The sequence below is a fragment of the Pezoporus wallicus genome, unplaced genomic scaffold (genome assembly GCF_028554395.1).
Source record: "Pezoporus wallicus isolate ANWC-B61680 ecotype Strahan unplaced genomic scaffold, APGP_CSIRO_Pwel_v1 contig_2012, whole genome shotgun sequence".
In the NCBI taxonomy this organism is placed as follows: domain Eukaryota; kingdom Metazoa; phylum Chordata; class Aves; order Psittaciformes; family Psittacidae; genus Pezoporus; species Pezoporus wallicus.
The window spans coordinates 854,065-926,153 of NW_026639840.1; the positions used below are offsets into that span (position 1 = coordinate 854,065).

A 72,089-nucleotide genomic window follows, 5' to 3' on the forward strand; every position below is an offset into this window, starting at 1 on the left:
TAATCCCAGGAGATTTAATAGCTGAGATCATGAAGTGAATACGTATTTCACACCTGGGGATAAAGACATGCCTGAGATGAGCCAGGAAATGTATCTACGGGCCAGGCATGAATATCCAGTTGAAAGCACACATAGAAGAGTGCAAGCTGTGCAAGCAATACAGTGATTGACAAGAAATGCCTCATGAAATCCCAGCCCAGTCCTGGGGAAAGGTCAGAACAGACTTGTTAATTTCTAATGAAATAAACTGTATGGCCACAGTAGATTACTAACCTCATTTTTGGAGGGCACACAGACAAGAATAATGTTCAGAAAATGGAAGGCACAGATTTTAAGATGTGCTATACCTCACTCACTGGGACAAAGTGAGAGACTCCTGATATTTTACATTCAAGCCTTTAACATTTTGGTGCCTTTAAAAACTTCTGAATAAGATTTATGTCCCTGAAAATGCACAATAGAATAGGAAGATGGCATCAGCCTTGACAGCAGCCAGGAAACTGATGGCAGTATTAGATATATAATAAGGCTAGTTGGCCTGGTTATTTTGAACCTCATAAATGCTAAATGCTCATATGGTTTAAATAGAGACATGTACTAAAGCCGTGGGCCTTGCAGTCTAGATAAGCATGTCTACTAAAGCCTAGGGCAGATATAATTGATATTTTTTTCTTTACAGTTCTTAGGAAAGTAAGTAAGCACAAAGGACACTGAGGCTATGATATGCAGGATGGTATGTATGAAATTAGCCATGAAGTTATTATGAAAAGTAACAGAAAAAAAGTTGTTCTTGGGTGCAGGATGTGAAATGAGTAGAAAGAGCAGGAAAAATAAAACTCCTGACACCATGCTGTGACTGGAATCAAAGATTCCAGGGGATCATAGTCTATTATGTTAATATAAGCAAGACAAAAAGGATGTGAATTGTGTGATCAACACAAAGGGGCAATATGACTGATCCTTTCCAGTGCCCTCATTAATTACAGAAAACAGGGAAGTCGAACAGTACAGGGGGAACTTAAGGGCATCATCACTGGCATCCAGTGTTGTTTAAGCTATTACAGAGAGGCCTGCCTGGCATCCATTTGCTATCCTGGTGGAGTGTCAGTCTGCTTTAGGTCCTGCGTCATGTCTGCTATTCCCATGCAGATGTCCTAATGCCTTAGAGCCTCTCAAATGGCACTGGACACCTGCGCATTGGGCAGAGGAATCCTGGCCTTTGCTTTGTGAAGCAGCATGCTCTTGAAGGGCCACAGCAGCATGGTAATAACCACAGCCAAGTATGGCAGCAATGAGCAAGTTGAAGAAATCTTTAACCACGTAAGGCTGTGCAATAATTATCTTCAGCTTGGGTGTTTAAAGGCTGGCTGTGGGCTTAGCCCTGCAGCTTCCTGCCTTGGCCAAGAATGTATTGCCTGTGGGGAGCTGTAATTCCCAGAGCAGATGGGAGCTGTCGGGTTCACAGTCAGAAATTATGGAAAGGGATACAATGTGTAACAGCTCCCTTTGGGCAGGAGAGATGGGGGGGGACAGGTGGGTCTCTCCAGCCAACGAGAGGATATCACAGATAAAGATGCTTTGGGAAGGTGCTTTAACAGGCAGTCAGGTGTCTGTGTGAATAGCTAGAGGAGAAAGCAATTAAAAGAGCTCTAGTTGATTAAGAAAAAAAAAGTTGAAGAAAATGTAGTTAGTCTGAGAATGAACTTAATTGTCAAGGTGCCCTTGAAGTTGATCAGACCACCTAGAGGTGCAGTATCCTAGACAGGCAATGAGTTCTCAGAAATACCCTTCATGTAATCTGTTTTTTATTATTTTTCCCTACCCTAGGATGATTGAAGTGTTCTGGTTTGGTTGGAAGACAGAGCTAGCTTGCCAGAGGGAATTCACAGGAAACCAGAACTTTTTCCCAAAGAGAAGGTAAGGCCCGGCCACACCTTCCAACATCACATCTTTAATCATGTACCTGCCTGTATAGCAGCAGCAATATTCAGTGTTTCTGTAACACTATTCGTGCAAGAATTTCAAAGCACTTCATAAGCACTAATTAATCAAACCTCACAAACACTCAGGAAGCAGCAACTTTGCCCACCAATGAAGCGTAATCACTTGTAAAATGGAATACGATGGCAGTTTGATATCGCATAGCGTGATGCAACAGGTCAAGGCAAGTAGAACAGGAGCAATTGAGGGCACTTGGGAAGTACCCATCCTTAAACAGCTTTGCAGGTACAGTGCTTCTGTTATACAGATATGATTTGTGGAAATAATTTGGCAAAAATATTTTTGTGAAAAAGCAATTTTTGTACTGCACCCAAAAGAACAATTTGAAATATATTTTTTAATTCCTAGTAGAACTTCTAACACTAAAGACAGATATCTACACTTTATAGGGGCAATCCATCAGAATGCTTTCCTCTCATTGTGAGACCTATTGCTTCCATCTCTCTAGCCAGTGGAACTTGCAGCCCTAGAGATTATGAAATAAACCACTCCTGTGTGGTTCTTGACCCCCAATGCTGTCAGCTGAGGTTCCCCACGGGGAGAAGGAAGCTGTGTCAGAGATGGAAAGCTCTACCTTCAGTTCCCCTATATTTTGAGAGACCACCTGGCACATGAAGTATTTTAGTGCTTAGATGGGTGTCTCAAAACCATGATCCGTGGCACCAAAACCTGCTCAAATGCAGAAGCCACATGGCTTAAATTAGGGCCTTGTCTTGGCCCAGTTAAAGTTATCAGCATTCCAGTTGACTACAATGGGAGAAAGATTGGGCTGGCCCAGTTTCTTTATATTTCTTCAATACAGTCTTGACGGGTGGACTAATTCGGATGTGTGTATGTTGCTAATACTCTGAGCGTGTAAAGCATATGTTAAACAGGGGAAGTTTAGACTGGATATAATGAGGAAGTTCTTTACTGTGAGGGTGGTGAGACACTGGAATGGGTTGCCCAAGGAAGTTGTGAATGCTCCATCCCTGGCGGTGTTCAAGGCCAGGCTAGACAGAGCCTTGGGTGACATGGTTTAGTGTGAGGTGACCCTGCCCATGGCAGGGGGTTGGAACTAGATGATCTTAAGGTCCTTTCCAACCCTAACTATTCTATGATTCTATGTTTCTATGTTGAACAACCTTGAAAGTTTCCGGTCTATAGGCAAAACACCCCTGTAGTTTAAGTCTGCTATCCCATTGATTCTCATCTCTTTTGGAAGCAAATTGGACATGGGAGGTTTTTTGACATCATACAATAAAATTATATTGTACTTGTGTAAAACAATGTGCAAACCATTAAGCAGAGTAATGAAATGCTGGAAGTTAAAACAATAAGCTTGAATGATTTAAACCTTACTATATTTTAAACATGCAATATGTTTGCAAGAATGAAATTGGTCTTTGGGGCTGAATAAATAGTGCAGCTATCCAGCCCATTTTGGAAAGAGCAAGTTATACCTAGGAACATAATTTAAACCAGTGTTGTAATTAGCCGGTCATTTCACATTACTAGAGTTCTGGTCTTGTTGTTTGGCTTTATAAATGATACATATAGTCATCTTCTAATTATACATGATATGTTTAAAGAAAAACAAGAAAAACTGCCAAACTGTTTGGATGATAATCTTTCCTTTGGCAGAATAGTGAAGAGTAATTTATTTCGATGGATTATGTGGTACACTCCGTGTTAATATGCCTTTGCAAACTTATTTAAAAACCTAAGATCAGGAGGCTCCTTTAACCGTATCTTCAGGATTTCTGAATTCTCCCTGACTTCACTTCTGGATCATGAAGCAACACAGTATTTTCAGTCAAAACTCATCTCACCATACGTCTACTTGATAAATAATGGGTATTACTGCGAATGCAAAAAGATAGTTTTGCTCCTGATTACGGTAGAAACTATAGAAGCAGAAACTTTGTTACAGAAACTCAGTCAAACTTTTGCAGAACTAAATTGAGTAGCTAGGAGGACTGGACTTTTCCTTGGGACTTGTCTTCTCTCTGCAACATATGGTATGGAAATATTTCTTACTTTCACACTGGGTCAACTGTATAATGTGCCAATATTGAGATGTAAATCAGAACTGCCATAAGGCTGCTGTTACCATCACCTTCTTAACACCCTCAAGAAATTGAGTTCCCTGGGATCAGGGAGGAGATGTTACTAGTCACAGTTCCCTTACAACTTCACCTGTAGCAGAACAATAAGTGATATGATGCAAAGAAAGGCATTGAAAAGCTGACGTGGGCATTTAAATTTTTGTTTCCCAAATACAGCATTCTCCCACAGAGCATTAAGGTACTTGGTTAAACTGACTTTTTATCCATTTAATTCTTGCTAATTGCTGGAAAACAGATATCACTGGAGGTCAGCATCCAGCCCCAAATTTGAGTTCTCTGCAATAGAGTGAGGGTTTTTTATTAGGCTGAATCACGTCATTAATATCAGCATATCTGCAAATGCAACACCTCAATAAAATCATTTCTATGGAGATTCTCAGTTGTGAATCATGAGGCTGTACTGTGAAATTTTAGCTGAAGTATTTGTCATGTAAAAGGCTTTCTGATCACCTAGATTTCAACCCTCTCAGTAGCCCCTTTTTACCAACCTATAAACGAAGAAAGTAGTCTTTCATGTATTTACCTCTTTTTTTATTCTCTTGGCTTTAGGTTGCAAATCTACACTACTTATAGTTTTGCTGCAATAAAAAGATGCATTCTGCCTATTCATATACATACGCTAGAAATTAAAAGTTGGGGGTGAGAAATGAAAAATTCATAGCCTTGGATGTTGAGAAAGTCAGACCTGCTGTCTCCCCTTGAAGTCACCTAGGTGAGGCTTTTTGACATAATGGAAGCATCAATGAACTTCTCTTGATTAAAAGTTTGACAGGTTGACACTACCCCCTGAACAGGAAGACCAGGGTTGAAAGAAAATTTTAATACAAACAGAATTTCATTAATACCACAGTTTGCTATAATGGGGGTCTTTTTTTTTTTTTTTTTCACCCACTGCTATTTTGCTTAGATGGTGTCATTACCTTTTAAAGGGGAAAGACGCTATGGTTAAGCTTTGTCTCAGAAACAATGTCATACTAATGGAATGGGAGCTTTCAAGTAAAATGTGAAGCAAACTGCCTGGAAGAGTTCTGATTCTCCAGGCACAAACAAAACCAGTTTTAATAGGGTGGTTCCTTAAAATTCAGGCTCTATTCATTGAGCCAATATTTATTTTGTAGAAAGAGTACAGAAATTCATTAAACAATATACAGTAATCAATATAAACAGAATATCAGAATGGCCTTACGTCTCCCAAGATCCAAAAATATAGCCTCACTTCACTTTATTTACCTTCTGAGAGCTTTTTTTCTAATGTGGTAACTGTTAGACTCTATCTGCTCTGCTCAGTGTTAGGGCTGTCATGATGAAAGTGCATAAACAATATAAATAATAGTTGTTGGCACATGAAAGGAACTCTGAGTGGATTGTTCTTTTGGAATCTAACCATCAGGGTTTTTGTTTGACTCTCAGGCATTTTTTTACTATTTTTTATGTTTAATACAAAAAAATCTTATAATCTTAAATTGATTATTTGAAAAAACATCATTCTTTTAATATTTACATTGCAATTTAATATTTATAGCTTGATGCCAGGTAATTCTTATACAATTTAGTAAATATTTATTAAATCAGACTTGTTTTTAAAGACTTACAGTTTTGTAACCACTCTTTAGCACTAATACCCTTTGAAGTGGAATGTCAGCCTGCACGAGTGAGTTTCCATATTGTCTTTCCTTCCTTGTCTGCAGTGATCCTTCTTGACTTCTTTTCACTGCTGAATAGTTAAATAGTTTAATCTCTTTCAGATCCTTGATATTATCAGGTTCTATAGCCTCCCACTCCATTCCCACTCATCCTCTCTGCAATGTAATATTTGCACTTGGATTTTTGAATTCTTATTTGAGACTTGCAGAGGCCTTTAAAGCATTGTTTGAACCCACAACATACCTACTGTTGATGCACTTTTAATTTCTCATTTATAGGCAAGTAAATTGACTTCCTGTGAGCTTACAGTCAATATTTTCCTGATATCATTTAATTGCAAGCATTCAGTTTTTAGATGCAGTGCTTGAGGTATTTACCACCTTACTTGCAGACTCATTCTAACTCTTTTTTGAAGATGATGAGTGTCGAAGTACTGACTCACAGTGGAAAGCAGACCATGAACATCTCAGTTTGGAAACCTAAAACTAAACCATCTAAATCAATGAACTTGATACAATGCTATAAACAGCTTACGCAGTCACCAACAGAGTCAGTAATAGAACTTGGGCATCTGCTTCACATTTTCTTGTTCTTCTGCTATGCTGTTTCTCTCTCCTTAAAGCATCAGTGACAAATTAAGGAAAAGTGGACATGTGAGGAGCATGGCAAAGAGAATGTTGAAAACAAAGCAATTCAGAGCATTTTATTCTTTCTATCCAGGTCAATGACAGGTGTTCTATGTCCTATTACAGCCTTGATAGCGTGTTATGTTGCATCATTTCAGCATACTTGCTTTCAGACTGGATGACTAAATGTCAGTTCAGATAGCAGCTATGCAGTCCAAATGATCCACAGTTGGATGGCAGCAAGTGAATAGAGGAGTGCCTGCTTCAGGAGCATACTCTACCAGTCCATACATGGAAGGCTACAGATATTCCAGATTTTGTTAGTGGGAACAAGCAGATGTACACTAGGAAATATTTTCCTGTGATTTTACAGTTCTTTTGTGATTTATTATGGGTCTATGCACAATGGAGAAAAGAGCTTTTCAGAATAAATATGAACTGTTCTGATTATCTGTCTTCCCATTTCTTGGCACAAAATGGGCAATAGACAATGTGTTATAAGCAAAAAATGTTTCACTGCATTAGGAGCCATTTCTTTGCTAAAACACCCATGAAATCAGCCTCTTGACATATTCCCCAGCAAGTTAATCTGATCGTGATTGGCTCTGAGTGAAATGGAAATGAGAAAATTCCAATAAGCATGTGGACATACAAACTGATTTTCAACCCATTCTGAACACAGGTTGGCTGAAGACATTACTTGTATAGGCGAGTAAGTGAAAAGCTGAAGTGTATCTGAATGTGAAAGCCAAAATCAATTTGATTTTAAATGATTTTCCACTGATTTTAAAAAGCAATGATGTGGAACTTATGTGTAAGGTTAAAAGGCTTCAATTTCATTCCCTTCAGGCTAAAGCAAGCTTATTTTTTCTCCTTTATTCAATTTGTTATTTTTTATCCCAATACTGTTTTCAAGTGCCTGTATATCACTTTACCAGTTTTAGTTAGAATTATTAGGGCCAACAGTGTAAAGTATTTTTATACACAGAACTGAATACCTGATGGGACTCCATTAATATTATATCATTCATGGCCATGGAATTAGAGATGTCTTAAGAATAAAGAAATCTAGTCTGCTGTGGTATGACCTCAGCTTTATTCTAGCTGAAGATTTCTTTTACCTTCATTCATTGAGTAAGCCAATGGACTTTGATCAAAACCCCCTTTGAATATAGCAAAAGCTGTTCCTGTTGAATTCAAGAGGCCGCTGGTAGGTCTGTGATTACAATTCACTCAGCGAGCAAAATGATTGTGCGATACAGGATCCATGATGAGTCTGAAGATCTCTGGATTAAATTTTTCTCCTTGTTTTGCCAAGTCCTGGCAATCTTGAGCAAAACATTTGTTTTCTCTCAGCTGTTTTGTTTCCTAAACTATAAATTGAGAGTAATATTTTTTCCTCTTTTTCTTTTTTTCCCATCTTTTGTTATCTGTCAATTTAGACTTTACTGTTTTTTGGCTAGAGGATTGATTTTTATTGCATTATTATTTATTTATTTATTTATTTATTGTTATTATTGTATTACGCATTGTGGAATAGCAGCAAATTCTGCTTATCCTATTTGGAAAGTGAGTTGTAGATTCTTACAGTACTTGGAATATTGTGGTGATGATCCTGGAATTTCAGAAATATTTTGATCAAACAGTGATAAGGAAACACAAGGCACTACAGCTCCTTAGGTAGTATGGACAGGCACTAGCCAAGGAATTCATATTGTTCTAAGTGATTGTTGCTTGTGCTTTGGAAAACGCTTCTCAATATCAATGCGATAAGGAACCATAATTGTGGTCAAAACCAGGTTTGTTATGTGGAGAGTTATTCCAAAACAGAGCTGAGCAGGATTTAAATGAGTTTAAATTGGCGCAGAGTAGAGCTTACCAAAATCGCTGCACAAATACCCATGATTAAGGATGGTAACAAATGTGTCTGTGTTATTAATTGTAGAATCCCATATCGTAAAGGATTCAAAAAACATAATCCATTTGTCTGGCAGTATTTTAAATGAGGAGGAAATGAGCTGATTTCTGAGCCTTCTTTATATCACTGTAAATTGAAGTAGAATTTTCTCCAGAAATTACACATGGAAGTGTCATGAGATCATTTGTATCCTTTCTTTCAATCTCTCCGCATTCCAATCTTACTGCTTCCTACCCAATGATTTAGTTTTCTATTTATAAGGGGGTTTTATCACTGATGTTTTTGCACACTGTAATTAAAAAGCAAACTCCTTACTGAATGCAAAGGTTCTGAGTTAGTTTCCCATATTTGATACACCCCTTGCAAAACAGTATGATAAACCTTATATTTGAAGTAAGATTAAGGATAAGGCCTTTAGAAAGGACAAATTTTAAGTTAGACTCACTTATGTATTTATCTGGTTTTCGGTGAAGGTGCTTAAGTTTTTGGAGCTTGAAACCAACCATGTATCTGAGATTCTGAAATCTTAGCAAATGCATTTATTCCTTCACTTACATTTAGAGATTCCTGGTGGTAAAATATATCAGTTTTCCAATCTGAGTATTTACTCATGTACTTTTCACTACTTGTTTTAAACTGTTCACTATTTTTAAAGCGCTATTTCTGCAGCAGCAACAAATTAATGATATAAAAAGGCTACTAAAATGGCTCTTTAACTAATCCAGCTTCCTTACAGTAATACAGTCACATTAGTATTCTTATAATGTCTTTTTTTGAAAACATTCAAACTATTCTAAAAGAAATATTTGCAGACAAAATTTTCTCAAAACAATGGTGCAAAACCTTCAGTTGGTGGAAATGCTCCAATGATTTTGTGCACGTGTATTTTTGTGTGCCAGAATACTGCCATTAAGTTGGTGAGCAGGTTTTGTTTTGTTTTCACTTTTATATACACCTACACAAATTCACAATTGCAAAAAATTCTGTGAAAATACTGAGTATGAAGTGTATGATACAAATCTATAACAAGGTTCACATCTTGAAAGTTATATGTATGTCTTGTCCTGAAAGCAGAAAGACCGTGCATACAAGGTTTAGGAAAGGTAACATCAGTAAGCCAGTTTCTGGAAAGGTTTCCATATGAGAAAAGCCCAAGTAGAATGTACTTTGAAAAGAGGTCTGAAGGACACATAATTCTTCTTAAATCTTAAATTGTACAAAGGAAATGCTTATTCTCTATTTCTGAAAATTGTAATAGTGCTGAAACAAATGGAAGTGCTTTCCTACATTAAAAAACATTAATAACTGTGGAACTTTTTTTTGCCACAGGATGCCATAAAAGCCGAAGTATAATTAGATTAAGAAAGCAATTATATAGACTTGTGAAGTGTATGCTTGTCCTTGCAATTAAAAAAACAAAATCCTTCCTACTGAAAATAAAGGACTTGTTACAGTCTCAGCTCAGGAAGTCTGGAAGAGCTGAATTACTGGACACATACCATAGAATGGAGCCCTCTGTGTTATATAACACCAAAGCATTGCTTTTCCAGAAGTTTTTGGGTTTGTGTTTTTATATTCCACAGTGAAATTTGATGGAATGTTTTCAAAATCTTACAGCAGTGTTATGCCACCACAATTGCCTTACTAATTTAAACTTGTCACATAGGCACACTGCATCAACATCAAATACAGCTTCTTTTGTTTCCAAGTATGCTGATAATGTACTTTCTTACTCTGGTACTAACAACCTTATTTCCTGTCCACATTTCATACCCCACACAATACCCTGTGTTTTCTATAAGAATACATGGAGCATATAGCAAGTACTGAAATAAATGGATCTGTATACGTTAGCCAATGGGCAAGATTTTGAACTCGAATCCCAGTGCATATGCGTGCATCTACATGTAAATGTGAAGTAAAGCAAGAATGCCTAACCTGAGGCCTATAGACTCACTCCAAAAATACCAGAATTCAGTGCTGGACTGTATTCATCTTAATGAGGGACTGAAATTCTCAGTAAGACCTAATGTCCCAGAATTCGAGTCATCCATCTTATGTTAAGAAGCATGTTGCGACCAGTGATGACTTTTTTTCCCCTAAGAGCTAATCTGGCACATAAAGAATGAGAGTATTAGACATTTGCTTCTTTTTATTGCAAAGTAGTAGCTGGTTTTTGACAGGACAAAAGTTGAGTCACTCTCAGGAGGATTGCGCTACTGATGTACTTTGCTTATTGCTATATAGTATTGTCTCAACGAAGTAGAGCCTACTGTTATCCATTACTTTCTCTTTTCATAGAGCTGCTCTGGATTAGCCAGCCAAATCACTGGCTGCTTAGCATTTTGCACAATACCAGCAGAAATAGTTAGTCCCTACAAGCAACTCACCTTGAACAGAGATTGCTGCATGTCTTTTCCAACTAGTGTTTTTATTAGAGTTTGTTCATCCACTGGAAGTGCCAACTAAGCTGATGACTAGAACTCCCCATGGTCTGGCACTGTGTTGCACATTTCAAGAAAGGAGGAGAACTTGGTCTTTTCATTATTGTCTGTGTTTGAAGTTGTGCTGCCAGTGTCTGGACGTGCTTCATGAACTGACAGACTTCCATTGTGCCAGGTGGCCATGAATGCAGTTACTGCATGGCAGATAATGGTGATGAAGCCACTAAAATGTTTTCATTGAGGTTTTTTTGTGTGTTGGGTCTCCTAAAAGTTAAAAAACTCAGCCTTTTCAGGCTGACTTCCCCTTCCCGAGTCCACACACAACCACTGAAGTTAGCCCAGCCGCTCTACTGAAATATTTCTTTCTACTACTAACTACAGCTGCAATGATACATGAAATGTCTTTGAGCCTATGTGTCATCATGGAGAGGAGAGCTTTCCCACCAAAAGGCAAACAGCAGCCAGCTTTTTGCTTCACCTTCAAGTGCCCCTTTACTGTATGCAAGAACCTGTAGATGCTAAAATCACCTGAAAGTGATTGTCTGGGTAACCGGCACTGGTGAGTTTGGGGCTTGGAAAGGTGGGGGAGAAGGAAAGTCTGGGTGTGCATAAGTAAGCTGAAAAAATCCTCACTGTCAAATGAAATGTTCCTCTGCTTTATCACCATTATTTTTAGTGAGATTTTGCATTATGGTACCTTGAGTTTTAAATTAAATGTCAAATATAATTTGGCACTACAAAGAATGAATTATGTGACTGCCCTTAGAGAAAATCAGAAGGCTTAGCTCTGTGAGTTAAATTGGTATCTGCCTTATACTGAGCTGATGTGGGCTAATTGATTAGGATCTGACAGGTTACCATATTGCAAATTCAGCACAATCTCTTCCATTAAAAAAAAAAATAGACCTAAGGTACCTTTAGGGAAAAGCAAAAAATCTTCTGTAAAACAGGATGGGGAGAGGAAAAGAGTATCTTCAAGGACTCTCTTTTACACTGATAGTTTAGATTCCCCAGAAGCCCACCCTTCTTAAGGGTACAATACGGATGTTAATGTGCTCCAGGTCACTTTGGAAGCAGATTTGCAATCAGATTTCAGGTTCTTCTGGCCTAATTTTAAAGAGCAGCAAAATATTTTCTCAGATAGCTGACTAAATCTATCTCCATAAGAACTAAGATGACAAAGTGCCACTTTAGATCATTAAAGGAGGGTAATACATTTTAATCAGCAATTATATGAGGGAGAACAAACCAAATGGTATAGGGGGGTCATTTTATAAATTCAGTACTTGTGGCCCTCTCCCTTTCATAATGCATGATGTTATTTCCTGGAAACATCAGTCTTAAAAAACTATTGTCAAGTAAACAAGCCTTGTTTTTCTCACAGCCTTCATGTCTGTGTAGTCTGGGTTTAATTTTCTGTTAAGTATGGGTAGTATTGGGGGGGTAGGACTAAGTCTGAAGTTCTAATGTAGTCAGGCTGGAATCTGTCACTCAGCTTATTGCATGTTGATGACTCAGTGCAGTTTCAGCTGTAAGCAGACCATGATTTATGGACACCAAGTGAACTCCTGCGGCAAAAACCAGCCATGAGATCAGAGCAGCAATAGGGCCCTTTTTTGGCAGGAGACAGCGCCTGCATTTTTCTCATTCATGCCAAACTGCTTTGCACGGCAATTAGCTCTGTCCTCATTTAGTCTCCAGTCCCAAAGGGTAATGAAAGTCATATATCATCTTCAAGGCTGCTAATTATCCAGCTCAGTTACAGGTAGGCTTTGTAACTGTGAGAAGGGCCTGTCTGCTTGATATTTATTGCTCTTCCAATAAGCAAGCAAAGGAGAAGGGGGGGAAAACTTTCTTGAAAGCTTGACCATACCCCTTGCCTCAGATCCTTGACATACCTTCTGCAAATGTGCTAGTCAAAGGGGAAATGTCTTCATTCCACATATCCATTTTTCATGCTGTAACTAAACATTCAGCAAGAACAGAGAGTAAGTGCTTGAAACATGAGAGAACATACATTTGGGGTGAGCTTGTCTCTTGTCATTTGCTTGTGGAAAGACAATCCTCTGAATAAACAGCCATGAAAACAGGAAGATGGGCAATAAGGAAGAATTAGGAACTCTTTTCCGTCCTCCACTCCTTTTCTCCTCCCAGCCCTTCAGCACATACCACAGCAGCATCTTGGGAAAGCAATGGGGTTAGAGAAATGTGATAGTTTTACTGAAGATATGCTAGATGAAGCCTAGAACTCCATATTTCAACCCTCTCACCATCAGCCCTGAAATACAGTAAAATTCACATCTCTGTCCAGAGTTTGGTCCTGCCTGACTTTCTGTAACAGGCAAAACCATGCCTGACAATTTCAATTGTTTTGGATGCTGGTATTAATAGAACCAGATATTGCAATTAGCAGCCGTCTTTTGCTGCTGTTAGTATATCAGCTAAATCAACAGTTCAAGTATCCTAGTGCTTACTCTGTTAAGGAATGAACTTCTTCCCAAACTTGGATAAAATCCTGCTATGTTTTCAGAAGGTTTGGTTTGCTCTTTGTTTCATTTGTATTTTACCTCTTTATTTCATACTTATTTTGATTAGCAAGCCTAGAGACAGCAAGGTCCAAGACTAAGAAGTCTGTTGCAGTAACGGTGTGGAGACATCTCCAAATCCCATCAGCTAGTGAAGGAGGTGCCAGATGTCCTCTGTAACTGCCCAGTAAAATCTCAAGCTTCATATGAAGAGCTCACAGAAAAGCTGTCTCCATTATTTCACATTACCTGGGTGCTTTTTTGACCCTGGTGGTAGCAGGTGCTAGAGAAAAAAGCTACTGAGCATATGCAAGAAAGTAATTTTGCTAACTCCAGCACAGATCACATTCGTTCACACATTGTGCAGCTGATTTGTGAGTGCACAGCGTGCATGGAGTGACATTGCATCTCGAGGCTCCTGTTTACTAGAGGGTCTATTGTCTCAAAAATCCTCAAGACGGCTTTGCTGTGTAGAAAGGCACCTATCAAAGTAAGTACATGGAAAGATGAAACTGGGGCAGAAGCAGTCAGTAAAGCTCAGCAAATAGCTTTGGCTGGCACTGACAAGAGGCTAGAGCTATAATGAGCATGAGGAGCAAAGATGCTCATTGTTTGTGCACCATGAGAGAAGTATGTGATTGTATCAGTAGAAGGCAGAGGAGATATGAACCTCTTGTCATAGTAGAGATGTGCTGAGAAGAGTATGCTGCTAGGTAATATGCCTCTTTGTGTGGGAAGCTGAACTGCAGCACGGTGGGAGTTCTGCAGCCTTTCAAGGCTTTGAACTGTGGTGTGGCATTGGGAGAGGCCCAGCACTCTCTGGTGCCTCTGGGTATCTCCGCTGGGTTCATCCAGGCCTGACTTTCAATTCTGTCAGCAGCAGGAAAGCACTTAGAGGGCGGGGAATTGAAAGAAGACAAGGAAGTTCCTTATTCTTTTTTACAGCTCCTCTTCCCGCCTGCACTGTTGTAAAGAAGTGAAGCGTCAACTTTCATGATCAAATGGGATTTTGTTTTTCTTTGTGTTGAGAATGGCAGAACATTTTGTATGGTTTTCTCCTTCTTCCTAGGCTGGACGAAGCACTAGAAAGCTGGATGAGATCCAAGTGGTTCAGATACTAAGATTCAGAGGTGCATTGCAAAGGAGTGGGTGCTCATCTGTCATGTATTGGCAGGTTCCCTTGAACTGAGCAGTACTCATCTGATTTATAACAGTCACAGAGGTGCCCTGCAAACCTTGAGTTATTTGTCTGTGTTGTCCTTGCCAAGTTTCCAAACCTGTTGACTTGAACTTTCAGTAGTTGCATTCCAAGTTCTCTCACCCCACCCTTCCAGGAAATTGGTATCCATGCAGCTTCTGCTGATGGCCGTGGGAACAGCTGCTGTATATCCTACTGTAGAACTGAGTACTGGAGTCTGTATCCTGCTGTCTTGGAGGATCAAGGCTTGAGCACCATGTCACTGGTGGCGATGTGAAGGGTAGTAAACTGGATAGAAGTCATCCAGGACCTGAGTGGTGATCTATCTCATCTGATATCTTGGCACTGATTGATAATGGATAGTGCTAACTGCGGTAGAAGAAGCTGTCCCCTTTTTCTCCTATTATTTAATTCTTTCTCTGACACTTTTTCCTCAATAGTAAAAATTTCTGTTTCTAAAAAAAAAAGGTTGATTTTGCACTATTCATTCCATACTCCCCTAGACTTCTCTTTTTACACCTCTTGAAGGTTTTCTGCAGTCTTCCTTGTGAATTTAGCAGAGTAGGAGATGGATAATAGGAAGAAACAAATGTTAAAAGCATCATTGAAACCCTGCTGAAGCCACTAGTGTATTGCCTTTTCCACCATTTGGTTTAAATCTGACTCCTAAACCAGCTTTTCATGTAGTACTAATTAGCATGACACCAGCATTAAATGCAGTTTTGCAAGTAGTATTCTCTGAGATGGAGATGAGAAAGTAATGAAAATTGAATGTTCATGCCTCACAGTTCTCTGGTCACAAAACCTTCTTTTACAGTTTCATCTCACTTGGTGTAACTTTTCCATGTATTGTCCCATCTCTTGAAACAAGAATTTGTCTCCCTTTTATCTGTTTCTATTTGTATTAACGATGACATAGTATCATAAAGGCAGGTATCCCAAATGCTTTTTTTTTAATCATTAATGTGATTTCTTGTGCAGCAAATAATATGGGAATCTGTTGTTTCCTTCCATCATCAAAAAGGGGTGATACTTGGGTGTAGTTTTGTATCAGCCATGGCTAATCTATTTCTAAATTACTGAAAAGGTGGCGAAAGGAAGTCTGTCCCGTGTCCTTGCTGTTGTGTCAGCAGCAGCACTCATCCAGCTGTGCAGACTGCCACACTGGGGAGTGGATCTGGCTGACTGCTGAGGCATGCAACCACATGTGCTGACACAAAGTGTGGAGAGACAGGTGGAATGAAGGAAAGGAAGGTCTGTTCTTTTAAGTACCATTTCAGAGTTCAGATAGATGAAGCTGACCATGAAATCACATCCTTACTGTAGCTGCATCTATATGTTTTCTGTCTAGGCCTCAGTTTGTTAGATGGCTTCTTCAGTAGGTGAGAAAGCAGCAATGTATAGACATAGTTAATGTGTATAGAAACATATATCATAAAAATACACCTTTTCTTACCCTATCTATTTAAGCAATTAAAGTCTTCTCTGTGAATACTGCTGCTCTTGTACATTCTCATTATACCATTCCCATTATACAGTTCTTCATTAACTGTTCCAGCGTGGGTCCTTTTCATTGGGTGCAGTCTTTCAGGGACAGCTCTAGCAAGGGTCCCCCATAGGTTCTGCCAGGAGCCTGCTCTAGCGTGGGCTTTCCATGGGGGCACAGCCTCCTTTGGGCATCCACCCAGTCCTGCATGGGGTCCTCTACAGTCTCCACGTGGGTATCTGCTCCGTGAGCTGCAGCTCAACAGTCTGCTTCATCATAGTCTTCACCATAGGCTGCAGGAGAATCTCTGCTGTGGCACCTGGAGCACCTCCTCAACATCATCCACTGACCTTGATGTCTGTAGGGCTGTTTCTCACATATTCTCACCCATCTCTCCAGCTCTGATTGCTGCCATTCAGATGGATTTTCCCCTCACTCTACCCCCTTCTTCATTATGTTATCCCAGAAGTGCTACCACCGTTGCTTATGGGTTCAACCTTGGCCGGCAGTGGGTCCACCTTGAGGTCAGCTGGCATTTCCCTATTGGACATAGGGAAAGCGTCTGGCAGCTTCTCACAGAAGCCATCCCTGTAGCCTCCCCACTACCAAAACCTTGCCGCACAAGCCCAATGCATTGTTATTCAGCATTGTGTAAAAATTCACTCAGAGAATTCAGGTCTTCAGAATTTTTTTAATGAAATTCCATTCTGTGTAAAACTGGCAGGAAGAAATAGGCATGGTGTGTATTCTGTCATTCTTTAAATCCTGTTTTCATGGTGAAATTACTAAAGATTAAAGAATGGGCTATACAAAGCATCTGATAAGGGAAAATCATGCAAAAGACAGGTCTGGAGTATGAGGTACAGGACATGAGAGTACTGCTTCCTTCTTAGGAAGAAGAGTTCTTTTTCTTTTCTAACTTACATTTCTATGCTCAGCAGTAAACCTATTGCTTCTCTTCCTTTTGTAACAGACAATCATTACAGATTTGACCATCACCACCAGGGAAGGTATCAATCAGGTCTCATCTGGTAAATATTAAGTTCATTATCAGGACTACCAAAACTTTGGCTGGCATGTGTTCGTGGGGAAGGGTTTGGGAGGAATGTTTTAACCAGTCTCTTCTTAAATATTCTGCTCTGTATATGTTCTTGTACTATGGTCATTTCTTTAATGTCATCTTTATGTCATTCCATTTTATAGCAGAGCAAGCAAGGTCAGAGAGACACACTGCGTACATAAAGCAAAAGATGCTGAGGTTTCTGTTGTTACTTAGCTCTTCTGGAAATTTGTTCTTCATTTCATAAAGAGGTCTTGAAGAACCCACAAGTGATCCTATCTCTTGTGCAGGTGAACTCTGGCCTTTCTATGGAGCGTCCTATTGAGCCAGAGGGCTGTAATTATATAGGTAAATATGCTGGAAAAAGAAAAAATGATTTTTATATCAGTCTGAAATCTTATTAAAAGTCATTGTAGGTAGCACAAAACAACGGTAGCATGCTGACAGTACTCCTGATACACAGATGTACACACAGATGCACCCCTTTACGGGAACCATTATGGGAACCTTCCATGCAAGCCTCTTGTGAACTCCCGTGAGAATCAAATAAGCAACACAAAGTAGCTGGCTACAATCAGCAAATTAAACATGGATTTATTCTACGCTGATTTTTTACTATTGAGTTTTTATGGAAACAATGGAAAGTTGTTTTCTCAAATTAAATATTGTATGTCAATTAAGTATTGTGTGTCTCAGCCAGACACGGTACCTGTTGTTCATGATTCTCTTTCTTACTCCAAGGGGATCACCATCACTGGGCTCTTCCACTGCAACACAGAGAGAAACCTGGCACCTCTGTGCCTTCCCTGCTTTGGAAAACTGACAGGACAAAGGTGATGAGCAAAGGCCAAATGTGTTAATAATGTTTGAGAAAGCTTCCTGAATATGCAAGATTTTTTTCAAGTAAGTAGGGTATTATTTCATGATTGCTGTCCTGTTCTGCTCAGACTGAGGCTATTCCTATCAAGAGTCATAATGATTCTGTACCTGGTTACACCACAAAAGTAAGTGTGGCCATACCTAATTCTTACCTGTGTTTCTGGGCTCTATCTCTGCATGATAAATTAGCATGCTTATTAAGCAAGAAGGAAAATGTTTTATTTACTAATACAGAAAACTAACTACCAGTGTATCTATGTTTAGTGAACTGCCTGTGATAATGGTTGCTCCAGATTCAAAAATTATCACATTGAGTAGTCAGAAGCAATCCTCTTATTCCTGTCTTGATTCATATAGATGGACTCACTTTTATATGGTTTTCAGTCTCCAAGCCAAGGCAACCATCCAGTTGTCCTCCTTCAAACCAAAACAGAATTTTCTGTTAACAAGTCCATCACAGTACTGATCCAATCTAGGCTTTTTCTGTATCATTGTTAAGAAACAGGCAAGCAAAAGAGCACCTCTTCCTCTAGCTGGTCCTGCAAGCAGTACCATAATATTGTATCATAGCTTTGGCCTGGCTGCTAGGAACAGAGATTGGAGAATCCACTAGTAATGATGTCTCTGCAGTGCAATGATTAGCACCAGCTTTGGGGGAGAGCTCAATTATGGCTTCTGGTATGTAGCTGTCCATGAACAGAGTGAAAATTGTAGGCTCTCTTTCATGGTTTCCTGACTGCACTCCTACCACTCTTATTTCTGCTTTCCCAACTCCTGACACTTGATATATATCTGTCCCAGTTGAGACTCATGGGCAGAGGAATGCAATCAGAGCTTGACTTGCAGCTTTACACACGGTTCCCAGAGGCCTTACATGCCTTGCAGGCAAAATACCTTTTGTACTTATTGCCAATACAGGTATTTTCATCCCATTTATGGGTGCATCAACACTAAAAGTGCTGATACATTCAAGCTGGCTCAGCATGAGTATATCTGGAACCAGGAACGGCAGGGAAGGACAGTAGATATATCCATGCTTGCTTTGTAAAATATTGCTCAGTCTAAGAAATGTTGTGGTTGTGCAAACACAGCCAAATGACTTCTAAATCTCAGCTTTTATCTCTACCCATCATCACATGGACTAACCATTCAATATGCATTGTGGAGTCAGATCCTCAAGTGCTCAGTGAGGGAAAATCCTCATTGGAGTCTGACAGAAGTAGCATACAATTTTGTTCAAAACCACTGAATATGCAGTACAGCTAAGGGTTGTCAAATCCAGCACAGGATTATACCCCACATCATATGCTTCAGCATCTTATACAGACTATGTTTAAATTAATTTTTAATTAGCTCATTATACAGATAGAAGATCTGCTCATCTCAAGTTTCATAACCACAACTTTGCCTACAGGTCTCTCTATCAGACAGTTGGATGATGCCAGCACCCAACTTGAGCTGGAAGTGCTCAAACCCTGCAGCAATGAGACTAATATTAAAACCCCTGATAGTATCAGGCACCACACTCCATTATATCACGACTGCATTTCCATCTTCGTGCCCAACCTTCTTATGTACTATAAGGAGCTTGTGGAGGGTGGGAGTTCGTGACTGCTGGAAAACATACATGCCATGGAGAGCCAAAGATACCTGACTGTGCATAATGGTGTTACCCATAACCTTTGCACAGGTTTTGATGATTAAGTGCAAGTTCAGCCCACCCAAAGTGATTCATAATGAATTGTTGGCCCAGAGATTGCAAACCACATATCTTCTCCCTCTTCTGTTTGGAGAAGATTTTGTAGACGTACATGCCTATTGAAATGTGACAGTGCCGGTTGCCTGTAACAGTATTACCTGCTTTGGAAATACCTTCTCTACTCTGTTCAAAAATCTGTCCCCTTTTGTGAGGTACAGCAAACACGTAGGTAGCCTGCAGCATGAATAGACATGGCACAGAAATTATTAGCTTTACAAACTTGGAATTAAGGTGGTATAGGGCTATTTGTTTGGGTTTGTACAGGAAATACGTGGCACAGTAGGAATAGGCCACAGATCACTTAAAGTCCAAGTACTGTGCTTAACCAGGGATTATCCTTATCCCCTGGTACTTACATGCTAACGGTCTCTTCATTAAATGTTTTTAGTCCTATTAACATATTCTCCTTGGAGCTTCCAACCCACTCAGTGTGACAAGCTGACAACAGTTATAAGAGATTATTCAGAAAATTGTTTTTTCTTTTTTGTTTCCATCAATTTGCTATCAGAAATAGCCTTAGAAAACTAATTTCCATGAGACCAGGAGGGAATGGATGTTTCATGTTTCAGTATGACTTTTTAAGGATAGCTGCATTGCAGGAGACTAGTTTCAGACTGATCAAATGGAAGTAAGGGCTGTCAACTTACCTTGACACAAAGTGTAAACCTGACTCAAAAATTCTTGTGAAAAAGTGTATGATTTGTTCTTCATGCTGCAGCAAATCTTTTTGGAAAGATATTCAATCTCAATTTAGTTTCTGTGAAATCCTTTTCTTAGCCTGTGTGGAAGCATACTATACTTCAGTGACAGAAGGTAATCCAGCTGCTAAGACTCCTTGAGCTATTGTCCAGCCATTTGCACCTCTGGAATTTCATAATAAATTGAATCAACTGAACACATGGGGAGAGTAAACAATGAACAGATCTGAACAAGTGGTGAAACCGATGACTTGTCTCAGTCTCTAAATTCATTCCTGCTCGGATTGTTTATCTAGGACAAACAAGGCAGGGAATGTGTAAGGATATAGGCGCTGTTTATTTAGATCTGTAGTAGGAAGCTAATTCCTAAGCAGAAGCTTTGCTATGAAGCAGAGAGACTTATTTGCTATAGGGGTATCATGAATTTATTTATTTCAATGGCATTTCTTTTGTTTTATGTGTAACAAAAGAAGATAGTGACTTTCTTCAAAGTCCATCTGTTTCAGATCCTTCATTGTTATTGATTTCCATTCAACTCCTTCCAGGTTCTCTACAAGTTAATGGCATTCAAGGGCCAAAGTTTTGTGACATATTTGCTGCGGTTTTATCAGTGCGTACAAAGCTTCGTCTCTTCTCTAGTTCCTGATTGTGGCGAGCCTGAGGATGGAAAACTAAGCTGCGCTGAAGCATTTCAATATCCTATTTCACTGCAAACTCACATTAAATTTGTTATTCTCTTTGAAGTCAACAGAAAAACCCTGACTGACATCAACTGAGTATCTGGTTTTGTGCTCCTGACAACATTACTGCTTGTCTGGTATAGCAATCCCTGTGGCAGCTGAGAGTGAAAAGTAGCTGAGGCAGTTTTTCAGAGGTCGGGAATACTAAAAGCCCAGATAATTCACTCTCTAACTAGCCTGGTGTCCCCCTCCCCTCTTCTTAACTTGTTCTAACCTGTTAGTACCACTGCCACTGTGTGACAGTTCTGAGCTGAATTGCCAACAGGCATGCAAACAGGGGGATGGAGGTAACTGTTGGGGAAGAGAGAGGGGCGGAAAGGAAATATTTTGCTTGCCCAAGAGTGGGAATGTGCTCTCAATGAACCTGGCTATTTCTCTGAATATAGATGTTGGAGAGGATTTTCTGTAAGAGACAGGCATCCTGCCTCCAAAAATAACTTGTGCCTGATCTTTCAAAACTCTTGTAATATACTTTGCCAGTTATATGTTGCTGAGCAGAAGGCTGAGAGGATTATTTCAGCTGTGGCAATCAGTTTACACCTTGAACCACCAGATCGGATTACTTTTAGTGTTTAATTTTGAAATATTTCCCCCAGATGTACTGTACCTTTGCATGTTTCCTGGATGAATTTCATTTTGTTATTTCCTGCTCTTATTTCTAAGCTTTCTCAAGTCCTCTGTGTTATTTCTCTGTCACCAATTAATGTTTGTGACACTTCCTAATTAGTATCATCTGCAAATTTAATTATTGCATCAGCTCTTTATATCATTTGATCAGTGGTTTTAAAATATTATTGAAATATTGGAAACTTGAGTTTAACACTGTCTGCAGATTTCTCAAGGGGCAGTTCCCTCAAATAATTTTTTTGGTGGTGGTGTATGGCTAGTGTATATGACACTGGGGACGTGCATAAGACTACTCAATAGAAATTGCTGATGCCAGTTAATGTTTTCTTTGAATGAATTAGTCTACATTTAAAGGTGTAAAATAGCATAAATAGTGAGTGGGGTATTGTTGTACAATTGAACATGTGGGTTTCCTATAGGAAGCCCCTAGCAAAAGTGAATTCAAAGCTGTCACAAACATAATGTCATAGGTGAGAAAATAAAGTCTACAGTAGGAAAAGAAGGCCCAGATAGTCCAAACAAGCTTGACAGTTCTTTTAAGAAGTAGTAACAGTGAAAGAAGTAGTAAAGATAGAGGTCCAAGGGCAGTGTTTTGTGGTGCTCTAAAATGTGAATTTGATTTATAAATGGAAACCAAGGAGCTGAGGAGTAAGAGCATGAAAAGAGAAAAATATTTTAAATGGCCATTGAAATAAAGGGAATAAGAAATCTGTGAGACCAAAAAAGAAAATATGTTGATGTAGCTGAGGCAGCAGATGACTAATGTGTGAACCCTGAGCAGTAGAATAAAAGAAAATAAAAGGCTGAATTTTTGAAGTTTATAGACCCAGTTTTATGCTAACATCTAAGGACACGTAGTTGAAAGTTTCAGGTGACTTTCTATTAAATGATTTATTAACATGTATTGTAGATTGATTCTTTTTGTTTTTAATTTATCTGTTCGGCAGTTTAGTGAGAGTTGGCAAGTTCCTCATGCAACCTCTTTGTTACTATTTCATTCAACTTCATGGTTCTTGCAGGTTATTTTTTCCTGTACCTGTTTCACTTCAGAGGAGATTCCTTATTCAGACTGGGCTGACACGTCTTTATGAATTGCTTGTTCTTCCTTACCTTTTGTGATTGCCTGTATTCTTACTACAAGCCTATATTCTTACTACAAAAGAAAGAACATAATGAGGTATTTCGTTCATTGTTTTTCTTTTTGCACGAGTTGTCTTTTGCATTCTGAAAGTTTTATTTAGTGGCTTTTAGATTATCATTTGATAGCTATATCCTCAGTGTTATGGATCATATTTCTCAGTTACTGCCACTTTGTGTTTTAGATACCTTATTAGGCCTAATCACGAACCAGGCACTAGGTGCTGAGCAAACACAAAGTGAAAGCATGGGCTTTGTCCTAGTGAATTTGCAGCTTATTGAGTGCTGTCACACGTTCAGCTGTTCTGGTGTTTGGAATTGACAACATTGTATTATAAGCATTGTGAGGGTTCTAAAACATAGTCTTCACCAAACTGGAGATTTTAATGAATATGCTTTGGCAGAATGAAGCTGGAGAGGTTAGTTGGGTTCCCTGACCGTGTTTTTAAACCAAAATCTAATTTCCAAGACCACAGTAAAGTGATGTTCAGGTACTACTTAAACCAAAATGGTGCTGTTTTTACAAGAAGCTGTCATGATGCCCAAAGCTTTTTGTGCAGGGTGTTCATCATTCACATAGTCAAATTTCAGGCACCCAGGCTCTGTGTGTTAGCTAGGTGTCTAGGCTTTTCATATCTTTGATAAAGACAGATAGGCACCTACACCTTCATCTTCCTCAGGAAGTTCTACTTTCACACAAAACCTCCTAGCCTAGGAACCTAAGGGAAGACTGTATCACTGTCTCACTGTGTAGCCACATTGCTATCTCCAAGCAGGTAGGCTGCACAGGCAGGGTTTCAGTAGTGAACAATTATGTTCAATGATTTTTAAGAGGTTTATCACTGAATCTAGAGCAATTGTCCACAGCTGTGATTACAGCTATGATTAGGGATCAGTTTTATTAGGTGGGGGAAAGGAGATCAGTTTGTAGTTTACACAGAAAAAGAGTCTGCATTGAAGAGGGTCAGATCAGGAGCTCGTCTGTAAATGAAAGCTCTGCCCTCACTAGGCTACAGTCCAGTGGAAAGAAAAAAGGAAAATAACCAAAAGGCTCAGAACAGTTCCCTGGTAACCTCACTTATTAGTCAATTTTAATATAGCTGTAACAAGCTCTCTCTAAGCCAGACCTTGGGTAAAGCCTTAGAAATGCTCAGATGTGCCATGTGGCTTGTAACAAATATCACAAAGTATTGATTTGTTCCATAACCACTCCCTGCCATGTGTTATGTAAATAATGATGTTTGATAGAGTGTGTGGTTCTTCATGCTGTAATGCATAGGTCTTGGGGAGGTCTTGAGTCAAAAGATGAAAGGCCAACTGCCTCCAGTTGTCCTCGGGATGTGTGCATGACACTGCAGCTGCACACACATGCACCGAGCCCTTCCCCTTTGAGTGCATTTTTTAATTATGATTTTAATGCTTTATCTCTTTCTGATCTGGGCGGGTGCAAACTTCTAATTTCATAACTTTAGAATTTTCTCAGGTTGTCACCATCTTTAACGCTGCTAGTAATTCTTCACTTGAAAAAGTAAATTCACGGTGCTTTCTCTGAAAAACATACAGATCTGTGAGCTGTGTACGCTCACATCTACACAGATTTAACCTAGGAAAAATCATACAGTCAGAAAACACCCACTAATTGTACTTCAACTTGTAGGTTGCAGAGCAGCCTCATTCTGTTTTCCCACAGCCCAAAGAAGGCCTCAAGGCCAAAATGTCACCTCAGATTTCTTTTGATCTCAACTTATATTTTATTAACCCTTTTAACTTCACTGAGGGTGTGCAAGGAAACATGTATATTCCCTTTCATATAAAACCAGCATTGTCCTTACATCTTGTGTGCAAATGTATGGACAGTTTTTCATACAAAGGATTATTTAGATGTAATCTATATGCCTTGTGAGTTACAGATAAGAAGGGGCAGGCAGCATTTATTCTGCAATGTTTATGATTTATTCCCCTTTTATTTTCTCTCTTTAACTCCATCCAAAATATTTCTGAGAGTCTTAGTGAAATATAATACTAGAAGCCTTTAATGGCACCTTTTCATCTCACAATTGCAGAGTGCTTTTCAGGGCTTAATTAAATTTTACAGCATGCCTTTCAGGTGAGTGTAATTTGAATGCATCCATTCCTGTTTGTGAGGAAACTGAGGCAGGGAGTGGTGATTATCTCAAGGCTGTGAGCCAAATAAAGTGTCAGAGTGAGAATTATGGCCCAGGAGATTTGATTTGCATCCTATAATTCCAGCACGATTTGGTTCTTACAGATTTCATCAAATAGACAACACAAATGATGGCCACTTGATCTGGCAGAGGAGCCATATAGCTTCTTCCTTTCCTTAGCCTTTACAATGACTACTGGTTTATACCTTAGTCCAGTTTTGGGGCCTCTCAAATCTTCAGGCATGCCAGATGATTGCTTGGCTCTCCACACACAATCAGGAAAAAAGGAGTGGATGACAACGTTCAACCTCCATTGTCTTCTCAGAATATGGTGGAGGCCTTTCATCCCTTTCCACACTGACAGGCCTGTTAGGGTGGGATCTGAATACATCAACTCCTAAAGCCATTTTCTTCTACAAGACAAATTCTGTAATGTTAGTTGTGAAAGAAACGGGGCTCCTTCCCTCGTCCTTGCCAGTGGTGAAGGTGGAATTTTTCATCCCTCTCCTCACTGAAAAGTATTGAAAGCAGCCTGTCCTCTTCTTCAGGCAGGCAGCTGGGAGGGGCCATCTTCATTTACTTTGCACATTAATCTTACAAAGACCCCTTATAGATTTAATCATGGGCAGCTAGTACCCAAACACAGTTACTGATGATGTTGTAGAATGGGCCATAAAGCATCATTTGGGAGTGGGAAGATAAACTTTCTGAGCCCTCAGTGATCATGGGCTGAAAATCATTCCTGCTTTGACCAGAGCCTGACAGTGATGGGAACGGAGCTCTGCGAGTGTGTCGTGCATGTAAGGCACCCTCACTCTCTGCTCCTCTCTGCAGAGGGGAAGGTATTATCGAACCTGTCTGACAGACCTGGAAGCGATGTACACTAGAATTTAAAAAGTGGGGTATGGACATTTCCTTGAAGGTATGTAAAACAAGACTGGAATTAAGTACATGAAAGATCACACAGATACAGTGTGCAGGCTGAGTACCACCCTTTGTACCAGCCACTACAGTGAGAAAAGGTCTTCTGGCTGTGAGACAGACTCTTAACAAGCAGAGCAGTAGTGTTACTGAATTAAGGAATCCGTCTTTGGGAGATCAGTGATATGAAATAACTTTTAATTCTCTTAGCAGAAAAGCCAAAGATTTAATGATGTCCCTCTGTCACAAGCTACCAGTCTCAGACATAGATTAAAGAGAGAGGACACTCTTGCTGCTGAAGGCACAGTTGTTTGCTGCCTGGCTCTGCTGGAGCTTCAGCCTGCACTGAGCAAGTGCTACTTCATCTGGACTTTCCAAAGCCTGAAGAAGACTTTGCAATCACAATGTTTGATTGTAGTTTCTTCAGGAAGGGTATGCAATGTGGTACACAGTATGTTTTCAGTGTTCTGAACCCAGTCAGTCAATAGCTGGTAGGCATGTATAACACAGGCAAAGAGAAGTTTTGTGTTTCCAGCACTGTCAGCCCGGTCTCTTAAAAGTACTTGCCTGAGAGTGAAATGGCTCCTCGCAGTCCTTCAGAGGCCAATCTTGTTCTTTTATGAAATTGGCACTGCATGGTTTGTCTTTTTATCAGAATAATACAATCAGAGTACAAATGAGGCCATGCAAAAGCTGAACAGTTTTTGCCACTTACTGTCGATCATCTTTCTAATACTTTTCTCCTTCATGCTGACCTCTTCTAATAGTAAAGTCAACAGCTGTGGCCACGTGCACAGGACATATTTTGACAGCAGCAGGACTCAGCTGACAGGCTCTGGAATACATTATCTTGGTAGCGTCATCTGGGTTTGTAGCTGACTCTTCTATTACTGAATTGAAGGCTGAAGGCCTTGGGGTTTTTTCTCCTTTTCATCTTCTTTTCACTACACACAAGCATCGCAGAGGGACCTTAAAGTATGCGTAGCAGAACACGCTTTGGGGATAGGCTTTACTTCAGAGTTAGAAACCCACCCTTTTTTAATTTACAAGTGCTTGGTTTTGTGTAAATCCATTTCACTACCCTAACTTCACAGCAAAGTATATAACATGTACTGCACTCAATGAGAGCAAGAATGCATGTTTGTCATTGTATAAGCAAAACAGAAATACCTTTGGGAAGAGGGAGACAGAGACTTGAGAATGGTGCACCTTAGAGGATTTGCTGCAAATTTCAGTGTCAGAAGGGTTGGGGTTTTTACATTATTAGCATTTCTCCTGATTAAGACCTCTGTAACAAATAGCATTTTGAACCTCATTTATTTCACAAGGCTGCTTAGGCTCCTTTGAAACCTCTGTGTGGAGTTGAACTGGTGACTTTGGAGACCCCAGGCCACCAGGAAGGAGTGCAGAAAGTGCCCAGAAACCTCATTTGCCTCTCACAGGGCAGACACCAATCCCATTGACCCCACCATCTGAACCCCCTACCTGTAAGGAGGGACAGGGCAAGAAGTCAGTTGTGCATATCAAGAGGAATTTCTGCTGTTCCCATGCTGGGTAAAGCAAGAGGAATTCCCTGTGAGTGGAGAGAGTGTCCTTGAGATCCGGATGTACCCCAGCTCTTCGGTGAGAATGATTCCGGAGGGGTCTTTAAGTGTTTAGTTTTCAGGAAGATTAGCTGCACCTTTCATTTGTCCTTTGAAGATTATTATTGCTCTGTAAAATGATTTTAAAAAATGGCAAACCAGTGCACAGGCACATACGAAAAAGAAACACAAGGTTACAGGAAGAAGCTGAGATTCTATCTGTTTTATTGAATGATCCTGGAATACAATAACAAGGGGACAGTTGCACGCTTAATCATCTCACTCTTACAAGTGGAAACCATGCTTGGCAACAGAGTGAACTGGTTCAAATGTAAGAGTTGGGGAAAGGGACAAAAAAAAAACTAAGGAACAAAATAAGCATAAAATGTAAACAAAATTCTGCTAGAAGTATTTGTAGTGACAGATGCTTTGGTAGATAGGGCAAAAAGTATATTCCTTTCTCCTAAAGGGAAATAGGTGGAAGTCCATCAAATAAACTTTGTCCTGGCATATTTTATTTTTGCATGGAGGAAAAGGAAAAGGTCTTTTTTGATGTGGCCTTTTTTTTTCCCTTCTGCTGTTTTTTCCCTTTCTGCCGTACCAGAAAAAAAAAGATCATGAAAGATAAGCCAGACAAAATAAAAGAAGGAGGGGGAAGGGAGAAAAAAAGAGGTTACTCTGAGTATCAGAGAGGGGGCTAATTGTCAAGGTTATATCTCCAAAGATGATTGATGTGAGGCTGGGTTTTTCTGTCAGCCTGTCACAAAGCAGGAATGTTTAATGTTCTCATTATTGGTTACGCTGTTGTGTATATTTCTCTGTCAGCACTACGGACCCATCTGAACTGCCAAGGCACTTCAAAGCCCTGCAGGTCATTTATCATCCTCCTGACGCTGCGAATGTTCAGCCTCAGCTGAGTGCCAGGGATTTGTTATGACTTGAGAGCCAGCTGACAGACAGGTCTGCTGCAAAAAGGATTCCTTTTTGTCACACTGCGAAAACATCAATGTTCCTATAATGGCCTACAACTGTCAAAGGGGACTGCCACCTGACAGTTGTGTGGTCTCACTAATTTGCAGCCCAGTGACTTGTTTCCTTGAGTTTAGATTCAGTTACGGTATCACATGCAAACAGGTCACCATCTGTCGTCCTGTGCCAGGGGGCACATGGTATGGGGTGGAGAGAGAAAGAGCGAGAGGAGGAAAAGATGAAGTGGCAAACTGGGGGTGGGGGAGATGCAAGGGGGAAATAAAAAGGGCTATGCAAATCAGACCTGTGTCTTTATTTCAGATTCCCATTTCCTGAATGTTTCTAGCCCACCACAGTGTGAATCTCTGAAAGTTGTGATGAAAATCGAGGCACGGAAAGAAAGGACCTTGCAAGCAGCCAGAGCTAGTTGCAGGGGGGGGGAGAAGGGGAGGGAGTGAGGGAGAGGGAGAGAGAAATATCAGGGCTTTGTTTCCTTTCCCAGGCCATGACATGATTAATCGTTTTCTTCTGATCTAATTTTGGAACATGAAAAACAGCACATTTGTCTTGAAGAAAAATGATGTGCCGTACTGCGCAGATGGAAATTTCGAGCAATGAAAAAGATTAAAGTGAAATTCCACTCCTTAGACCTAATCATGAGTTGTAGATTATTCTGTCGTTCTAACCAGATGGTAGGCTTGATTCCACAACCCCCTTCTTATATTAATGAATACTAGACTGTTATATTTGACTTAGGTAAGTGAAATGTCTATCAAGCCTAATGGACTGCCAGCCAGCATAACACATGTTGTACCACTGAGGGTCCTTGCTGCATTTTTCATGTTTTATACTAATGTAGAACATTTTGTTTCCTACTGTTTTCCATCATTGTCACTGTTTGCTAAATATTTTCACATGTAGGGGGGGAAAAAGTAAAAAACTTGTGTCCAGAGCTAATTTCCTCACTTTGGTCACAGCTATAATTCTACAAGTAAAACAGTCACCCGAAGCAATGCATACAAGAACTCAATAGTAACTTGATTAAGTTCGCAGTCAACAAGACTGCACTGGGCTGTATGTTAACAAACCTAATTATAGGCAGCATGGTGATAAATTGTGCAGGGTGCGTGTAGCACATCTCTGAGGTCATGTCTAGAAAAGAAGTTTTGCCCCAGGGGACAGGGATGGGGTGTCATTTCTAAACAAAGTAAACACAGGTTCATTGATGTTTCCCATTGGGTTGCCTTCCCCTTTCTGACAAATGTTTTTCTAGCAGGGGTGTCCCAAGAGATCCTTGTGAGAATGGAAAAGCAGAGGAGTAGAGGAATGAGAGGCTGGGGGGATTCTCTTTAACCTTTCTAACTGAGCAACCCTGTAACCGCCACATAATTCCTACCACACTTGGACTTGTCAGAGCCACGAGTACTGGTAATCGTATGTTAGGATGGATGCCACCACTTGTGCTCAGAAACCATGTTATCATTTTCAGCATTTAGCTGAACAAAATAATATTTGTCGAGTGTGCTGGATATGAGAGTGGGGTGGTATCTCTTCCTTCTACGTAACGTAAAAGGTAACATCTCTGGGGTTTCCTGTCGAAAAGGCAACAGTTGGGCCTTTGTTGCTCCCAGCATGTGCGTGAGTGCCTGCTCCTGGTTTTGTCAGGGAGCACGCCACCAGGTAGAGGAAGCGTGCGTGCACAGTGCTAATTTTAGACATTGAAAAAATCAACAGGATGCATGGATCGAGTTACTCTCTGCCTATGAGAGAACAAGTCTAGAAACTTGAGTTAGCAGGCAAGAGTTGTCCAAATCTGGACTTACTAAAGTGTGATACATACAGTAACTTTATAAACATTCATTTAGGCCGAACAAATCCCAGTGAAGAAAAACAAGTCAGCAACTCACACTTCTAACTGAATAACCAGGAAACTTATATTTGAAAAGGAAATTTTTTTTGATAATAGAACGAATTTAAAGCTTACAACACTGCTTTAGTGATTTTGTTCTCTGCTTTTTAAAACTGCTTCTTAAGCTTAGAATCCTGGACTCTGAAGGGGAAGCCTTCTCAGTGAAAGTACGGCTGATGTTAACTGCTGAATAAGGACTTTTAGACTGCACCATAGAATAAACTCAAAATGGCCCTCCTGCACTTTGGACCCTCTTTGATACCTTTTACTTTTTCTCACACACACAACATTTTTTGAAAGGATAAGGTGAGGCAGTCCTGAGCAGAATGCCTGTGTTTGAATCTTGCCCACACTAAAAGCAAACAATTTAGAAGGCTCAAATTAGTATGTCTCAAAATATTTCTCTTTGTAATGACAAAAAAAAAAAAAATATTTTTGTATTTGTACTGATCGGATCTGGCCAAGAACACAAGCTAAAATACCAAGATGTTTTCACCACATTTCTGTTACAGTTGGATTTAGATCCTGTCTTAGTCCTCCTTAAAGCTTGCTCTCATGAGATTACAAATTTTTGTTGATGAGAATTCCAATGCAAAAAAAATTTGCATGGCAGGTTTTTTTTCAATTCATTTAGAACAAAACTCCCACTTACTCTGTATTTACTGAGAGCAATATAGAGGAGTAAGTTACGCCTTTGAAATGATGTGTGCAGATTACCCATCTGTGTAGTTCATAACCTCTGGCGAAAACTGGCTTTTTGCAGTGCTGCTTCTCTTCTGCGCAAGGCATGTGGAGCTGAGTTGGCAGTGAAGGGAAAGTAATTTGTTCCTGACAAGGGCTAGTAGCAGACTATTTCTTCACTGGAAGAAAGTGACAATCAAGCAGGAAATTGTGACTGCGGTTCCCTATTTGAACTGAGCCTTCTTAGGAGCTGGTAGACATATCTTAACTTAGCCTTTAGCTTGTTTTCTCAGTCTCACAGTTTTGCTTTCCATTAGATGTCAAGGACCTCAAATTCCTGCAGTGTTTACAGTTTGGCCTGTGGAATTCGTGGCCTGCTCAGAGTATTGCAGCTTTACAATTTTATCATGAATGTAGCACAGGAAAGGCAGGCATTGCTCTTCCCCAGTAGCATTTCCTGAGAATGACTGCAGCTTGAGGAGAAGACAGTGGCAAGTCTGAAAGGGAGAGAGTAAGCTGTCTTTTCTTGTATCCTTGCTGAGCCAACTTTTTTCCAAAGAGAGGGATGGATGGATGGCTATGCTATAGCTATATGTAAGCTTCAGAAAGCATTCGCCTTCCTGGAAAGGAGTATTGCAGCCTTTCTGTTCTGAGTGGGTTACCACTGTGCTGTAACTTTGACTGACAGCAAGTGATGCGAGTAGGAAATAAAGGCCCACTCTCTGGCTCGGTAACACTACCCAGGAGGGCAGGACCTCAACCACATGGAACATCTATACAGAATTGGAAGGTTACTTACAGCAAGGTCAGCAAGATGTTTGCCAGTTTCCACATGTCCAAACTCTGCATGAGTGCTCAGAGCTGAGGTGCTCACGTTTCAAATCAATGTGCCCACATAGGCCTTGTGGCTCTCAATCAACCTGACTTTAACTTTCTGAAAACAAGTGTCCATGGTTCCTAGCATTTCTTATGAGAGAGTCACTTACTCATGTGGGGGATGCCGTTCTAAAATCCCAGGCCATGCAAAGATGGCTTTTGCATGCTGCCCCCATGCACCCCACTCTTCTTAGTTGCCTGTCTTCTGAAAAAATGACTCCATTTATCCTTCTGACCCAAAGCTCAGATCATCAGATGCCAAAGCCTTTCCCCCCAGGGCAAAGTGGCTCCCTGGTGGGACTGGGGAGAGGGAGGAAGGAACACACTCTTTCTCATCTAAACCGCAAACCCATCACTTACAATAGTTCTCAAGAGGGGTGGGTGATGAGCTCTCTTTTTTTTTCCCAGATGTTTACTTCCATGTGACATATATTCCCAGCTTCCTGTCCTCTGTGCATTCTTCTCGCTTTTGTGCCTTGTAACTTTCAGCAGTTTGTTCCTTTCTTTTCAGATGTGCTCAAGGCACAGCAAAAGTTGATACAATCTAATACAAACTTTCCTGTTTGCTGTATCATAAAATGTAGCGCCTGGTGTGTTCATTCCCCTCCTGTCATCAAGTGCCAGCTTCAGCAGTGCTTAGTACCTCCAGGTTCTTCCTGCTGTCATTTTCACTTCCCCCTAAGGGAGAACATTTAAAAACTGAGAAATGCTAACTGAGATCCTAAGTAACACTTGAACCATGCTGATCTTGGGTAAACAGTTTCCAGAGTGTTACCATTCCTAACGTTGAAAGAGCAGATCAGTGAAAGAAAAGAATGTGCATACAAATTCTCAGTAATCAGGGAGCCAGCTAATTTCTAAATATTGAAAGATTCCTTTAGAAGCAATTAATTTTCTTTATGTTTAAACTGACACACTTGGTAGTCAGCCTACCATTTACCTATGAAAGACATTTTCCCAATTTTTAATAAGAGCTAATGGATTAAGGCTTAATTTAGGGAGAGCAACAGAAAAATGTAAACCTGGGTGCTTCTTATATAAGTATTTATATGTTTAAACTTTTCTTCATTAAACTGCTTTTTTTGCAGTTTATCCAGCACACATGTAACAGAAGAGACCACCCATCACCCTTTGGCCAGAACTTCTTTTGCTCCAACACATGCCTATGTGGGAGGTGATATCAGGTGCTGAAGAAGCACCTGATCTGTTGTTGGAAGCCAGCCTTTCAGCATAAGAGTGGGTGTATATTTTTACTGAAAGGTAAAACCTAGGCCTTTGATAAGTAAGCAGCAGCATTTCTTGTTAAACAGGGCTTAAACATCTCCTGCCAAAGCATAGGTCAGGTTGCGTCAAGGCCCTGATTGGCCTTAGCGGCTCTAGCAAGGCTCACCTTAGAGCTGCCTCTACAGCCGTTGCCTGCAGGTCCAGGTCAGTTCAGCCTTGGGCACCCAGCTGTCTGCTAAGCCAAGTAATAGGCGTTCCTGTGCCATCCATCTGCTGCTCTGGCTTGCTGACTCATTTTCTGGGGTGAGCTCCAGACCTGTTCTGTGTTCTGAGTGGACCTTAGACCTGTGTCACAGACTCAATTCGAGCCTCCTTTCCTGGCTGGGCTCCCTGGGAGGATCCTGCACATGACTTTGTCTCACCTAGTCTGGGACTGCCAATGGCGCCCATCACAGCCACCAGCACAGTCCCTTTCAGACAACGTGGGGCTGCACTCAGGTTCCCCTCATTTCCCAAGCTTGTTCTCCCCTTGCAGAAGACATGCTTTTGATGCTCCCTGATGAGTGGCCTTTTTTAGGATTCAAGATTAATCAGTATTCAATGCAACAGGAGAGCTCCAAGCCAGCCTTCCTTTAGTCAAGCTCTGGCCCCTCTGTGGTCTTGTCCTATATTCTCTGCTCACAAAACCCAGGGTTTGCTTGAGCATCTCACTGCTACACATAGTGCAACTGCTCAGGGCTCTTGCATTAAAGTTGAAGACTTCTCAGGCCTATAAGCATGGGTTTTCAAGGGGCTGGGGACAAGTCTATTACTGACTCTACTTGGGTTTGCACCTGTATAAGCAGTTCTTGCTTCAGTGTGTAATCTTTTTGTTTGACTTAGGCACAGAACTCTTTAACCTGCTGTGTGACTTTGCGCAGATTTAAAACAGCCACCCTGTCCCCATTTGTTAGTGGAACGGATAGAGTTTCCCTGATGCTATGCCAAATTTGTGCAGAATTTGAAATGTTCTTCTAGGTGAGATGCTGTGTTCTGTAATCCTTAAGGAGAGCATAATTTCTTTGGGGATATGTATAAATACAGTGACACAAAAAAAATCAACAAAACCCAGTTTTTCTAAAAGAAACAGTTGAATGTCTAGCCTGTACCCCCAGCTCTGTTCTTGCTGTTACTGCTTTTTAGAAGCATATGGTCATAGTAAACTCATACCAAATTTCTCAGAAAATCTGACAGAGGAGCACTTCAAGAGAAGCTTCAGTGTTATTCATGACTAGCTAACATAAGCTGACAATAGCCGATGACTGTAGTGAAATGCTGATGTTTCCATAGTGCTGCCTCTTCCTCTTTCTGGAGTGCTGGTTCTGAGAGCACTTACCAGCCAATGGTATTACCACATTGCTGAAACTAACTTCCAGATTCATGTAAAATTAATCATAGAATTCTACTTTTACAGAGAATAGTAGCCACTGGAGATAAGCTAATCTTGTTTACCTGTATCCTGTGACATGAATGTTAATGAACTCTAACCCAGGTTTGTGTCAGGGACGAGGAAATATAGGTCAAAACTGTGATTTATACGATCAGCTATAGAATTTAAACACTAAATTCTCATTAATCTCAATGACAATTATTTAGCTAAATCCCCATATCATTTCAAAAATATGGCAGTGTTCTAACCACTCATTTTGTCACGTTCATACATTAGTGACAGATTTTGTAAAACTACTTTAATAAATTAAGAAAACACCAAAGTGCTGTACTGATAAGACAACCTGATTAGATTTTCTGTGGTAAAAGTACAAACAAAATACAGGTTTTGAAATGCAACACTCCAAAAGAAATACAGTAGGCTGAAAATTCTCGTAATGAGAAATCCATGAGCCTAAATATTTGGTGTTCCTGACTTGTTCACTTCCTCAGGTTAATGTTTCTTCAACATGTTTCCAGTTCTTTTCTTTCCTGAATCAGTAGTTGTACCTTCAAAGGTGATGATTTGCAAATGATGATTTCCAGCCTACTGTATTCTGTGTATGGCAGAATGTCCATCAAGATGCCTGTAGGTGACATTAGTAGTGCAATCATTCAAAATGAAGCCTGACAGCATTTCAATCAATTCGCTTTTCAACACTAGACATCAAATATACGTCGCAAACCCAGCACCTGCTCTACTTTTAGTGTGACATCAAAAAGGTTAGCCTCGGGTCCTAAGGCAGAGGCTGTCTCCTGAATTGCTACATTAAGAAGTGACTTTGGCAATAATACTCTTGGAGATTAACACTCCACCAAAACTGGCTCTCAACCTACGATACGGTCTAACCCCTTTGCTCCTTGAGTCTACCCCGTCACAGCCCACAGAAGCCTGCCTGCTACAGGCGGCAGCCACAGAGTCCAGCTCTTAACCTCATACTGTAGAGATGGACATCTACAGCAAAGATGCAAGCAGAATGGCAGCCTTACACTTATGACAATCTGCTCCAGGTCTGAGCTCCTCGGGAGTCAGCTTCCTCCTTTTGGTAACAGTTGCACTGCAGTATCCCCAGAGGCATCCTGAGGTGGCAAATTTTGCAGCCTTTCATGCTGTTTGGTGGGTCAATCGAGGCCTGTCTTTTTAAAACAGCAGGGAAAGTGTTAGGATGACATCTAGCTCTTGTAACACTGCTCTTGAGATGAAGAGGTTCAGCTACTGCCATCCTAGGACTTCTTTGTTTATTTTGCTGGGGATCAAGACCAAGCCAGTTAATTGTGCCTTTGCAAGTTCTCATTTCTCTTTTGCACTTTGGGCTGAAGTAAGCTCTACTCCTTGACACACAACAACTTATATTGCTGGATCTTCCAAGTCAGACCCATAATTCCCTTTAAATAAGAGGATAACTAGCTACAGTCAAAGAGTGTGGAGGTACCTGAGAAAGCAAGAAGGCACTGGATGTGCCCAGGATTTCGCAGGGGAATAATAAAGGCATGCCAGCACTCATAAAACTTAGAAGGACAGTGTAAATCCCTCTCCTTCTGTTCTGTTTGCTATGAAGCTTTGGTGCTGATGGCATAAATCAGGAGGATGAGCAGCTGGGAGATGAATTATAGGAAACAGTGCTGGAAAGGCATTGTCAGTTGGTCGTAACAGCGGTGTACCCAAGGGCATGCAGATTGCTATGTGGCACAGGTGCAGTGTGGGCCTTCTGAGGGGACCCAAGGAGACAGGAACAGGGATCCAGGTGCGACAGGCTTATGAGGAGAGAATTTTGATGTGACCTGTTTACCACATGCCTCACCACCCCCTCCTTACTAGTGGTGCAGAAGATGTGATCTTTTATGCCTACAGGGACAATACCTGGTTCAGTCCGGATGTAATCCCAAGCACTAGGCAGGATGGTGCTGATCGCATGAGCCCACCAATCCTACAGTTGGGGATTGAAGGGTCACATTCCTTATGCAGGGCAACATCTTTCTCACATCATGCACAGTAAAAGGGTTAACAGCTAGTCTTACTATTAACTTTGAGCCCACAGTGGGTGGGAGGCTTGTGTCCCCTCACCCTGCAGAAACTGCCTGCAATCACATTCCTGGAGGTTCACAGAAGGCACTGCCCTGATTATTGCAGCCACTCTTGCCAAGAGACCCTCCATATCAGTAATGCAAGTGCAGCAGGAGATACACATTCCACACGGCACAAAAAAGGTTAATGTAGGGCCCAATAACCTTCACAGACGAATCAAATGGCTGAGTAGAAAAAGCTGTCATTAATATTTGCAGTCCTAGCAGAGTCGCTGGAGGAAGAGGAATGCTGTCTTAGAAGATGATGTAGTAGAAGCAGTATACAGACAGACTTCAAGAAAGGTAGGAAATTGTATAGAGGTGGGAGAGATTATTCAGAGTTGCCCAACTCAGTGTCTTTGGTCTGAAGGGGTGTTTTTCTCTCGGAGGAGTGTCTGAATCTTCTCAGTGGAAATGGTGGGCTCTGGAGGTAGATGGATTGGATACTGGTAAATCCCAGGTTAGGGCAAGGTCCCTGCAGGCCTGCTCAGTCTGCTGTTGGGACATTCAGTTGGTTGATGCACTGTCAACATGCAAGTTCACAGATGGTAAACGGACTCAGAAGCCAGCCTGAGTGCTTGCTGAGGACACAGATGTGTTCTGAAGATTGCTTTGGTATTTAAGTGAAATGACTGCTTTTATTAAGAAGTATTGAAGCTAATAATAAATATTTATAAATTACTTTAGTGTATGAAACTGTTGACATAACATAAATGCAAATATTTCTTAGGAAAGTGAATAAACATACAAGGCTACATTACTTTGCAAATGAATTCATTAGTATTTATTACAGGAAATTACAATCAATTATTAAGCATTATGATGGCTTCCTTGGAGAATGAATGTATTATTTTCACTGTTATTAATAATTTCAATTACCAAGTTTAAGTACTGGTGATTTCCCCTACACATCCCAGGGCACTAATTTTTATGCAGCATCTAAAATATACTTAGTGTTTCTGGTTTGGATAGCTTTGTCATACATAATAAATAGTTGAAAATAAAGTTAATTTCTTCGTTGATAAGTGGAAATAGAAGCTCTGAGTGTCCCTTAGTTAGGACTTAGCCTGGGAGAGCTGCTTTATATTGTGCAATAAGGACTGTATTTGTCAAAATTTTTCCGCATCATAACCAAAATGCCATGAGGTCAGGTTTCACCCTGCTGCTGATCTTTACATCCTTTCTGTGAAGGGTTTGTACACTCAAAAGCTTGCTGCTCTTAGACCTACTGTATTAAACTGGTCTAATGAAACACTGGCCCCAAAATGTCTGTAGATTATGATGGTTTTACTGTTGGACCTGTAATTATCCCTCTGCTAACCTGGTTGCCCCTACTATAATCTTGTAGATCTCCAGTAATTAGACCCATTACACAATGTTCAGATAATCTGTTTTCAAGTTACCTTCTTTTGTCAAGCAGATGCAAAACCTGAATGTAGTTTTTTGGCTTGTTACCACAAGCCTTCACATCCCCACATCTGTGCTCTAGTTCTCCTCCTACGTGCCAATCTCCAGCACCTCTACACTCTGATCTCTCAAGTTGTTACTCCTGACTTCCTAGCTGCCTGACTGATGTGCCATGCTCTGGACACACAAACTCTAATGTAGAGATGAGAATTTTCACTTCTCAATTACCACAATTAATTTTGCACCTAGGATCTTGGCCTGGCCAACTGTACTTCTGACCATCCCACCCTTTCCTATGGTACTGCAGTATCCACTGAACTTCAGTTGTCCTTACAGTTTTCCAGAGCTTCTCTGCTAATGGGAAGCAACAGCAGCTAGGAGTTATCATTTCTTCAGTGCCCAGGCAGCCAGCATACAACCCACAGCCAGGGAGTGAAAGTGCTAATGAGGACACCTGAATTGATTTGGTGGTGACATTCAGCTGTTGATCCAATCACCAGACTATAAAAGCAGTAAGGTAGGTTAATAGAGTATGTTGCTTTATACTGAGGAGCAAAGTCTGTGTATGGTAGTGTTGCTTTATGGTACCTCATAAAGTGCATTATGCTAGAGCAAAGAACAGTTTTTCTAGTTTTACTAGAAGTGGGATTTAAGAATACATGCAATTAAATTTTTACACATTCTTCTGTGACATGCTAAGTCACTTCAGTGCTACTAAATGAACAGATTGTAGATGTTGTGAAGAGGTTTGGTTAATACGGGTGTGAGTGGAAAAGTACTATAGTAGAGCTCTCTTTAGCTTCTTTTTCTTTTTCCTGGTATTTTCAACACAAAGAAATGAATGAATTCTTCATGAAAGTTGCTGGATGGAAAACTTCTGTTTCTTTTCACATGTCCTGGAGGAACAGCAGTGGATTCCCCTGCCTTGTTTGACTTCCTAGGTTGGTCCCTTGTGTGTCTCTCACAGGAGCTCTGTTTGATCACTAGTCTTTTATGTTGAGATAGTCCCAGGTAAGTGTTTGCTTCATAGGCTGGGGTTTTTTTTCCTCCTTTGTTTTTATCTCATTAGGAGCGGTTAGCTATTCAGTAGATATGGCCAGGTCAGCTGATACAGATCGAAAAATGCTGATCTGATGTTAACATCTTTTTAAAAAATAAGTGTGCAATTTTACTAGTGCTGCCTGAGCAATCAGTTTTTCATTTAGGTATTTCCTAAGCAGGAATATAATGAAGTTGCCTGAAACTTGCTGTATAAGTTTATGTGATGCATTGAACCAGCAGAACTGTTATTTTATGAAGTCAGTTATTGCCATGCTTTTAGTTCTGATGCATTTACAGTAACATTTTTCCATCCAGTAGTGCTTGACAGAGATGAGATCTTTTGCCTTCCATTGTAACAATTAAATATTTATTTTGATTTTTTTTCCCACATTTTAAACTGTAATTTCTTGTTGCACAGTACTTTGATATGCCCTGTTCAGATGGAAGGCATTATACAAGAATTCTGTTGCTGTCAGAATTGAGTGACTGTTAGAAAACATAACTAATAAACTTATAAGTAACTTAAGCTGGATTTCTGCTGTTGTTGCTCAATGCAGTAGTGTTTGAAAGACTTGGTTGCAAACTGGAACCCTGCTGTGCCAGAAGCTGTATTGACATTGGACAAAAAGGTAGCCACTGCTCTGAAGTGCTTTCAGTTTTCCCACAAACACTTAAGTAATTAAGTTGGAGGTTCAGTTTGTTTGTTTGCTTGCTTTGTACTTGGGCTGGCTTTTTTGTTTTCTTCTTTCCTGAACAATAATGAGAATTTATATTGAATGCACATGTTGTTTTAATTGTCTAGAATATGCCTAGGTGGTGTTATCTGAAAATTTCATCCACTGAAATAAAGGAAAACTTTCCTTTGCTGCTCTGCAGCAAGTTTTCTGTTCTACAATTATCTTCCTTCATGTTCTTAAACACTTGTACAAAAGGCATGGAAAACCTGTATGAGGGCAAGTGCCACTGACCAGTGACTAGGAAAAACATAAAAATTTGCTTTTAAAAAAATATGGTTTCAAAAAGGACACAGCCATCTTCAACCTGTTCTAGGCAATCCTTACCTGATCTTCAAAACCAAAACTACAGAATGTGGCTTTTTTAAATAAAGCAAAAAAGTTGTGGCTGTTTCACAAAGACTTACCTTGTCTTGGCAAGTGGATAATTGTTTTGTGACATTGGAGGCAAAATTAGAAAATCCATGTCGTTGGTGGTAAGAAAGAATCAGAAGCCACAAACTTTCCTGAGTAATTTATAGGAGGGAGCTGACACAGAAGGGTGAAGCATATTCATGATGCTAGGGGTCAATCTCATTCACTTTGTCTTGGCCCACGCTATGTTTCCACCTGTTGCTTTCTAAGCCTATGAATTCCCCAAAACTGCCATAAGTATAAAACAAATCCATTTTGGTCTGCCAGCAGTATTTCAGCCTTTTAGGCTTGGGGATACTTGTTCCGCTTATTAGTTGCGTGTCTTAGGTGAATTCATACAGATGGTTAGATAGGGCAAAAGATTTACTTTTAGATTTATTGAGGGAGCCTATTTTTCCCCTCCTGGCTGACATCAATAGGGTTGCGTGGTCTATTCACTTCATCAGAAAGTGCACCCTGAGAAAGTACGGAGAAGGCCCCGACTGCAATCCTGCCTTCGAACAGGTCACCACTCCATTGTTCTGGAACAATAAAGGTTTTATAAACAGTCTGACTAGAAAGATTGTGAGTTATGACACTACAAAGAGCCCTGCTGAAAGCAAAACAAGACAAGAAAGAAACAGGGTAAGGCATAGAAAAACATTTATAAACATTAAGTTAAATCCTGTGTCTTGAGCAGGACATTGATCCAGTATGTCAGAGGAACAGTGCTACCTTACAGCAGTGCTGAAGTTGCTCTATTAGTGTTTACTCCACACAGTGTATATGCTGTATAGTAACAGTAAAAATAAATGTGTAGGCACACAAGTACTTAAAAACTTGATTACTGCTGACTTCAAAGGGATTGTTTGCACGTTTCAAGGTAGGCATAGACTTACAGTTCTTTTTGGGTACTTGAAAGAGGCTGTGGATGGTGCCCTTGTACTTGAACTGCTCATTGCATTTGTCTCATGTTACCTGAAGTTACTATTTCAAATGACTATCTGTTACCCCTATTCATAAATTTAGCACTGCCCCTACAAACTTTCCCATTGGCAAGGCCTGCTACAGTTACTCATAGTGGTAACTGATGTGGAAATATTTTTGCATTACTGGAACTTACTTCGAAGTGTACCTGTCTTCGCTACACAACATGCAGTACCTGGTGTAACAGGTGCCCTGTGGGTGTAAAGCAATGCGAGTGAGTAATCGGTGGTGCAAGTGGAGGATGCTCTGGGAAATACAGAGCACAAAAGGAAGCCTCTCGAATTCAAATAGCTGATGTGTTGAAAGCATTCAGACTTGAATATGTTTTAAATTAAAACAATTTCACAAAGGTAATCTGATTAACCTATCCTTTGTGCAGTCGCTTACATGGTCTCTTTATCTAGGTGTTATTCAGTGGAGGGGAAATTATCAGCATTTCAGTCCATCACACCAAACCCAAGAAACTTCTCTTCAGAGCTGTTCTGTAAATGCAAGATCTTTTTTCCTCCCTCTTGGAACTGTAGGTCTCTGAAACAGTAAGATCATATTACTTTGTTATATGAGCTGCTAAAGTTCTTAATTTTGGTTGCTGGTGCCCAGAGGACAAGTAATCAGTTATTAAGCTAATCAGCCTTATGTTGTAGTGCATCAGTTTGATGAGGTTCGTGTTAAAAATCTGGCATAAGTATTTGCAACCTTCCTGTGTTAGTGGAATGTAATGTTTTTCCATGCAAAGATCAACTTAACAAGCAGATTTAATCCGACACTGGGGGAGAGCAGGAGTGGGGTCAGGGCAGAAGGGACTGAAGCTCTGTGTACTAAGCTTCCACCCCTATAGATATGGCGAGCAATTTTTACCAAATAGAAGGTTCCGCATGTACTTCAGTAAAGCAGGTGATCAAAATGCAAGGCAATAACAATTTAGAAGCTGCCATTTTCCTGCTCTTTTTTTAATGCATCTATAAAGAGCGCCCAAAAAGGCTTGTGTGCACCTGTTTAGAAGCATTATAATTAACCAGCTCTCATTTGTTAATAAGTAGATAACAGAAGATTAGAAGTATACACTTGCTATTTTGTTTTGCTTTTAAACTAAATTTTAAATGGGTCTTGAATAGGATTCAGTAATATGTGATGTCTGTTTATTAAATGTGCCAAGCAAGCTTTTAGACAAAAAGCAGGGAACTTGGAGAGGACTGAGAAATAATTATTATACAGAAAAATACTGCAGCTCAAGTTTCCAGTTAGGTGAAGGCCCTAGTTGCTTGGGATTACAATTAATTCAAGTGAGAATGTGTTCACTGTTTTTATCAAGATGCCGGAGTTTCTACATCAGGCTTGTGGAGTGGGGGCAGTCCAGGTTTATGGAGCTGAAGTTTGCATTCTGCAGCCTTCATCAGTCTGAAGCTAATTAGCAGCCTCTACACAATAAGGCCACAAGTCATTAATCATAGGAGATGAGAGCAGTCAGCCCCCCATCCTCGACATCTCAAGAAAAGTTTTCTCTCGCGCCTTTTTTTTTTTGTGATAGGGCTTCAAAAGTCGCAAGATTGCTTTTCATGGTCAATAGTGTGTGAAGTATAAGCCATGTCTTGATGTGACAGACAAGGGACCACTGTTCAAGGACCCATTGGATTCTTTCTTTTTTTTAATGCTGTCCTCTAATAGAATGGAGTCAACTGATGACTTTATTTGCTTTGAGTTGAAGCACAGTTCAGATGGGAATCAAAAAAAAGTTCTAACAAGTATAATTTTTGTTAAAGGGAAGTTTGAATTTTTTACAAAGCTGCTTAGTTCTTTTAAAAAGTTACAATCCTTTCTTATGCACAGCTAATGAGGAATGAAAGTCCTTTCACATGCCTAATACAGTTTAGTACAGTGTGTCTTGAAAACTAATGCTAACAGCTGCAGGCTAAGCACTAGGAGACCCTTGCAGGGAAGAAAGAAAATCAAATTCTTGAGGCTATTGATCAAACTTCTTCCAAAGTAGTGAACCTAAATAACAAGCTTGCTCTCTGAAATGACACCAAGAATTAGATTATGCATTATACTTCATCTTAGCATACTTTCTATGTGCAGATATCTATTACTCCCACAGTAGAGGGATAAGTATCTAAAATAACTAGATACATTCATGGAAACATTTTCTATAACAGAAATTCTGCTTCCTATATCTTTCTTAGTCTAATTCTTCTCTACTTTGTGTGTGTTTGCGTCATGTCTATACGCTTGATGCTCGTCTCTAAGAGGTCTTACTCCTGAATTGTCCATAGCATGTCCTTGCGCCTCTTGATAACATCATTGTTTCAGGCTGAGAAAGTGTATTACAATATTACAGCCATTTGGAGCTTCTGGCTGGGGCAGTCAAGGAGAGGATTTTATAAATCTTCTCTTATTAATAACTGAATCCTTCATATAAACAAAACTGGATTTTTTTTTTTTTTTTTTTTTGTGGGACAGGTTTTAAAAAAATTTCTTGAAGACCTAAGTGTATCTCTCAAGGCCTCCTAGTAGTCATAGTTGTCATATCAGCCGCCATGGACTTTGCTGGTTTACTTCAGGAATTACAGTAACATTGAGAGCAGATAATGGGCTTTTCTCTATTCAGCTCTCCAGGAGTCCCTTGTTCTAGCAGGCACTATACCAAACTAAATCCATCCTTGTGCCTGGAGTCATCCACTATATGCTGGGGGTGGCTTTTAGCAGGTGTTAGCACAAGCAGCAAAGCTGCGTGGTGACATGGTACTACACATCACTGGCAGCAGCCTACAAACACTGAGATTTATTGCTCCTCTATTAGCAGTTCAAGTTGAGTTTTTATTTGTTTTATCTTTTTTTCCTTGTTTGGGGAGTCAAAATAATGTTGAATATCATTTGGTGGGGTTTTGGGTTTGTTTTTTGTGGTTGAAGATTTTGTTGCTTTTTGTGATTTTAGTCTGTGAGATAAAAACTGAAAGTGGGGAAAGAAAAAATATAATTAAGAGGCTTAAACAAGCTTCTGCCTCCAGAAGCTCAGCAAGCAGCTGTCTGTACTTCTAATACAGCTATATGTTGTGTTTACTTGTCTGGATCACCAGTGGTTTTTGTCCTTGGATCTCTTCTGTTCTAACTCAGTGAGAATGATGTGTATAAGCTGTTTCATATCTTGTGCCTATTCTGGGGTCCAGTCTCTGGTGATCATCAGGTGATCATTTAGGGTGACAGCAGGGAGGAAATTATCCCAGTCATAAGATAATGGTTGAAAAGATAACTCTAGATGAGTGAGAAGGTGTGTGCTTTGGTGCCTCAGTGGTATACCTTTATTTTGATATGTTGCTCCCTTCTGAGAGTAGGATTGGGAAGCCCTATTAAGTGCAACATTTCATTGCATATTTGGTTCCCACTCCCCCACCCCCATTTGCATACTCTTGCTCACTCCTTGCTTTCGAGTTCTCTGTTTTTGAAATGTGAACCCAGTGACATTCCAGTTCACACCAAGCTTTCCATGCTGGCCTGAGTGGGCCTGGCAATTAGGCATCCTAAGAAAAAGGGCCCCATGCAGAAACTTGAGCAAAAACCCTCCAAGCCCTAGGAGCACTGAAAGAGCCATTACATTCCTTCTGTCGTATCAGTGAAATGGCACATTTTGAAAAGTTCACCTAATATATCTTTAAATCATAGACTATAGCACTGGTTATGGTCTATTGTATCAACTCATACATTTCAATGAGAGGGCATTTTCTTTCTTTTCCTCTCTTTGTAATCCTAGGAAGAAAAAATATGACATGCATCCACACAAAAAAAAATAGTAATGAAATCACGTTAAGGATTTGACTAAGCCCACACAAGCAGAGAGTTAAGACTGATATTCTGTCATTACCTCAGCTCATTACATCTTAGGGTTTTGTTAGTTGTGCAGTCGGTAAGATCACCCGCTGTCTGGAGAATCCTGTACTACCTGGAAACAAAAGGAAGTGTTATGCTGCAGCTTTACCTCTGAAATTTCTTTGCTTTGCCAACTCTCCTCAGTGTTACCATAAAACAGTTTTTGGTGACTTATATGTATTAATGGCATTAATTAAACTATCAACAAAGCTGAATGGGAGAAAATGTGTCTCTTCTGAACTTCTTTCTTGAATAGGAGTAAATGCCTCATTAATCTTAAGCATCAAACCAAGAACACTGTGTTTGTTAGATAGAATAATAAATGACTTTACAGGAAATACACAATAGCAGATGCTGGAATGCATCCATTCATTAGTCACTGTGCATAAATATCCCCTTATTTCCATTAAGAGACATTTAATGGAGGGCCAGCCCGACAAACATGCGCAAGCTTTCACTCACTCACTGAGGAAACGGAAGGGAGAAAATGTCATACAAATTTGCCTGCTGAACGCAAAGCATCACATACCTTATCATGTGTGCTTTTTGTGTTCCTTGCCTATCTTTCATCAGATGGAAATGTACGTTAGCAAAGGCAAAACTGTCAGACAGCTTTTGGAAGCCCATAAGACATTATACTTTGTTCCACCTCTGGTTAGAAAGTCTGTTTCACTAGTGTGTCATCTTGGAGAAAATTGCCAACTTTACTGACATTAATGTAGACTCGAAGCCCAGTTTGACATCTGGTAAAGTCAAAGGAAGGCTATTTGTCTCAGAACTTTACAGCAAAATATTTGGTTTGATTTTTAATCGGTGTCTTCTAAGATACTAAGAAACAAGCTTGCTTCAGTGAATAATAATGTATTTTAACAATAAAAGAAGTAAGATTTATTCCCTACCCTACCAGCCTTGCTTTCTGTAAACTTTAGTACACTTGTATGTATTTTCTAGTACCTTGTAAGATAACTGAGCCAATGAGGAGCCTCTGAGTTCCTGATAACTGAACCAATGAGGCAAACAGGTACAGCCACATTGTTAAGAAAAAAAACAAAAGCCTTTATAGTAATTGTGTGGAGGGGAAAGGCAAAACTCTTGGTCAGAACTGTTTTTCTGGGACTGTTGATTCAGTGCACAAGAATTTTACATGTATTACAGGAGCGCCTAAATGATTTCCTTAGTACGTTCCTTTGTTTCTCAGTGCATATCTCAATGAAATTTGACTGAAGGATTACTTTTAGCATAACAGTTCTTCAATGATGTCAGCAGTGTTTGCATGTCCTTTTGTGTTTGAGGTCTCTCTGGTTTTTAAGGCTAAATTAACCAGAAAGACAAGAAAACCCTTGATTTATGAAACATGCTTAAGCTGGTGATTGCATTGTGTACCAAAGGTATCTGTGCGCTGTAACAGCACCCACCCCCTCAACAAATCAAGAATCTTCCATCTGAGCATGCATGTGCCTTTTGTCAATGTATTTTCCACTGGTGTTGTGCTGCTTCATGCCAGAATACTAATCAGGGTGCTTGGCTTTTAGCCTGGACAGGCTCAGCCGCATAATATAAGGAAAGACAAAATTTAATTTCTTATACTGGAAGCTTCTGAATAAGTATGGATTTGAAAAACTGCTACGCATGATTTGGTGAATCTTCTCACTGGAACTGAGAGCTTGGCAATGCTTTATTGTATTGTCCAGTAATTTTGGAGCAAAAACTTCAAGCTGGGTACAGTGGTAACTTGGGAGGTAGTGCTTATTTTCTGCTGGACTAAACTTGCAGTCTTTGCTCAGAAGCCCTACTTATATGAGCAAAGCATCAGTTTGCTTACAGATTTAGAGCCACAGGTCAGCAGTGAGTTATTAAGAAAGTCAAGGGAGGAGGAGAAGTTTTGTTTGGAAGTATTACATAATGATGATAGCAGCCTAAATTTTCAGAGGTGACCAGTGATTTTTGAAATTGAAAATACCAAAGAGCTTGGTGTTCCCACAGATCTGTCCTCTGAGAACTAGGCCTCCTTCGGTTGGTCATAGAAATTACTGCTAGGCTAATGGTTCACTAATAATGATAGACAATATTAGTACTTTATGAAGTGAGATGTAAATTTAAGTTTCTAACCAATTTTTCACCATTAAAGATCCCAGGGAAACCTCACTGGAGAATTAAAAAATTTTCCCTGTTGTGATTGTCAGATTTTTCTTTTGGGGTAACTTACATTTTTCCTGCATTACACTATTGGTATGGTTTCATCTGGGTAGGTACATTGGTACTTGGGTTTAAGTGTCCATATCCTTCAAAATCTGTCCCATTGCTGTACTATAATTATATTTCTATCCTAGGAGCAGCTATATTCCTGTGACCAGCCAAACCCTTTCAATATGCACAGCACTAAACTGAATTACACCAAATTTGTGTATCAACTAATCAACTATCTTAACATTGATTAGACAGGTATGCAGTTAATAAAACACAACATTACCCTTTTCTCTCACTGTGCAATCATAGTGGGTCATTTCCACTACTGGTTCCAGCAGGTCAACCATAGCTGGAGCCAGAAAACTCCTTTGGAAGAAAAGAGCAGAGTTGTTCTTTACAACTGGAATAGCGGGTGGGAATCCTCCGGACTCCATCTGGAACAGCTTTGACCAAACAAAAGCTCCAGATCCGCTCTCAGTGCAGTCGGTGGGAATACTGCCACAGCATTCCTTAGGAGCAACATTAAGCTTCGATTATGGTCACAGCAAGAGAGTAGTACATGTACAGATGCCAGAAAATATCAACAAATAATTCTAGAAATGTCTGTCTCTACTTTCCTTTCTTTTTGTTTTAAGGCAACTAACAGAAAATGTTTTCCCTGTCAGGGATGAGAATTAAAGTCTAAGGCCCAAGCTCCATCTGCTTCCCAAGAGAGACGGGTCAGGAAAGCCATGGTTTTCAAAGTACTCTAAGCCACTGTCCCCTATTCCAAATGCAAGGTTGGGCAAGGGCCTTGACAGCCACTGGTGTTGTTGCCAGCCCTCCCAGGGAAGCACAGTATTGTTGAGTGCAGCCTGCCTTGGACTTTCCCCCTCCTAGCCACAAGGGTCTACACTGGGACTGCTTGAGTTTTCTTTGACAGCTGGGTATACTGTTGGAGCAAGCACAGCAAAATAATGGTACAAGGTCTGAAAAGCAGGGGCCAGATTGTGGCCCTGGGTCTCCAAAAGGCCAGAGAGCAACAGCACCTTTCAGATAGCTCTTTCCCACCAAGAGCATTCTCCTCATGTACTCGATCGCATCCACTCCCTGTTCTGTGTGCTAACTCTGCCTGTGCCTTTTTTATTAGTATTTCACAGCATGTGTGCTCAGAACATCTTTCTTATGTTAAAATCTTGAAGAACTAGCTTTGCAAATCAGGATAACCTTAACCAGGAGGGAGGCAATAAAGCAGACTTTGTGGGTCCTGAATTCTTTCTTGCCTGAAACAGTTAAACGCATGGGCAGACCCTAGACCTTTCTGGCTGCTGAGTGAAGTAGAAATTAAACAAAGTACAGTACAGTGGGAAGAAACAACTGCAGAAGTTTTCCTTAACACACAGTGTGGACAGATTTTATTCCATTAGATTAATTTTAAAGGACAAATGGCATAAATTATGTTGTATAACTTTCTACAGTTGTGCTGTTTACAAACGTTGAAGTCTTTAGCTCCTGAGGCTTTTTTATCATTAACTTCAATGGAAGTACAACAGTATTTTTAAAATGCTTTGTCTAGAGACCTGCATAATTATTCCTTTCCTGTGAGGCCTTGTAGAAAGGACTATAACATAGATTTTACTTCTTCGTAAGAATTAATTCTAGACAGTCGAGATGCCTCTTTGTTTGTAAATTTTCTAACTGTATAATCCAGGCTTTAATGCTGACCACAGTGTGAGCACTGAAGCTTAGAATCTGAAGTGCTTTGGATATTGTCCCATGATAGTTATTCCATAAGCTACAAAGGAGAGGCCTTTCCAAAAGTGGAAAATATTGAGAGTACGGTCCTGCTGGTCTGGAGGCAGAAAAGGGTAGTCAGTAGGGTATAAGAAAATGAAAGCTAAAGGCCAAATGAATGTTGTCCATTCCTATGACTGAAATTTTTTTTGTGTATGTAGTGGTGAAAACATAAGCATATAAATAACTGCTGATACCAAAGAACTCATTGTAACTGAATTAAAATACTTAGGTTTTTAATTCTCTAAAGACTAATCAGAAGCATATAAAAATTAGCAAGTAATTCTAGACTGCTCAGCAGTATCAGCCTAGGGAAGCAAATGTAAAACCAAATCATTCTGACTTGTTGGATCTTGGATCCACTTTGTCATCACTTCGCAGCTGCAAAAATGCGGCACAAACTTCAGAGAGATTCAGAACCAGCTTCCCTTAAAACATGTGTCATTCACTCCAACTACTGAGAGTCATCAAGAGGTTGCTTTGGATCTAGAAATTACTAAACTTTATTTCATGTGTTTTGGGAAATACCTTTCCAACCCCACAAAGTGAGGAACAGTACATATTTACTTATTCCCTCCTCTGCGGTTACAGGCAAGTAACTTGCCGTCTTAACGTCAGTTAAAACAGCAAAGACCTGTCAGTTGTCTTTGATGTAAATGTCAAGGTACTGTGAAATGTGGTCACACAGAAATGTGCTTGTCTGGTAACAAAGGGAGAAGATCCTCAAGCAAGCTGTTTGGTCTAGTCTGGTTTGTTAGGATGCTGTAGCATATAAGGACTATCTGTGGTGTCTGATGACATCAAAGCGAACACAGATGTGCAATCCCTGTTTGTTCAGCTTCATATCAAGTAGATGAGAGAGATTGTGGTGGGGGTAAATCTAGATGTACTTGAAGAAGGATTCCTACCTACTCTCTACTCACAACTCTCCAGTGACTCATTATGTGGCCAAAAAAAAATGAATGACACTGTATTTTTGATCTGGCGTATTTGTTTTCAAATCATTTCACTCTGTATTTTTTAACGTGGGCAATTGGCATGCTGTTTCAGCTGTTGTATGCTCTTGAAAAGAATTGCAGCTGTGCATGGTATGATATAATTTGCAGGCATCATGTATATGTTTGCATGCAGAGTGCTGAGACTGTGATCTTGGTGTGCTATGTTTTACATCTTGATCCCACCTCTGCTTTTAAGTGCATGCCTGTTGATCCAGCTCTGCTGGCTGTCAAACAGTGGGAGAACCATGGTCTTGCTGTGTCTGTCCACATTCTAGAGCTAAATCCTCCTACTTGTGCTCTAGGAGTTCAACGACTGACACAATTCTGACATCCCCAATACAGATGAAGGATGAGGCACTCTAGTTCCCCTCCACCCCCAACACAGATGCACAGCCTAAGCCTGTGACTAAGTGTCATTTTGACTTGAATTCAGCAATGCACTCACTCAGGCTTGATCTTAAGCGTATGGATAATTCATTGGTTTTGAGCAAACTTAAATACACCATCTTTAGGGGGACTAAGCATGTGCTTGGTTGCTGAAATGAGATCTTTGGGTTTTTTAAATACGTTCATGCCTAGCTATAAGTACAAACAAATGCTAGCATACATGGTTAATGATGCTCCAGCCAGAATTGCTCATCCTTGCAGCTGTACATCAGAGTGTAATTTTAATTAGAGTTTAATTATCTTTTCATTTATTTTCTTCAGCAAGCAAATTTATACCTTGCTGTAAGTTTTCCTGGGAATGTAAATTAAAGTAACATTAATAACACTATATTTCTCCTAATTTGTGTGTCTACGCTTATTTATCTGGGGTTTTTATTAGTCATAATGAAGTATGTTTGGAGAAATCGGGCAACTAATCTATGTATAGAACATAATGTTAAGCAATATCATTATAATAAGAGGATGTTTCTGATTTACTGAATAGAAATAATAATACTATAAATTTACAATTAAGGGGTTTAATATACTAAAATTAATCTGAGGGGAAGTTGTCTGAATAACAAGGGTTTAAGTAAAAAAAGTCTTTTTTTGGCACTGGAGATGGAAATGTTCAAAAATGACCTTAATTTTTTTTTTCTTTTTTTCAGAAGTCAGCTATTAATGGAACATAATGTCAACCTAACTTGCAATTGTTCAATACTTTGTTACGGAAATTAATCTTTTCTGGAAGACATTTGTAGGGAAAAGTTTGCTTTGAGCATTTTTACCAGCTTAGGGAAGTTCAGAATATCCAAATTTTCCTATTGGAGTTATTCCTTAGGCGTAATGCCACATATTTAGTAATTTAAGAATTTGTATTTCTGCAGACACACCTCCTTCAGTCCAAATAAATGCTTTAAAATCATTCATCAATAGATGAGAAAAGCAGAAAACTATTGTGCATCAATATATACAGCAGAAGCCTCAAGCATAGGGGAGCAAGTTACAATGAGTTTATCTAAAGTGGCCAATCATTTGAATGATCAAATTTTGTACATTTTACTTAAAATATCTTAAGAGGTTGACTTATCTGTACTGGTCATGTATAAACTTTTTCTGCATCTTCTTTCGTCTTTTTTTAAGTCTGTAGGTTATTTCAAAGCATTGCTTAGCCAGCATCCAGACTAGGGATGGGTGGTTCTGTTGTGTTGCTTTCGGTTTGTAGTTCCGAATTACTTCACTCTGCATGCCTGAGTCAGCTGGGCTCACTTCTCTGGTATCTAAAAGTTCTTTCTTCAAGTTTTATACATATTTAGATGGCTGCTAACGTAGGAGTTCTCAGAGTCTCTTCAGATGCCTATCTCAGAACAATAAACTGTCTGCTTCCCCCTCCCCCTTTAGTTTCTATATTATGAAAAATAATTTCGGGGGCTGGGGGGGGAAATTTTTGCTTGGTTTTTGTCTCCCCCTCCCTCCTTAACCCTTTAATTTTGGGATGCAATCTTTCTAGCCTGTCCACAGTAGCAAGACTTTCTGTGGAGCTAGAAAGTGATTTTCTACTTTACTTCCCATATGATGAAGTGCCTTGCTGTGGGAGGTGATATCTAGTCATAGATTGCCTCTGCAGAGAAGGCACAAGATTCTTATTGTGGATGTCTAATGGTGGGCAAGGTAGTGAGATGTTGGAGGGGCTATGTGGCATCAGGGACCAAGGCTAATTGCTACAATTGCATTTCTGCAGACTGTTCTGAGTCTAGAGGATGTCACTGAGTAATGCTGCTAGGAATAGTGAAAATACTGCTAGGACCAACCTACATTGCAGGTATTCACCCGGACTGTGGCTTCTGTATGACCAGAAAGTGATGGTAGTATGTGTGATAAACCTCTGCTTTGTCATTTTAGACTTCTAGGAGTCCTTCTTTGAGATTCCAATTCCATGTTATATTCCTCCAGTCACAAAGCTGAATATGAAATAGATGTGTTGCAGTGATAACCTTTGCTATAACAGCCTGTGCATACTATAAGTGACAGACTATTCTTTCTATTTCCCAATTTGATGGAAGCATTAAGCTTTGATTCTCTTCAGAACAGCATAACACAGAGTAGAAACTGGGTAAACCAGGTTTACAGAACTTTCGTAAATGTTTTAAACATTTTCCTTTCTAAGCCACACAAGTCTTGCCTGAGGCACCATTCCTAACATAAAATTAGGCTTCTGAAAGATTTATTGGCTGCTTTTGGAATTCAGCGTAGTTGTCTTTTGCTCATTCACATAATGAGGCAGTTGTGAAACCCTGACTTGGGTGAACTAAGCCCTCTTCAAAAAGGGGACAAATGGGAACGTGTAGTCACACACATGCAAACGCCTCCTAGAACTGAATCACTGTATACAGTACAGACCATGCTAGGGAAGGGCTATGTACAGCACCCCCAGCTCTCTTCTATATCCATTGCTGCTGTAGTCACTGCGAGAACTGCTGTAGTCCTCAGGTATTCATGAAACAACTGGTGCTGTACATGGAACAAGGAGTTGCAAAAGCATGTGGAAGCAGATCTGCGTGGTCCCTTATGATAACTGTCCCCTAACACAGCTTGTGCTTGCCTATAGTGACATTCTGATCTTTCCTATTTAACTGCCCCTGTGCTAGCTCTGGTTCTTAGTAGGGAGTGATTAGAGAACTGTGTTTCCCTGCTGTGTTAAACAGTCTTAACTGAAGTGTACCAAGTGCGTTACATTTAGTGTTTTACACTTCACACAGGAAAAGACTACAACAGCATTTGAAGCTGTTTCAGTTGATGGAAGCTAAAGGACCAGAACTTCCTGCTGCTACTGCCACTCCCAACCCCATGAAATTTCAATGGCCTGTTTTGCTGAAATCAGCCGTGCTCTGAGTTGTTTATTCAGCAAACTGGTTTTGTGACCTAGAGCACACTAAATCCATTTCAAACTGGGGAATAAGCTTCAAACTAGATCTAGGAAAAGAGTATGGGTTTGCACACACACCTGTGCATAAGATGCTGTTTCATTGAAATCTTTCCATAAACACTCTGAAAATTGGTTGGTTGGGTTTCTTTTCTGCAGCAGTGCCTGCTGTAAGATTGATTAGATTCAGGTGGCTTAAAGGAAGTAAAACTGGTTCTACTCTGCATCTAATTCTTTCCCTTTGTCTTCCTGTGCAAATACAAATAACTAATGCAGGCAAACAGTAAATTGCAGTGAGCGGTGGAAGTGCTAAATGGTAGCAACACTTAAAACGTTGCTGAAATTCAAAAGAGCAGCTGTTAGACATTTAAACCTATCATTGTCTTCTGAATATACATCAAATTTACTTCATAGCACTGTCATAAAAATGTATGAGAATGTAAATGCTTGAGTGACCCATTAATCTTTTGAGTAGTAAACATAAAATCTTCTTAACCTCAGTGATGATATAACCATACTTTATTTTGAATGAAGGCTTTATAGAAGTGAAGATGTTCTGTGTCTTTGTGGTGTGTAAATAAGAACAAATTAATATTAAAGTCTGATGTGTATGAAAAGTGTACCATTATATTGATTGCAGTATGAAGATATATGCAGCGAACAAAGCTACACTCAATTTCTGATGAGCACAGAAAATCTAATAATAAATATACAAAGAGAAAAGGCTCATTACTCATTGACAGCAATCACTACTCTGATGCTGTTATCATTATTATTTACTAACTAACTCAATAATGAGTGTTTGTTCTTACAGAATTGTGCATAAAACCTTCCTGTTTATGTATGTCAAATGATAAGCTTGGTTTCTAAGCTCTCTTTGTGGTGAAAAGACATCCTCAAATATTGGAATTGTTGATCATCCATTTCCATGCATAGGCTAGTCAGTCTGTCTCTAACCAGGCAAACCTGTAATTTATATCAAGGAGAATTTTGCTTCAATAAGGCCTAGAATAATATTTTGGCTCCTATTTTGGAACATTACTGTTCTTCCATTTATTCTAATTCTTGCATATACCTTCCATTCCCTCTTGAAGCCTTGTTTGAAAGACATCTTGACTGGGCTTTGAAACCAGAAAGTACTGTTCATGAACAACAAGCTGCTTTCTTTTTGCAGAGGTAGATTAAGCCTTGATATAAATAGGAGAAATTCCATTAAGCTTCTGAAGTTGTCCAGTTCAAAGCACTGTGCCCACAGGGTAAAAAATAAAAAAATATATAAACTGGGAGACTTGGAAAACTTCTATTAAATAATCAGTTTCATCTTCCCATCCAGCCAGGATTGTTTCCAGCAGTACACTGAGATTTCTTAAGCAATGGGACTTCGTGTGTGGGGAACTTCATTTATTCATAAAACATCTGAAACATGTCCAAGTAAGCATGGGAAAATTTAGGTCTGTCAATTTGTAGTGATATTTGGAAATGGAGGTGATTCCAATAGAGGGAGGGGAGAGAGAAGGGAAGTAAAAAGTACCATATAAACCAAGTAGTTTAACAGATTGAGATGAGCTGTATTACCTTAACTACAGATGCAAAATAGCTACCAGGTGACATGGTCCACGACAAGCGTCTCTAATAAAATATTTTTTTTCCACTGTGCTCAGCATCTGGCTCTCTTCCCATTGTTCCTTCAAACTGTATTTCATATTATACTAACTCTAATAACTAACATAGTATTGAGCTAACTCTCCCCTTGAGACAAAGTGTGTTTTGGTGAGCACCAAACTACAAGGTGTAAGGGCCTTGATGAAAAGCCGAAAAGATTATCTGAATCTGAAAACCTTACTTTAAGTTCAAAGCAGGTTGCAAAAATCAAGCCATGGAACAGAAGCAACATGTTAGAAAGTAGAGTCAGCCCAGACTTTCATGTGTTTTGAGAGCTCCCTTCAAAAATGACATGAAAATCAAAGCAAAATATCATTGGTATGATTAATATACATGGTAGTCTAAGATTTGTAATCTTTCTTCAGTATTTGTATTAAAAATACCCTATTGCTGTTGCATAGCTTTTGAACAAAGGGGTGGCTTTCACCAGAATCCTAGAATGAAGGAAAATGTTTGAGGAGAGTTGGGGTTGAGGTCAGTGGGCTGGAGGAGCAGACCACATACAGTCAGCAGGCAAAACAGAGCCATCAGATACTGTAGCACAAAGTCCTACGAAATCAACTCTCAGCAAACTGGAATGAGGTGGTGTGGGTAAAAGGCCATTTAGGGAAGAGGTGGAAAGGTAAGAGAAGAAAGGAGGTTTTTCCACTAGGTTCCCCAAATCTTCCCACATCCTAGACTTACACTTCTATTTCACAGTCTTAGAGGAAGGGGAAAAAAATCCTTCCCATGCAACCCACTCTGTCATAGCATTTAATGTTGTTGCTCCCAGCAATGAGGTCAAAATGAATAATACTGTACTTTATCTGTGAGCAGCAGAATCAGTTTTGCCTACAGAACTCTAACAAAACAAAATTTCTTTATTCAATATTATACTTGCTACTTTCATAAAATCTGCATTAAGATATTTCTGAGTTTACTCACACTTTCCTGAATGACCTTCCTCTTATTCTACTGCTTTGGCACCACATGGTTAGTCTGGGTAAGAAATGAAAAAGAGTGATTACATGTTATACTGAACATATATATAGAAGTAATGGAGTGTTTGACAGATGGCATTGTTATATTATAACTTGTATAGAAAAATAGCTATTCATTGTGACTTTTAGTATTTCCAATCTATTTAATCATAGAATCATAGAACGGTTACAGTTGGAAAGGACCTTAAGATCATCTAGTTCCAACCTCCCTGCCATGGGCAGGAACACCTTCTATAAGTTTCTTTTGTCCTTCTGAATTTTCTCAGCAGCTCCTTATCCCTTTGATCCTAACCCACAAACTCTCAGTTGGCCCATCACCTGCCCCCAGGTAGAGTTCCATACTCTCTAGTCTGTCATTGACATAAATAGCTACACCCCTGCTCATCTGCCCGGCCTGTCTTTCCTAAAGAGCCTGTAACTGTGGCAGGGGGGTTGGAACTAGATGATCTTGAAGTGCTTTCCAACCCGAATTATTCTATGATTCTAGCACTCCAGTCATAGGAGCCATCCCACCATCTTTCTGTGATCCCAATGATATATCCCTGTAGACATGCACACATCTCTAATTCCTCTTGTTTATTCCCCATACTATGGGCTTTTGTATAGGAGCATCTGTGCTGAGCTCTGAATAAAGCTGATTGTATGGCTGGAGTGGCTGAAATAGCTCTGCAGCACTCTGAGCATTTATTACAGGTCCTGGCACCTGACTGGTAGTTTTGGGATGGATTGATGTTCCCCTCCCCCAAACAAATGTAGTTAGAAACGTTCTTGAGCAGCCTGGCAAGTCTCTTACCAAAGCAGCTCTTCCCCTTTTGTCAGACCACCTCCACCAGCTTCCAGTAGACCTGGCTTCCCAAATTGAGTCCCATGTTCTAAATAACCAAACCCCTGACTATGGCACCACCGTTCTAACCATTTATTAACCTGCCAAATCCGCATGGCCTTTTCAAGGTCCTCTAATTTGACCTGGAGGATCAATGAAAAAAATGAGCTCCAGAGCCTCTAACCACCTTTCCCAGGGCTCTGTAGTCCTTCTTAATGATTCTCTTCTGATGTCTTTTAGTCTCTTGACAGTCTTCTGCAGCTCAGTCACCTGCTGCAGGACAACCTCCACCAGGGCACACCATGTACAGCCCTGTCCACTGCTCACCCTTGTCTCAGGAGACATGTCAAGGCACTTTCTACAATCAGGTCTGCCCTGCAGCCTCCTCTTTCATCCATTCTATCTGGGTGGCTCTGGCTGTTCAGGAACAAGACTCCTGGACACTGCAATTTCCCCAAAATCCAGTGCTAAAGGCTTCTTCTCCAGAGCTACTCACCTTGGCAAAATTAATAGCATTACAGTGTTCATGGTGGATCTAACTACATTCTTGGGGAAATTCCCACAGATCTTTAGAATAAGCTTGTGTGACTCATAGCACCTGCAAGATATGACTGAGAGATGTTAAAACATGTGCCAGTGAGTGTAGTGACAATTTGAACTTACTTGATGAGGCACTGTGAGTTTTAAGTCAGTATTATGAATAAGACATTTCTGAGATTAAGACCACAGTACGTGAAGGAAATGCAAAAGATTGGGCCTTAGGACAGGCTCTAAGAGTAGCAATGCTGATACATGTATTTAAGAGGAGCAGTTCTATCCTATTTATCAACTTTTCACTTTGATTAAAAAAGGGTTTCTCACTCTGGCTGAAGAGTGCTATTGGAGTCCTTGAGAGCTCAATTAAAAAAGTCTTGCTCTTGCTGGAATGACACTCATGAATTCAACAATGTATTCATTAACCAAAAGCAAAGAACTGCAGATAACAAACTGGATCTGAGCAAGAAAAGCCCTTAGTAAAATCATATTAATAAATGACAAAGCTGTCTGAATTTTGATACCAATCTTTCACACACTGTAATTGAAACTGAGGTTTGATAGCCAATGTATTCATAAACCTCCACCTGGGCAAGTCAGAGCTTGCATGATCTTTTGTGCAGACTTCTGTGATATGTATTTATTGAAGGCATGCACATTCTTCTGTTGCCCATCAAAACAAGAACTCTAATTTAAAAATGAGCAACAGCATTTAAAAATGTGCAACTCTTAAGTGTTTTCAGTAGACTAGACTACTATGTCATGCTGGAAAGAGTTCCCTCTCGGCACCATTGCAAGTAAGCATGGAGATGTATGCCTGATGCTTATAGCTGGAGCCAGGCTAATGACACTGCACATTACTTCCTGAAGCAGTGCCTGAGCTCTGCTGGAAGATGGCTCTGTGGCTCTTCCCTTCAGCCCACTTCACAAAGGAAGAGCTTCCTTCTAGAGCTAGAAATTGCTTTCTCTTTTCATTGTGAAATCAAACAATTCTCCTGCACTTACGCTTATGTGAATTCAACATCAGTTAAAAATAGTGCTGGAGTCTGAAAACACAGCTATAGCTGTTAAAATGTCATTGCAGTTGTGCACAGGTGCTCTCGGGTGCTTTCTCCAAAGTGCTACAGGCTGAGGACTCAGTAATGGTATCTTGTCCCTTGCAGAAACTTCAGAGTCAGTGTTGCAAAGAGGAGTCTAAGGCAATGCACATAACTGAAGCAGTTACTCCAGGTATCCTATTTCATAATATTGTAAGTGAATAAGGCAAGTGAACAGGACAGAGCTTTCTATTTCTTTTAGTTAAAATAGAATTTATTCTAGTCCAGAAGAGACTGGACATCTTTCACATAAAGACACCATCTAAGATGCCTCCTTGGACATTCAAGTTTCCATGGAAATACAGGTGTTTTAGCTGTGGATTTCCAGTACAGTCCTGATTTTCTGTTTATTTTTTGATTACCCAAGTAAGCCACATCAGCGCAGAAACTATCTGAATGGTCCGTAATAGTGGAAAGAGGAATACAAAAGCAAACTTTTTCCCACTCATTTGCATATATGTTTTTTTCACTCACATGTAGAAGGAAGGAAGAGTCCTTTTTTGTCCATCTCTTTCACTAGCTAATGTGGAAAGTTATTGAATGCATTGACTCCAGTTTGTCTTGAAGCTCTTGATAGATGCTACTCCATTGCATACTACAGGCTGCTGTAACTTACTGTTGAGTACCAATTCAGTTTTTTCCAGGCATTTTCATCTCGCTTGTGTTTATTTGCTACTTTTCTAGTCACCTTCTAGAGTTACTCAAGGCAATGAACTTTCTAGCAGGATAGCTTTTGTAGCAGAATATTTTAATGAAGTATTGGGAATGAGAATTTAGACCAGAAAACTGAATCTTACTGAAGACTGATTCTTACTGAATCTGTCTAGTCAGGTGGCAAAATAAATCATCTAAAGTTTGTAATCAAAATTTCCCTGAACCCAGCTCTTGTCTTTTACTATGGAATACTTTGCAACAAACTATCTAAGACCAATAACTCTGCAGAAAGTGCTTAGTTAGAAAATGTGAATTATGAGTAAATTAGAGAAACTCACTATCTGCGGGTGTGCAATTTGCTAGAATAAAAAAAAAAGAGATGAAATGTATTGAATATGTTACTTGTTATGAATTATTTGCCCATTACAAATTGATGCCCTGCTCTTCTCATGGATCTGAGCCATATAGCATTTCTCATCTTCTCTTCCTGTACAGTTTATTAATATTCATTTTTTCCAGTTTCTCCTTACTTGCAAATCTTTCTTTTCCAAATGAAACAACATCTGCAGCTAGCTATAAATATTTATCACTTGAGAACAGTCATGACATAAAGACATCTAAAGAGTGAGATTGGGGGACAATTGTTGATTGTGGGTCACTGATGCTGCAAAATTCGGAAATGCTAAATCTGAAGTAAAACTTACAAGAAACTGTATTGTAAGGCATGCCATTGCTCACCAAAATATTAAAGCTTCTCAGACTTACCACTCACCTGAAAAAATAAGTGCCTGTTTATGATTAGGAGTGTATTTTTAAATAAGCCTTTCTCTTGTTTGTAAGTGATGTGATGGGCTACTGTGGCATGTAAAGATAACTGTATCCTTCTTCACAGTTCATGTTTTCTCTGTAGGGGAAAAACACTCTTGCATAAGCTAGAGAGCAAGTATGTTAGAAACAAATTAATGCTATAGGTTTGTTCTGGTCAGAAAAACACTACAAAGTGGGACAGTGGTCCTCTACCAAATACATCCATCAGCATTTAAGGATTAAGGTTGAACCTTTTAAAGTCCTTTTAAAAATGAAAGGTTATAATAGTTAATTTGAACAGTCATTGAAAAATTTACTTACAGCTTGAAGCTGAAAGGTGCTTTTTACTCACTGCAAAGAAGGAATGACAACAAATATATACTTAGAAAAGAACAAAAAACCAACAAGATGACAAAGGTTAGCACTATCTACATTTTCTAACCACATGGCCTTCCCTTGCAGAGCCACTGCATCAGGGTTATGGCTGGGTAGGTTGTTTTCAGATTCTCCTGATCAGCCTCTCCTGAGGGGATTGTGTCCTTTCTACTAAGAATTTACAATGCTCTGCCCAGATTAAGGCTCCTTCTGTTACTGAACTTAGTTAGTCACCTTTTCAAAAAGGATTTAATCCCTGTTCAGAAGATCAATATAAAGGGTACAGGTTGGTGGTCCTGGGCTCAGAAGTGGAACTAATTAAATATATGAAAGTGAGATTTTCCAAAACATCAGATTCAACCTTAAAACTGGAGGTATGGACAGAGATCTTGGAACTGCAGTGTGAGAAAGTCAAAGATGCAGAGTGGCAATTCAGACACAGCAGTGGGTAAAGTCTTCAGGTCTGAAAGGTCCTAGAGGATGCTGAAGCACCAGCTTCCGTGGTAGTTGCATGCTGAGATTAAATGGTTATTATGTTAGTAAAAAAACTTTTGTCCTTTTTACTCCCTCTAGTTTTCTGTGTGTAGGTGTTAATGAAAAGCAGATGCTGGAATCAGCCTGTGAAAGAGAGATGTTTAAAACATTTGTTGCACTGACAACAACAGTTCTGAACCATGTGGACACTTCTCATTGCTATTGCCCTCTCAGTGCTTAGTCAGTCTGCTCCTGTAAAGTCACTGAACAGTCTCACTGCAATCAGGGAGAAAGATAAAAATGCTAAATGCCTATTTCCTCTGTTGTATACCTCTCAGATAAAAGTCCTTCCATGAGCAATTGTTTCCAGGGATAAGGATGTATGTGTGAATCATTTCTCACAGTAACGACAAAATGCAGTCCCTAGTGAGCTAGCTAACCCTTATATGTTCACATGCTCACTGTATAAAATGTCTTTTAATGGGGAATTTAGGGCACAAGCAATGAAATTCCTCAGACTGGAATTTGCTCAGGACTTCTTGCAAGAACACGATGGAATCTGCAGTTGTCGCATTTGTCAGGATGTCAGCTGTACAAGACAGCATCTCTCCAACAGGTAGTAGTTTTATTAGTGGGCAAATTTATTACTCGTATATTAGTGATTCAGAAGGGAAAAGGCTGCTAAATTAATAGCTTTAATTACTTCATGCTACAGCCTGCATTTGCCTTAGAAACTCCCCAATCAAATATATTGACCCAATTCTCTCTAGGTGTAACTTCTCCAGACACAGGTAAATAGCTCAGAACTATGGGTTGTGATTTGACCTGTATTTGTCAGTGCAGTACCTCAGTGGAAAAGGGCTAGAAAGGAAATGAATGAATACATGTCATCAAGAAGCCTGCCTATCCTGCTCCTTCTTTGAAGATACATACCTTATGAGGAGACAGGATGATGGGTGGCAGAATCTTTCTCTTATCTGTGGTCAAGCCATGGTCATAACCTTCCAATTATTGCGTTGATGACTTTTAAAGCTACTAGCTAAGAGTGCGCACCTCTTCTGGAGGGAATGGCAATAAAAATATGGGGTTATTTTTGTCTCACTTCTATAGAGTAATATGTGCCAAAATTTATATTTTCTTAGACTGTGTGAAATTTTTAGGCAATGAAACTCTTGGAAGTAATGTAGAATCTCTATCAAAAGTAAACTTGGATTACCTGTATTTTATCAGCTTCTGCTGAAGTCATCTACTAAACAAGTATCTAGTTTTTACGGTTCTGAAAAAGTCCATGATAGGACTACTGTGTTGAGCTTGTAATAAAAAAATACATAATACAGGGACTTTCACATTTTGAAGTGAACTCTGAAGATGCTAATTTCAGTGTCATTAGATGCATTTATGGCTGCTGTATGCAGCTACTTTAGGACTGTGTGTAAGGGCACCTTCAAAATTACGGCTTTGGTCTGGGAACAATTCATAATTTTTTTTTCTATCAGTTGGTGCTCTTTTGTCTCAAGCCAACCATCAGTGCAGCAAAAATCTGGATTGAAATCAATTTCAGGGGAATGTTGGGTGCAAGTCAATTGAGTGTGGAAGAATCTAGAAATGCACTCTGTAGTCTCATGCATTATCTCTAGTGAAACTTTCTCCCCTTCCCCTTCAAGTAGTACTACAACTCTGGCAAAGGAATCCACCCCTATCCTCATCCACCCATACTGCACAGAACTAATTGAAGCTTTTGGAAATTAGGTGCATGGGATTGGAAATCTGGAATGAATTAAAAAATATTGCACAACTATCAACTTAATGGGGTTCACACCTTGTGATCTGAGGAATCTGGTGTTCTCAGCCAAATTAGTGAATGAATACAGCATTACTGACTACTGGAACATATCAGTTAGCATTAAAGTTGTTTCTCCTCACCATACTGGATGGTTGATGACTTATTGTAATTAATGACCTTTATCATAAATGAGGAAAATGGTGCTATCAATAACAGCTAGCAAAATTAATCTGTGTTGTCCTACAGTCCTGTTTCCATTGTATCTTTCTTTGTTTCTCTGTTATAGACTTAAATCTGACCATTCTATTGTTGCTTAAAGACACAAGGGTAGCTCTTTTCTAGTATGGTACAGAGAAATTAACTGTAAATTGAAAAACAGATCTTAACTTTCTTACTTGCAGTGATAGAAGTGACATGTGAGTCAGCACTGCCCACGTCACTCTGTTTTACCATATAGATTTTAAATTGTAACTGTAATTTCTGGTCTAGTCTTTTCCAGAATAGATTAATATGATGATAAAACATAACTTACAACAAAATATCCCAAGATTGTAAGCGAGTCAAAAAACCCCATTCCTAATCTGTCAAGAGAAAGGCAGAGAGAGATCTTCCAGCAAAACAAAAGCATTTACAATGTCTGGAACTGCTTGAACTTACATAGGGAATGAAGCAGCATACAGGAAATGTGCTGAATCACTCACTGTCCCTTAATATGCCACTATATAAAAGGTCTTTGCCCAGACTCTGTGGTGTCTTCATTTTACAGGCAAGCAATTAGCTGAAAGGAAAACTGTAAAGCATGTCTTTCCTGTTCCACCTTTGTACGTTACTGTATATTCAGGCTGACAGAAAGAACCTGACTCAGAATAATTCATTAGGATTTCAAGGGTTATATAGCCCAGTCGTACTGTTAACAAGTGAGCAAATCAATACAAGGAGAAATGCTAAACAGTATGGGTAGGGGGAGTTATATATGGTGATTTACTAGAAAGTTCTAATACATGGTTTTAAAATCCCAACTCCAACAAACGCTGACATGTTACACTACTTCACTGTAAATACAAGTTAAATTTTTCTTCAATCAACCCATAAAAATAACAACTGCACAACACCGATTTGCCATTAGCAATGGTGTCCTTCCTCAGCATGGTGTTAGTCCACCTTTCTGCCCCCGCATTACCTCCTCAACAGCTGTGCTGGCTCCTGAATTTTGCTCAGAGTGCAGGGAAAATGGAAGTGGAGCAGTACATGGAAGAATGCCATTGATTGTTATTCACTCCAGCTTTCATGGCTATACTTGTATGAATAAATGCTGTGCACCTAATAAACTGCAAATTGTCTGTGCTTGTAAATGAAGAAAGGTGTAATTCAGCTAAACTGGGATTCACATTCCTGAATTAGTTTTTTGGGTGGTGGGACGAGGAGTACCAGGAAGTCTAATTCCAAGGTTTAACAGTAAGGGATATTTACTGTTTATTTTATTAGGAATAGGTTTGGAATTACACCAAGTAGCTGTGATTTTAATACTTTATTAATGATGCTGGATATACCTCTCACTATTGTGAGATATGCATAAAGTTCTGTGCATTTTCTTTTAAGCTCTTTAATATCCACTTAAGAATCAAGCGGTAACTTCAACTAGTTCACCTTAATTATTCATAGAGCTCTTATTCCCAGAAGTAAGAAGGGTGGGAGCACACTCATAAGTGAAATTCATTTTAGTTTTGACACTTAGAAAACAGCAAGTTTAGCGTAACACTTAGCAGGGGTTAATGCTTACTGTCATTGGAATGAGCTGATGAAGTCAGCTATACACTATAAACACTACAGTCAGTGTTTGCAAATTACATTCCCTGGTAAAATACAAAGAAACCAAAGGACTTCTTAAGATGGTCACATTTAAATTTCTCAGGTGGGAAAAAAACTAAGGCTAAGTTGGGAGTAGGGTTCTTGCTATTTTTCAGTATTGTCCAAGCTTCCCCCACTCCCCTTTCTGTTTTTATTACAAGTCCAAACAATTAGTGCAATAGAATTTATCTCAATCTACTTCATATGTTTTAAGCCAAACAGTATGTTCAAAAGATTAAATAAAACCAAACTTTTTTCATTGATATATTAATGGCATTCCACCCCTTACTTAATTTATGTAGTAGACAGGTTTCTAAGTGCTAAGTCAGCATCATGTTTTACAACAATAATTTTTATAAAATCTTACAGAAGTGGGCAGTAAATTTAAGTGCTTTTTAACAGCTGTCTTCAAAGGCCATCACCCCCTCTCAGATATTCAATAAGTTCTCTGTTGCGATAGTGAGTGCTTACATCATGCCAAAGACTATTTTAATTGTTCCGTTTGGATATTAAATGCCAGGTGAATATTTATCTTGTTTATTTTCATTACAGCTTTTAGCCTTGTTACTGAAGTTATTTAATTTACTAGCTAAACCTTAGATTATTAATAGCCGCAAACTCTGTCAAAGCCTGGTCCTGTTTTTAGGAGGAATAAAGTCAAAGAAACTGCTCAGTTACATGAACTACAGCATCTATATCAGTACATGTAGACTCAGAATATTAGGCAGTTACTCCACATAATTTTATGATTCTTATGAGTAAAATATAAGGAGGACTTAGTCATGCCAAGTCATAGAGGATACTGCATTAAAAATTTCCAATAGCCTGTGGTGCTCAATGAAAGCTCCATGGTGCAGTGCTATAGGACCCAACATTCTGCTTTCAATCCTAGCCTACAAGAAGGTTCCTGAATTCTGAAAGTGTGGTGAGCAAGGACAGCAGTCAGATATTCCAGATAATCTCATAGCTCATCAAACCTGAGCTTTCTGCCTAGGAGACAGCTCACGAACATAATTTAGGCAGGCTTCTAAATTTACTAAACTTGTAAAGAAACATCAAATTAATACTTGGTTGTTGCAGTGGTTCTTAGCATAGTTGGCAGCTAGTGGGTCCCATATATTCATCTCCATGAGAAGAAATCTTTCCTTCTTGCACTTCCCAAGGTTAAGAAAAACTGCATTTCTTCTCTTGGGGGTATGTTTGTCACAATTACGTAAAAGATATGTACTACAGTACGTCCTTTCTTCCTCAATTTAGGTTCCTTCTCTACTGCAAAGTAATAGATCTGACTGCTTAGTGTGCTAAAAGAGTCATATTTCAGCAACACCCCAGGCTGCGTCTGAGCAGCAGGTTTTTCCTCTGTTGTTCTATTGAAATTAAGTGCAATGGTTTGCTTTGTTCAAAATAATTTTGTCTGGTTTTGCCTGTCTTTGTTTTCATCACTCCATACTAGAACTTCTGAGCCATGAAACCTAAATAAGGACATTACCACCTCAGTGAGATTCTACCAACCACAGCACAGCAACTAACTGTGCTTTCTCAATCAGAACCGGTGTTACTCAAGGACCCCTTTAAAGTGGTGCTCTTTTTCTTTCCCTTTGGCAGAAAAAGTTTCCCCTCACCTGGAAATACTCAGTGACAACAGAAATGGTGCTTGCCTGCCCTAGCCATCAGGAGCACTAAGATGTAAAGGGACTGCTTCCATATACAGAACAAGGCTCCCAAGTGCCAAATATAGTTATGGGTAATTCCTGTGATGCTAGGGATGAACTTATCCCTTTGACTTCTGTCTTATAAACTTTCACTCAAGGATAGAAAACACAAGTAGGGACATATTAAATACTGTATTTCTATAAAAGGCCTGATCCAAAGACCAGTGGAGTCAGTTGGAATCTTTCCAACAATTTCTGTATGCTTTGAATCAGACTATAAATGCTTTCAGCCAGGAATATCACTCGGAACTGGATCCCACAGATGATCCAAGGTCATTGAGAGAACTTGCTTCAGTGAAGAATAATGTGAGGGGCTAGAATGCTTTGATGTCCTTGTTATTAACTTTTACACTGCACAGACAAACCTTTTGCCTTATGAATGGCATGAGAAAGATATGACCCTGGAGAATAAAGATTTAGAGAACAGAATTCAACCACTTTTGTTTTCATACCATGGGTTACTGTATGGTTCTGGCTGTGCAAACTCCAGACCTTGGTGTGTAGCACTCACTGAGAAAGTCTCCCTGTTCATTCTCCTTAGTTAGTTAGGAGAGGGTTTATAGCCTTTAGAACTTACTTATCAGTCCTGAGTGTGTACTTGGGCTATACACTGTAATGCAATTTACTCTCAGTTACTGTATTTCTATCTTAGAAACACAGCAATGAATGAACATGAAACTGTCTATTAGGTGGGATCAAAAGCACTGTGCATCATCAGGAAATAAGGTAAGAATGAAATGAAAACATTTCTTAGGGGCAGACAAAATGGCTTACAGTGGTTTCACACACTAATGCAGTCAACCAGCACTGTGACTACTGGAACCTTTATAGTGTAGTTTGGTAGGTCCAAGTAGCAAGAACACTGACATGTATTTATATTATTGTTTAGATTACATAAACCTACATAAACCTGCTGTAGCTCAGGAATAATTCTTAATCCATCAGATTTTGAATAAAATAGCATAAAGTGTAACTTAAATTCTGCTGCGAAAACGCCTTCCCTAATACTCATAAAATCTCCCATATTAATGTTCCCATATATTTCTAAGGCAAATATAAGCAAAATAATCCATTAGTATTCAAAGAGGGAAATGCAATTAGAAATAAAAATGTAAGATAACCACATCCACCTTCCCAAAAAGATATTTACATTAAAGTGTTAGATGAAAGTGTTTGCTCTTGAAGCTTTTTTTACTGGGTAATTTCTAATGGAACAGACCTCTTTTTCTCTCTTTTCACGTGGCTGTCCCAAACCAAGTAAGGGCTATATTTATCTTCAGTTCTGAATTTCTGAGCTTGTGCTGTCGCTCAGCAGCTCTTCCTGGATAAAATACATCATCATTTACTCTATTAGAAAATAAATGTATGTATGTATTATGGAATTTGCATTCCATTACCTTGGTTTGCATGCCATAAAACATTTATTACACCCTTGGGCTACAGTCTTAATAATGACTGGGTGAAATGCACTAATGTGGTCTTGGCCTTGCAATAGAACAAAAGATTAATGCTCTTTGATGTCACCCAGCTAATAGTTTTGTTCTCTAGTTTGTCCCTTCAAAAGACATTACAGTCACACAGACAATCCCTGCAAGACTAAAGTGAGCAAAAAATGTTTAAACCAAACCACAGGCTGAAGCCTAGTTAACCAAATAAGCGTTACATTAGATTTTCATCTCTAAAAATGAAGGTATGCAAGTTCCCTTCAGCAAAGGAAGAAATATCTTCCACATTTTATTTCACCCTCTCATTTTCTGATTATACCCTGCTGACATCAAGTTTTAAAAAAGCCATCAATATTTTCTTATATTTTATGGCAGATACAAAATAACATTTTAGTTAAGCTCCTGGAAGGCATATATCAATACTGTCTACAATCCCAAGCCTCTCAGGCCCTTCTCATGTAATAAATTTCACTTGCCTCTTATAAAACTATTGAATTTTTGTCTACCTGCTCCTCTTTAGATAAAGGAAGAAGCTGTCCCTTTAACCTTAAGAGACAACTTTGAGATTGTTTTCAACTTGTTTTACAAAATGAATAGCTAATGTTCATGTAGCTTATAAAAAACCCCACGACTATTACAATTAAGCCACCCTGTTACAACTTTGTCAGATTTCATGAATTGAGCAGTGGATCATTATTTGGATTACAGACATCAGGGTAAAAACTGTAAGGAAGATCCTTGTGGTGCAGGAGGCAGGCATCTCCCTGAGTTTGTGTCCCAGTAGTAGGGAGGTGTCTGTGCTGCTGGATGTGCCAACTTTCTAATGATCCTGAAATGAGAAAGAGAGCCAGGTTCACCATATGATGTAAATCAGCATTGCTATTTTGAAAGCCGCGGAGTGGCAGTGACTTACATCAGCTGAGTATTTTGATAAGACTGTATTATTTGTCATACCGTGCTGTGTTCCAGTCTGGAGACATGGCACTATACCCATTTGAATTTTCCAAATCGTTTCAACAGAGGATTTTTCTGTTGCTGCAATTTCATTTTTTGACCAAAATGTTTGCAGTGTCCTTTCCAATTGAAAGCCAGATGCTGGTAATTCCAACTAGAAGTGGCTGTGCTACTGGGATGAAGGAAGCCTGTATCTGTTTGAAGCAAAGCTGTTTGTAGTTATGTAATGTTAAGCACTAGATATATAAGCTTGGAGTAGATCAAAATCCTTTCAAAGTTCTAGTGGATTGACTGACAGGCTATGCAAAAGCATGCTTATACAGCATAAAAAAAAATAAAGCTTTCAAAGCCACTAAAATAGTGGCAATCCTTTGCAAGCAGTTGTGATTAGCACAGCAGATGAGCCAAAGTGAACATCTTTTTTTCTTTTTTCTGTCATATTGCAAGAGAAAGCACAGTCTGTTTCAAAAGTCTCAGTGCACAGGGAATATGGCAACACAGAGAGGAAACTAAGATTATGATATCCTTTGGTATATACATTATGAGTGAGAAATTGATGTTTGCTGAATGGAGATAGAAAATGTCTTTTTATAAGTATAGCCCCACAAATAATACAGCATGCCTAACACTGCTTCTGCAAACGAGAGGACAAGGAAATATTTCAGATTATGTTACTTTTTTCAAGATTTATTTTGAAGTAAACATTTTTAACATTTCTCCAGCTACATGGCAAGTGTTATGTTGCTGTTTGTATATAACATGTATCAGACATATGATGTATGAAACATCATGTGTTAACAATAGGGATAGGTATCACTAAATTTGTTTAGATCAGCAGTTTTAAAGGAAGGTCTTTGCAAACCTCAAAAAGCTTGTGTAGAACTTTAACCATTATGTGTGCGTAAGACATTTCTGTTGTAAACATACGTGCTTTGCATTACAAAGGTTCTATCTTTGCTTCAAACCCTAAAGCCTGAAGTAAAATGTAATAGGACCAGCTATGCAGATTTGGGGACTCAATATGGGGATCAATCCAATGTTTAATTAAACAACAGGGACCTAAGTGACTGTGTGGAATCACCTTTCTTTCTCCTTTTCAAAATACCACATTACCTGTAATGATCACAAGACAATTGGACTGCAGACTTAAAAAAACTCTACCAACACTGGTGCATGGGTCAGGACAGTATTATGGGACATTTATTTCAAAACTAATTTCAAGTGAATTGCAAATTCAATTCAACCTCTGCCTAGCTGGATTTGTGGTTTAAGTCTCTTGTCTAAGTCCTAGTTAAACCTGCCCTCCTCAGCCTGAGTTCTGGTCAATTCAGAATCTGATGTCTTTTGTGTTTGGAAGCTGCTGAACTGTCTCTGCCTGCCTGACAGATACCTGTTACAGGGAAGAATAAAGATATTACACTTCCAGGTATAAAGTGGGCTGATCTCTTCTTATTTCTCCTCCCATATGAGCCATATGTCTCTCTTGGCAACTAGTTGTGCTAGCTTCTGTCTGTGTTTCTATTTTCCCTTAGGCAGAGTGGCGGGTCAGAAATTCTGATGGTATATATAGCTATACCAGCAATACCTAATTGTAAAGCCCAAACCAGAGAGGCCAGGCCTGTTCTGCTCCTCTCCACAAACCCTTCCCAGCATGGCAGCTAGATGTGACAGCTGTTTCTATGAGCTTGCATATTGCACTGTGATGCTACAGCTCAGAACCCCAAAACATCTGTCCCATGAGAAGTTTATCATTGCTTTTCTCCCAGAGCTTGGTGGGCTACACATATAACCACTGTCAACCTTGATTCTACTCTCTCCTTCCAGAGAAACCTTCCACAAACTATGAAATATAATTGCAAGACCAAGTTTAACCATTAACTGACTACTACTGAACCAGTCTTGAATCAGAAAGTGCTAGAGCAGAATACAGAAGGTTGGTTGGGAGCTCCTCCTTCCATAGGACTTCTGCATACTTTTCTAGAGGTGCTCTTGCTAGGAGTTGTCTCTAAATCAACTACTTTTCAGGAAACGGTGCATCTATAATACTCTTCTCTGTTTTCCCCCAGCAACCAAAAACTGTAGGTTATGGTTAGTCCTTACCGTGATTATGTGTTATTTCCATCAGATGCTTGCTACTCAACAAGAAAGACATTTGTTTACCTCTTAGGATTTTACATTCATTGTATGGCACAAACTCTACCAAAACTATCACTGAATTATCTTTTTCATCTTTCACATTTATTTTCTTACTTTATACACAAGGAGTTCAGACACAGCCAAAAAAAGAAAAAAAAAGTAGAACTGTCCAAGGTTGCTGGAGATGTTGTCCATGTAGAGGTATCTACAGCTTTGATTTCCCACAATACTGGGCTTTTTACAAAAGGATCTACAAAGTGAAGCTGCAGTCAATACCAAGTACAGTTTGAATTGGCTGGTGTTTCATGTTGATCACTTGAAGCTTAGGGAATAACACAGCTGGTGACTCCCTCTAAAGTCTTAAAGTGCTTGTTCAGCATCATATAAAAATTCTTTGGCAGAAGAAAAATAAGCTCCAATTCTTAACAGTGGCATTCAGTGGTTTTACCCATAACTGGTTTTTTCTTCCGTTTTGACTAGTGGAAGAGATAAGGTAAAAATCCTACCACACACCAGATTCATTGACTGCACTTCTCTGGGCACAGCAGCCAACCTGTGCTCTGAATAGGGCAGTCATTTTATTGAATAAATAGAATGCTTCATGGTGTACATATCAAAGGAATCAAAATAAAGCTGTGTGGCTAGTTTGTTTCTCATTACCTAAATCTTGATTGACAGACTTAGAACTACTAAAGGATGACTTTATTGTTCAACATTTAAAACAAGCAGCACTTACAACATAACTGCTAGTTTCCTTCAAGGGATTTTAGATTATTAGCTCAATGCACAGACTTCTAGCATTTAAACAATGAAGTAGTTGCCAAAGAATGGCTATTCTCCCCTTTCTATATTAGTCTTTAGAAAGGAATTAGACACAAACTTTATTGAAGAGTTTCACAGACAGCTGCTGACAGGGGAAGAGATGAGACCCAATATTAGGCTCAGTTTCTAAGGTTTGAACTGCAGGAATAAGCTCCTGTGCCCCTGTGAATCTAGCCTGTTGGGTACCCCTTTATACTTTTGTTTCTTCACAATCCAGTCTCCTCCATCTTTCACATGCTGAGCCCACAGTAACTGCAGAAAACATTGCTTAATGTTTGCACCCTGGTCAGAAGCATACATCAGCACTGCACAGCCTCTGTGGCTCTTCTGGCAAAAAAAAAAGTATGAAGGGAATATGCGATGTGGGTTACATGTTGCACAATGAGTAGAAGCCAAACTGAGTGGTTGTTCGTAAAGCAGGCACTTCCTGGTTAATTGAGTATCTCAAGGGGAAAAAACAGTATGCCCCCTGCAACTGTAGGGTCTAATATGGCGTTCAAGGATGGCATAGTAAAGCTTTCAAAATGCAATTCTTACTTACGTC

At 39.6% G+C, this 72,089-nt stretch overlaps 1 long non-coding RNA gene across 2 annotated transcripts; it reads left to right on the top strand.

Moving 5' to 3' along the window:
* The first annotated feature begins 38,459 nt into the window (after positions 1-38,459).
* On the top strand, positions 38,460-47,534 carry LOC130602968 (uncharacterized). 2 transcript variants are annotated; one of them, XR_008973030.1, is made up of 3 exons: positions 38,460-38,633; positions 38,952-39,127; positions 47,463-47,534. It is a non-coding gene; the product is annotated as an uncharacterized LOC130602968 (long non-coding RNA). The 2 variants fall into 2 exon arrangements; XR_008973031.1 differs by lacking the exon at positions 38,460-38,633 and adding an exon at positions 38,670-38,712.
* Positions 47,535-72,089: the final 24,555 nt, after the last annotated feature.